This window comes from Mustela putorius, unplaced genomic scaffold (assembly GCF_011764305.1).
Source record: "Mustela putorius furo isolate JIRA1106 unplaced genomic scaffold, ASM1176430v1.1 tig00537227_pilon_pilon_pilon, whole genome shotgun sequence".
Lineage (NCBI taxonomy): Eukaryota > Metazoa > Chordata > Mammalia > Carnivora > Mustelidae > Mustela > Mustela putorius.
Window position 1 is genome coordinate 41952739 of NW_025422368.1, and position 72089 is coordinate 42024827.

The 72089-nt window shown below is 37.4% G+C and overlaps 1 protein-coding gene across 1 annotated transcript; it reads left to right on the top strand.

Moving 5' to 3' along the window:
* Positions 1 to 584: 584 nt before the first annotated feature.
* CAND1 (cullin associated and neddylation dissociated 1) lies at positions 585 to 42039 on the top strand. Its single transcript, XM_004752470.3, has 15 exons — positions 585 to 1117; positions 12001 to 12144; positions 21883 to 22037; positions 23730 to 23853; positions 25455 to 25711; positions 25799 to 25904; positions 27250 to 27395; positions 30472 to 30764; positions 32196 to 32337; positions 32655 to 34148; positions 35314 to 35409; positions 37845 to 38014; positions 38095 to 38259; positions 39598 to 39705; positions 40476 to 42039. The coding sequence occupies exons 1-15, from the start codon at positions 1050 to 1052 to the stop codon at positions 40698 to 40700; spliced, it is 3693 nt and encodes a 1230-aa protein (XP_004752527.1). The 5' UTR covers positions 585 to 1049; the 3' UTR covers positions 40701 to 42039.
* Positions 42040 to 72089: the final 30050 nt, after the last annotated feature.

Below are 72089 nucleotides of genomic sequence, written 5' to 3' on the forward strand. Positions count from 1 at the left end.
GCCTAGCTCTGCAGACATCCCACAACTGCAAAAGGGGTTCTAAGAGGAAATCCGAATACGCGGCCGAAACCAATTGCGCGAGGAGCCAAAGATTTTATCCACCACAACTCACGGTCTGGACTACAAATCCCAGCATTCACTTCTCGCGCGGAGCCAATGAGGAAGCTCCAAGTTCCTTCGGCCAATCACATCCTGACCCAGGGACATGCCCCGACTGAATTCTGGGATTTGTGGTTTTCACGTGGCAACATTATTTCACCGTGGTGAAGGCAAAGTAGGCCACGCGTCCGATTCGAATGAAAGCTCTTTTTGATAATTCTTATGTTGGTCCCCACGCTACCCCTTAACTAGCATTACTCCTGGCGCTCTACCCCTTAAAAATCGTAAACCTTTCCTTGACTGTCATACGGGAAAAAAAGCAAGTTATTCTCAGATTACAGCACGCTTGTTTCCCCCACCCCCCCCGTCCTTTAACCGTCGCTTTCAAGTCTCGCGAGAACAAATCCTTTTGGTCGTTGTCATGCCTCCTGAAAGGCGGTTCACGCGAAGACTGACGGAGGCCTCAGCCAACAGCATTACCTTTTAACTAGCGTCTCAATCGCGTGCGTGGGGAGACCTCCATGAACCCTGACCTCGGCTCTCCGTGGCGTCCCGCGTTTGTCGCCCCCGCCCCCGGAGCTAAGGAGGCGGGTTTTGGCCTCTTGCCCGAGGGAGCGAGTGCGGTGAGAGTGGCAGCGAGACCGACCCGAGTGGAGGTGTCTGGCTCCCCGGAGAGGCCCTGCTGTACTCCTCGCTGCCCATGAGCTCGGTTCCCGGCGAGCGGCGCCGTCGTTAGGCCGACCGCGTAGCCTCTGCTTCCTCCAGGACAGGCCCACGCCTCTCCGAGGAGGGGGCAGCCCGTCCAGGCGCCTCCCTAGTCAGCGTCGGCGTCGCGCTGCGACCCTGGAAGCGGGAGCCGCCGCGAGCGAGAGGAGGAGCGCCAGCAACAGCGGCGGCGGCAGCGGGCAGCAGCACCAGCAACGCCAGCGGGCGGGATCGAGGCCGTCAACATGGCGAGCGCCTCGTACCACATTTCCAATTTGCTGGAAAAAATGACATCCAGCGACAAGGACTTCAGGTGAGGCCGAAATCCGACCGTAAACCCACCTTGGGGTCCCCTCTCCGCGGCCCTGGCCCTCACCCGGGCCTTGCCCCACCCCTTTGGCCTTGGCCGGTGTGTGCGCTTTCCCGAGCTCTCCGGCCCACCCCCCCGTTCCCTGATCCCGCAGGTTCCTTTTTCTCCCACCTTCCAACCCCCTCCCCCCCATTCGTTCCTCTAGGCCGTTGCCCGCTGCGGGTCCGAGGCGCCTTCTGCGTCCCCAGACGCCTCCACTGCATTCCCTGCTCCCCACCCCCAGTCCCGAGACGTGGTTTTCGCGTCCCAGGTGTGTGAAGGGGCAGAATCCCCCACCCTTGTGGGGAAGGGAGTTGCTCTGGGCTCGGAGACCGGGAGGCCCGGGCCTACCGGCCAGCCCGCCTTGAGCGCTAGGCCGCCCTCCTGGCTAGGGCTGAGGCTTGCTGCCCTCTCCGGGCCCCAGCGACCGCCTCTTTTCCCGCAGAGGGAGTGGGCCTAGGTGCATTCAGCTTGAATGATCTGCTTTATTTGAGCTGTCCACGGATTGTGTTCTAAACTTTTTCTTTGGACAATTCCTTTCGTGAAGGTGGGAAGAAGGGGGTGGGGTGGGGAGGGAGCCAGGATGAGGGAACTTGACTCGCAGGGTTTTCCCGCCAGCATCTCTTGTCATTTTTCCTTGTCAGGTGAAAACTAAGCAGAAATTCGGGGTTTCATTCTCATTTCCTTATATCCAAAACTACGGCCAGAAAGGTGAATTCCTGGACCTTAAACGTAAAGCAAGCAAATGGGTCTTCCTGATGGAAGTTTGTGTGTGTGTGTGTGTGTGTGTGTGTGTGTGAATATGAGGCTTTATTATGGCAGTTCTGTTCTAGGAGACGAGTACTGACTGTTCCAAACCTTGGTAATATGTATACTGAACAATTGTTATATTTTTACGGATTATCTTGGCCTCTCCCCCCCCCCTTTTTTTTTTTTGGTGCTACAGTGGTGGTTACATTTCTTTCCAACCTCCTGTCCCATCACAAAATAAATAAGCTCCCAGTCTAAAAAAGCTTTTTTATTTCTTTGATATTCGTTTTGTTCTCTAAGGCTTGGTGGTTGTATTTTGTGAGCATTTTAAAGGAAAGAACAGATGTCTTCAATTAAAATTGAAGCTGAAGCCTATTTTGTTTTATTTGTGTATATATGCACAGTACCCTTTAATATCTGAAAACCTGAAAATGCCCAGACCACATCTGCCAGGAAGGGATTTTCTATTTGTGAAAGGAGAAGCGTGAAAACTGTAATGATCATATTCCCAACTAAATTGATGTGTCAGTGTATTCACATGGTCAGTGAAACACAGTTTTGGTTCTGTGACTTCAAAGCCAGAAATGATTTTTAAAAAGTTTTGCTACCTAGGAGGTTATTAATTATTGCATTTGAAAATTTTAAAATCCAATTTGCTAATATGAAAAATTTTAGTGTTGTGACTTTTTGGAAGAGACATGTCTCTCTTTGGTTATTTTGGTATTTTAGATTTCTGTAGATCAAAATCATGGCTTATTGGAGGAAATAAAAGTTTTGCTTTTATTTTTGTTTGTGTGTTTTTTAAGGATTAGAATGCCATTTATTTTGGAGCTTCGCTTGCTCCCAGTGCAAGACACTGAAATTTAAATACACATTTGAGTGGAATATATATACACATATATATGAATTTTCAGCTATGTAGAATGTGTGGTATGATTCCCCGTCTCCCCCACCCCCACCATTTCTGTCAATTTGGCTCATTCTGTAAAAGTACTAAATATCGTTCTGATTGTATTCTATTTCATACTAAAGATACCACTTTGCTGTAATACTGTAATAGCATGATTTTGTTCAACTGGGTAGACTTGTGTATGGGTAATATGCTTAGAATAAACAAATTAAGCCCTGTTTATACTGCATATGTGATTTTTGACTCAAGCTACTTAATTTCTTGTAAAGATGATCTATATATGATTTTGTTTTCTTTTTTAAATAAATTATATGAAAGAAATAATGCTTTTATGTTAAGCTGTAGTCAGTGTTGAACTTGATAAGAATTATTTACCAAGTTCAGCTAGAGTAAATCAAAACATTGCTGGGAAGGTTGTTATAAAAGTGTAATATTGATATATTTCTAATAGTTGATAAAGAAGTTAATTGTATGAACTGTGACTTCCAGCTATTTGGCATTTTTAAGGTATGTTTATTAACTATGTTTTAAAGACTTGTAAAATATCCTGAAGCCATCCAGTTACAGACAAGTCTTTCAAACTAAAGTACTCTGTATATTAAGTTACAGATAGAGAGTAACTAAAATAGTGAGCATTTAAAATCAAGTATTTTGAATATTTTTCTGTATAATTTTAGTATAGGCATTTATTTGTATATATGTGTTCTATTTTAAAATTATCCCTTCTACTTTCTCATTTGGAATTTGTTTATTTTGGTGTAAATATCAGTTAGTTGCTAGGTGTTTTAAAATAGCTAGTAACAAAGATCTTGAGGACAGAGTTAATATTATAGGATATCTAGTGCAAACCACTCTACTTATGCTAAGGGGAGACAAAAACAGTAATATATCTAAAAGGAAAAAAAAAACTACTCCCCTCATGCTAGACTCCAAAGAGACTATGACCTACCGGTCACAAAATATGGGCTCTAGTCATATGCTCTAGTCTAGTAGGATTTTTTCTTGGGAACTGTCTATGAGATCTTGGGGAGACTATTTAATCTGGGACTAAATTTTTACTTTGAGAAACTTGTTCTTGGGTGATTACAAAAGGTCCCTTATAGACCTGAAATTTTAGGTGTCTGAATAACTAAATAGTCCATTCACATGAAGAAAGTAAAGAAATGGGTACAGGCTAAAAATTTTTCAGATGTTAGCATTTTTAAAAGAATCATTTTGTAGGATTTAAATCATGGGTTCAATTTATTGGTGAGGGACATCTGATGTCCTTTTTCTTTCATGTTTTAGTATTCTGTACTCTTTGAAGGCAGTATTTTAAGGTTTACTACTAGTAGGTAGGTCATTCTGTAGATACCAGAATGAAAACTTAAATGTGCATAAACCATGTGAATGCTCTGTTTATGAATATTAATATTGAAAATTGGGTTGCGATAACTTAAGTTTTACTCCTATGTTTCACCACCAATTGAATTTAAGTATTCCAAGGACTAAGGAGCTGAAGAAAATTTATCACTGTTCTATCTTTATCTACATAGTAGTTAACATTAATGCTTACTGTCAGCTTTATATACTGGATCCTGTTTATCCTTATAACTCTAGTAAAGTGGATACTAACAATCTCTATTCCAGTCCAGGAAACTCAGGTGTGATGGTGTTCATTAAATACTTGTCCAGGGTGAGTTAGACATTAGATCTGGGGTTTCCAGACCACCCCCAACTCCAACCCCAACTCCCAGAGCATGAACTCCTTTTTTTTTTTTAAGATTTTATTTATTTATTTGACAGAGATCGTAGGCAGAGGCAGGCAGAGAGAAAAAGGGGGAAGCAGGCTCCTCACTGATCAGGGAGCCATATGTGGGGCTGGATCCCAGGGCCCTGAGATCATGACCTGAGCCAAAGGCAAAGGCTTAACCCACTGAGCCACATAGGTGCCCCCAGAGCTTGAACTCTTAGCTACTATGTTATGTTACTTCTCCAGGGTTTTGACTAGGGGACATTAAGACTAAACTTAAATTTCATTTCCCTCTCAGGCTTATGGAGTATTTTGTGCTAGAAGACACTTTAAGTAATTCCCTGAGAGGGACTGCAAAATGTTTTAAGATCTAGTGCTTGCCCTCAGTAATATTTACATACTTGTTGAATGGTTTAAGACACTTTTACAAAAAGATAACCCAGAGCAATATGTAGTTCTCAGCCTTAAGTGGTAGAGAAGATAATAGCAAGGAGATTCCTGTTGGTGGAATCATGTGAGTTAGGTCTTGAAATTGTAGGTAGAGAAAATGAGCACAAGTGTGAAGTGTGAAAGGTCACTATACAAGTAGATAATCTTGACTGGAGCTGGTTGTAAGGGTAGGGAACTTGTTTTACCAAACTGAGTCTCCACTGTTTTGGATTTGTGGGTTCTCAGGTGATAGTTTTAGTTGGATTTTAATTACAGAGTTAAAGAGAAAAACATGTAACGATTTTGAGACATTTCTTCCAGAAACCATTGTAAAAATCTGTCAGTCAATTTTTTAAAATATCATTTGATACAATCTTAAAATAATTACTACATTGCAGAATTTCCTAGCTTGATAATGGTTTATGTTACCAAATTTATGTATGTGTGTCTTCTGGATATTAGCAGGTATTTTCTTCTTGGAAACTGTAAATGCTAATAAAAAAAAACTCAGGCCTCATATGGACCTCACTTTCAGAGCTGGAAGGGACTTCAGGATCCTATAACATAGCTGAAAATAATGTATGGGTATTTATAATAATGTAACAATAAATACTAGCGAAGTTCTCTGTACTACCTGTGCTTGAAGAAAAGTAAGTTTTAATCAGAGGAAATTGATTTGTAGAGTTTTTAAGAAGGTGATTTCTGGGCACCCTTTAGGTACTTTGCAGGTTGATGGCGGTAAGTTACTGGATTTCACTTACGTGATTTTTCTTGATAAAGCTGTACTGCTAACACGGATTATCAGCAATGACGAAAGCTCACCACTGAAAAATAGACTTCATTGAGGAAACTGGAAGGAAGAGGACTAAAAATTTTACTTACATGAACAATATTAAGACCCTCCTAAATTAATACTCCAAGGGAATAAATTAGAAAAAATGAGATAGTAGTGGTGTGTGTATGAGTTCCTTGAAAGATCATGAACTCACTGGATGGTGCAGTTGACTCTTAATCACATAGATTTCTGTTAGTAACGGGTGAAATTGTTCTTGTATATGTATGAGGGGAAGGGTTGTGAGACTGCTCATTGTGCAATACAAGGTATCTATTTCTGCCATTGTTTCTGCACATCTCTGCATTGGATTTACTAAAGATGAATAAGTTCTCCCCTCAAGGAACTTTCAGTCCAGTGGAATAAGCCAGGTGTATAGATTCTATCCTGTGACTATCTTGTTCATAACTGTGTGTGCAGAGCCTAGCATAGTTCCTTATGATGGTACTCCTGGACTATTTATTGAATACGTGAGATGGCATTGTCTATAGGTTATGCCCACCTGGGACTGCCTTAGAAGCTTGAAAGTTAGCATTTTAACTTTCCGCTCTCCCACCTTAAGCCTTTTTTTTTTTTTTCCCCTATTTTGTCCCATTGTATTACCAGGTACCAGATGTCCCAGTTGGAAAAATCTCGATGTCACCTTTCTACCTTTTTCTCTCTCATTTAATTTCCTGATGAGTATTTCTCAAAATGAGTCTTCCTGTCTCAGGCTTCTTTCTAATCCAGTCTTTTGGTAACTCTTCCGTTAGAATTTTCTTTCTAAATACCTCAGCTGATGATTGCCCTCCTCACTAATTCCCGTTGACTACGAGATAAACTCTAAACTTCTTAGCTGGTGCCCACTAAGATCATTGAAATTACTCTTCCCCAAGTTTCTAACAAGCTCTGTGTAAATAATTTAATAGATATTTTCTTTGCGTACCTATTTGATAGACAAGCATTGTTTATCACTCTTTCCTTCTTGAAATTCTCTAAAATAGGCATCCTTGTCACAGATCGGGTTTATTACCATAGAGGGAGAGAGAACACACACTATGGGCAGTCTCAGTTAAAGAGTGTAAGGCCCCATTCATTTGGGTAATTTTGGGAAGGTTCTAAGGAAGTAGAGTTCTAAACTGGATTGTTGGAATGTTGGGACAATTCCATCGTTTGATATCTTAATATGAGGAGGGCAAGACTAAAGCAGAGGAGAAGCTGTAATTGGTGAAGAAGTAGCAGTCACTTAATGAGTTAGAGAGGAAGATGTGTTTGGTATTTTGTGTTAAGTGAACTTGTCTGAAATGGCTGTTCTGTGAGGTTGTTGATGTCTAGGAAAACAATACACTTTCTTTGTAAGCATCAGATCTGTTTGGAATAACATTCAGATATAGGTATGAGCCTCATATCAGTTCCTGGACTGTAGGGCTACTTTCTTTTGTTTTTGTTTTTGTTTTTTCCCTTTTCTTAGTCCCTTTTGACCAGCAGCCGATGGAGTTAGGCTGCAGGTCATGATTGATTTATGATGTCTGCATCTTCACTGTTGCTGAGACTTTGTTGAATAGGATCAGAGGAATGGCCATTCCGTGTAGTCTGTAGTTGAGCCAGCTTTATTAATCCTTTCTCTTGTGAGTGGTTGAACCATCTGATATGACAATGGCAGCTCGGTAACAGTAAGACTCTGGAAGGGATATATACATACCTGACTATAACACCCAAGTCCCGTGGTTTTCCTCCTACTTATTTGTCCATTTTCTAGCTCATCCCATTCCATCCCCATATCTAATCCATTTCAAAGACTTATTTTAACCTTTTAAAACTCAAATAGTTGGTTCTTATTATTGTCTGTAGATAGTACTATCAAGTTACCATGAACATTGAATTAGTGATACTGAGCCATTACTTCTAGGGGAAATATAGTGGTAGGTTCCTGTGAGCCTCTAGTCACAGTTGATCAGTTCATAACCTTGTTTTATGTTTATTTCTGTTTAAAGACAACCTTATTTAATATATGTTGTTGATTCATTCACATTGTGCTCACAGCCAGTAGTGCTGTCACTTCATGCCTGAGAAAAGCTTATCTAATACATGTATTTTTTTTTCTGAAAGACACAGCTTTCTTGTACCTAGGAATACTAGACAGCACTACACTATGCTTGGGGCTCATTTTAAACAGCAAAATTAACCAGCAACAAAAAAGCACAAAGGCGAAAGATGTGGCACTAGGTAGAGGGTACTTTTTATGGTATATGAGCTGAAACAAGAAGGCATTTACTCTGCTAGTAATGTAAGAATTGATTGTATGTCCATATTTCTCCCTCCATAGATTGTCATAATCCTAATTGTAGCTGCCATCATTTCTCACTTAGACTGCTACAGTAATTCTCTTAACTTTCTCCATTCATTTTGAGTAAATGAGGATTGGTTCCTTCTACACTCTGAGGATCGTGTAGCTGGAGTAATGTTTCTGAAATACACATTTGATCATTTCAGTATCCTGCCCATCTCTGACCTAGATGCCTTTCAGTAGCCTCCCATAGCTCTTAGAATAAAACAAATCCTAATAAGACCCCCAGCTCTCTTCAGTCTCTTGGCCCCTGCTTACATGTCTGTCGTCCCCCCCCCTTCCCGCAAATTCCTGCCTATGCTTCAGAGTTCAGTCTTTCCTGATGCACGACACTTAGTGCAACCTACATCAGGTTACTTTATTAAACCTTTGAGTATTCTTTGTGCCCTATTCCTTTCCTTCCCTTCCTAGCATTTGTCTCTGTTCATAATTACATATATCATTAACCCATATATGTAGTTTTTAAAACCAGTATGTCTCTGTGATTGTATTGTAAGCTCCAAGACAATAGGAACTGTTTGCTTTTGCCATCTCTTGTTCATACAGGGTTGAGCATAGTACCTGATACATAGATAATAGGTTCTCATTACATAGTCAGTGAGTATATCAGATCTTTCTTATCTTGACGTCAGCCTCCATTTCCATCTTCTTGTTAGATTTCTTTGTACCTGCCTCTGTCGCAGCCACACTTGCTTCTTAGCCTTTCACTCGAAAGTGTTAGTCCCTCAGTACTGTTGCTGCTGCCACCACCCCCACCCCAACACAGACAAAAATAAAAATTTAAAATTCCAAACCAGCTTTCCCCAGGCACACCCCTGTTAATCTTTTGAAATCCAGACTAACTGTCAGTTCTTTGGTGTGATCAGTGTCAAATGTCCTTGAGTATTTTTAAAAATCTGTAAGGTTGAGATTTGTCCATGTACCTGCCTGTCTGCCACAGTAAGGGAAAAGATGAGGAGGAAGGGGCTGGGTCTGCCTTATCATCTTAGGTCTTACACCATGCCTAGAGAAAAGATGAGGAGGAAGGGGCTGCGTCTGCCTTATCATCTTAGGTCTTACACCATGCCTAGACCATTATTACATGCTTAAGAGACATTTTACAAATTGGCTTTTGACTCTGCCATGAACAGCTTTTTATCTGGTTAAACAACTTCTTCTTTTTTTTTTTTTTTTTTTTTAAGATTTTATTTATTTATTTGACAGAGAGAAATCACAAGTAGATGGAGAGGCAGGCAGAGAGAGAGAGAGGGAAGCAGGCTCTCTGCTGAGCAGAGAGCCCGATGCGGGACTCGATCCCAGGACTCTTGAGATCATGACCTGAGCTGAAGGCAGCGGCTTAACCCACTGAGCCATCCAGGCGCCCCTGGTTAAACAACTTCTTAACAGGATGATTTATAATGCAAATTTTTATATCAAATTAAAGAAGGAAGAAATTCTTAGAACTTTCTGGTTGGGGGTCACCGTTAAAAATTAACTCAGTATAACTTCCTATTGCTGACATTACTGGGATTCATTTCAACTTTCAAAAATGTTTAACTGTTAGTCATCCAATTTGTTAAATTAAAAACATGGAAGTATAGTTGATATACAATGTTCTATTAGTTTCAGGTGTACCACAAAGTAATTTGACAGTTCTAATTCTCTACATTACACAGTCCTCACCAAGCTAAGTATAGTCCCCATACAAAATTATTACAGTATTAGTGGCTATATTCCTGTGCTTTACTTTTCATCCCTGCCATTTATTTTATAGCTGGAAGTTTGTGCCTCTTAATCCCCTTGAATACCCTCTAGGCCCATACATGCATGTTATTGAGAGTGGCAATATTTCATCTTGTTTTGGTGGCTATTTCATAAAATATTCCATTGTTCTTTAATCCATTTATCTGTTAGAGGACACTTGGGTTGCTTCCATATGTTGGCTGTTGTAAACATAGGGGTGCATGTATCTTTTTAAATTAGTGTTTTGGTTTTGGTAGATACTTAGCAGTGGAATTACTACATCGTATGGTATTCCTATTTTTAATTTTTTGAGGAACATCCATGCCATTTTCCACAGTGGCTGCACCATTTTGCATCCTACCCACAGAGAACAGGGTTTCCCCTTTGTCCGCATCCTTGCCAGTGCTTGTTATTTCTTGTATTTTTGATACTAGCCAATCTGACTGGTGTGAGGTGATATCCTGTGGTTTTGTATTAATCCTAGATTTTTGAAAATCAGTAGACTTCTTTGAGGTCAGCAGCCACGGTTTATTTACTTTATATCTATCCTTTGCTCACTCATAGTCCAGCCTTTGTAGCATAATAGGCAATGAATAAGTAAGTGGCAAATAAAGGAAAGAATCTGTTTACCAGTAGACTCCCTTCAGAACCTTAAAACAACTTTTTGCATTGGGATTCTTTGCCTTTTTACCTAAATTAATGGCCATGTTCTCTTCAACCAGATGATGAGCATTTCAGGGGTGTTTAGAGGTCCTAACTACTCTGGTTTTATTTCATGATTTTATGGAAGTAAAATGGCTATTTTTAATGCTTTGTATGTAGAATTCCTGCATTAGTATGCTATTACTCAGTTTTTTGTGTTTTTTCTAGAATATTGTGTGGTTTTAATTTCATTTGTCATATAAAATGGGGAGGGGCTATCAATTACAACTGTGTTCATTTTAAAAAAAGTACATGCTTACTTTACCTTGTATAATCCCAATTTGAACACAGACTTTTTAAGCTGTTTCACAAAACTTGGTAGGAATTGTGCCTGCATTGTAGTTTAAAACTTCTTTAAATTAACCTTAAATGAACATACTAACTCTTTAAATAACAAATAGTGAATTGCTAAGTTAATAAATTGTTTTGCCAATCCTTACCACATAGTTTATTGCCTGTATTGCCAGACTATCTGCATAGCTGTTTATCATTTCAGTTCCAATAGTTAGTGATTTTTAATTGATTGATTTAATTGAAGACATGGATTTTGACATTATAAATAGTATACTTTTACTCAAACTTGATCTGGTTCAGATACATGAAAAAGGCATTTAAGTATTTGTTACTGCAGTTAGGTTATTTCAATAGGTAGAGAAGAGCCAGAATTAGGGGAAAAATTCAGTCGGCCTTCAGACAGATTGGGGGGCTTTATTTCAGTGTGATTATCTGTTACTCTTGAGAAATTACTTTTAAAACAATGAATCGGCTAGTGAGGTTTATGAGAAAAAAATGAGAGTCTACTTACTTTATTTTTGTTTCCTATTCAACCCTTTCATTTAAAGCTGAGATTAGACAGTTGTTCACTCTGGGGTTTTTTGTTAGGCTATTTATTCAGTATGAAACTTGTCTTTGGCAGTAGTTCTTAAGGGGAGGGGGCTGAATGTCAGATGGAACAACATTCTAGAATTGCCTCCTCACCATTTTGAAAATAGACCTGATAAACCTTGTGATGGGAGTTGGAGTGGAAGTGAGAATTTGTATTTTGGAAATTTCCCAGTAATTTTTTAATATGTGATCCCCGCCCTTCAATCCAATAGAGAATACTATATAGGAAGGTATTATGTTTGTAGTTAAAGACTTCCTAGATAAAATTCAAATCACATGCAAAGGAAAAGGTAAAGAGGAGTTTTTCTCCTCTTAAAAGCAGTGATACAATTAATTATGAAAATGAAAATTATGAAAATGAAAGAGCACTCATGGTAGATCCTATCAGTAACTTAAAATAGAACTGAACTGGGGAAGATAATTTAAAGTGATGGTACCTTATTTAAAAGAGTTTGTTAGGACTTAAGATAGTTAGGTAAGGATGATAGCATTAGATTTGAAAGAGATGATCTTTGTGCTTAAAAAATTTAAATTATCAACAAATTTAATTTTTTGATAGGTTTATGGCTACAAATGATTTGATGACAGAACTGCAGAAAGATTCCATCAAGTTGGATGATGACAGTGAAAGGAAAGTAGTGAAAATGATTTTGAAGTTACTGGAAGATAAAAATGGAGAGGTACAGAATTTAGCTGTCAAATGGTAAGTGTTTTTTACTTGCTTCCTACCCCTACCATAAAAGACTCAATGTAATAGTTGCTAACTTATTTTAGTCTTGTACTATGTCTTTCCAGAATTTTCTTTACAATTTATGGATGAGTGGTGAATGTTTAATGTTTGTATATGGTACATATGATGCACTTCTTAAAGTTTCTTTTTTTTTCTTTAAAGATTTTATTTATTTATCTGATGGAGCGAGAGAGCACAGCAGGTGAAATAGTAGAGGGAGAAAGGGAACAGTAGAGGGAGAGGGAGAAGCAGGCTCCCCACTGAGGAAGGAGCCTGATGCAAGACTTCCCAGGATGCTGGGATCATGACCTAAGCCAAAGGCAGATGCTTTCACCATCTGAGCCACCCAGATGTCCCATACATTTCTTCAAGTCTTTTATGGTGTTTTGATTCATACGAAATACATAATGAAAACTGCAGACAGAGTGATTATCTCACTTGTTTGACCTGGTTTTTTTTAGCCCAGTTTAGAAGGCCTACCTGCCTCTGTCCATTTCTGTATGAGAATTTAAGAACCAGTGATCAAGGGAAGTAAGAAATAATAAGAATTTATAAAGAACAGCAGCATTTAAGATCATAGTTAGCACAAATTCAGACTGATGATACAGCAGTTACAAAGAATTTTTCCTAAAAATGGTGGGAATTCAGTTGTCTTTGTGTACAGTGCAGTAGGAGCATATTATTAGACATGGTATTGACAGACTATTTTTAGTAATAGGGTACAGAATTTGAGCTCTCAATAAATTATGTTAATGGATTATTTCATTTATATGTATCAAATACTAGAAAACCTTAACAATTTACATAGTAAGTTATTAGAAAGTATAGCCTTTAGTTTCATATAACACACACTGGAATTTTATATCATTTTGTATGTCCTGTAAAATTAGGCAACAATTTAAGTAAAACATTGCCTCATTATGACTCCTTTATTGCACTTACAAAAAATTTTTTTTAAAGATTTTATTTATGAGAGAGAGAGCACGCATGTGCATGCACACACACCAGGAGGAGTGGGGAAGGGTGGAAGGAGAGGGAGAATCAGATTCCCCACTGAGCAGAGAGTTTTCTGGGATCCTGACCTGAGCAGAAGGCAGATACTCAACTGACTGAGCCACCCAGACACCCAACATTGCATTTTATTACAAAGGTTTTAAGTTTGTTTTAGGCTTAGGTTTTACATACCTGCTATAAAAATGTGAGAAATCATTGGTCAGCATAGAGTTTCTAGACATGCAGTACAATTTTCTTTAACTTGGGACATTTGCAAGTTTAAAATAAGTCTTAAAAAGGTAAGTTGGAGAATAATGCAGTGAATATAATTTTACTTTAGTTATTTTTCATTTTTAAATTTTGTTGCCTGTGCTTAATAAAATAAAATATTGTTCAAAATATATGATGAACATATACCAGCTTTTAAAAGTGGTTGATATAAGGTAGTCTTTGTCCGAAATTGAGAGTTGAGAGATACATAGCTCTTAACTCGCTTACATAGGAATCTTCTCATTAGGAACCTGAGCTTTTGGGTCTTTCGAAGACCTTTTATTCTTAAAACGTAACAGATTGGGGGGAAGAAATGGCATATATTCAAGAAAAAAAAAAGAATGAAGGTAAAAAACAGAAGTAATATAGGAGGAGATAAAAACCCAAGAACTGATTTTTAGAGGAGGGAAAATCACAATAGATAAAATTACTAACTAGCCTTATCAGGAAATAGGGAAAATTGTCAAAGAACTCATCACCCAAAAGAAACTCAGGCCCAGACGTCTTTAACACACGTCTTTGAAACCTCAAAGAACAGATAGTTCCAGTACAGAGAGTTCTAGTACTATTCCAGTACATAAAACTTCCCAAACTTTTATTTAAACTGATAACATATTCTGACTGAGGATAACACTGAAAAAGAAAACTACAGACCGTTTAAATGTTCAGATATAATCCAGCAATACAGAAAGTGTGATACACCATGACCAAGTGAGATTAATTCCAGGAATGAGGGCGGTTCAGTATTATGTGCTTTGTTAATATATTTCAATATGTTAGTAGATAAGAGGAAGAAAAAACAGTTGTCCAGGCACTGTTAAGATTCAACATTGATGCTTGATTAAAACAAAGACACCAAAACACAGCACTTACTTAGGCTACTTAGTGTAATTAGGAGTGAAACACCTTCCAAAGACCATCATCATATTCAGTATGTCACTGGAGTGAAGAATGGATCAGGGAATACTTTATCAGGAACGGAATGCTTTATCTCACTTGGGAGAATTCACTACCTGTTTCTAGGGAAACATTTAATAACGGAGTTGAAAAGATTTTTTTTAACATCAGGCGCACACATACATACACATACCTTAACCCAAAAGCCAGATACCTTTACACTAATTAACAGATACCTTTACACTAATGTCAGGAACAAATCAAAGTTGGTTTTCTGTCTCCACTACATTCTTTATTTTTTTTTTTAAGATTTTATTTTTTTATTTATTAGAGAGAGAGACTGAGACAGCGAGAGGGGGAACACAAACAGGGGGAATGGGAGAGGGAGAAGCAGGGTTCCTGCCGAGCAGGGGAGAACAATGCTGGGCTCCATCCTTGGGACCATGGCCTGAGCTGAAGGCAGATGCTTAATGATGGAACCACCCAGGCGCCCCTCCACTACATTCTTTTTGAAGGTCTTAGCCATTATAGGACAAGGGAGAATAAAATGATATGCATAAGAATTGGAAAAGGTACATGAAAGTAAGTCAAGAAAAAAATTTCATGTGGACAGTAAGAAGTCAGTGAAGTAATGGGAAGTCAGGGAAGGTAATGAAGAAAAACGTGTAGTTCTCATATAAACAATAACCAATTGGAAGATCTCATGGAATCAAGTGTCCATCTGTTACAGCAATGCCTAGGAATTAAATGTAACAAGAAATGTTACAATGGTGACCTTGAGTGAGGGTATTGAATAGTGTAGGTAAGGTTACAATTTTATCTTTTTCAAAACTTAAGAAGAACTTTAAAATATTCTTGACCCCTAAAAAAATGTACTTGGAACAAATGGAAATACATTCCATGTCCTTAGATTGGATAAATCAACAAAGTTATTGATTCTCTTCAAGCAAATTCAATGCTAACTTAATTGTAAAAAATTATTTCACAAGCTAGACAAGTTGATTTTAAGGTACATTTTGGTGGGAGGGAGAAGGGCAGGTGTTTGTTTGCTCAAGATAGTCAAGAAAATTGAAGAAGTGTAACAGTTGCGGAATTAGGAGTTGTTGCTTAGCCCTACTAGGTATGAAAATAGGCTCTTATGTTTCTCTAATCAAAGCAGTGCAGTAGTGAGGCATTAATGGACAAGTGGAGTAAAATAGAAAGTATGTGATAGAAAGTTGGACCCCGGGATCATGATCCAAGTTGAAGGCAGAGACTTTAACCCATTGAGCCACCAGGCGCCCCAGAGGTGGTTTTCTTATTATCAAATTGTAGGAGTTCTTCATACAGTCCAGATAGGCTCTTTGATACATACATTTTATAAATATTTTCTCCCAATTTGATGAGCTTAAGTTTTTAAATTTAGTTTTAAATTTAGTTTCATTTGATTATCTTATAAATTAATTTCAGCTTTTCTTTTATGGTAATTGCTTTCATGTCCTAAGAAGCCTTTGTTTATCTTACATTGGAACAATTTCCTCCCTTTTTTTTTTTTTTCTAAAAGCCGTACAGTTTCAGCTTTTACTTTTAGTCTTGTGATCTGTCTTGAATTAATTTTTGTGAAATAGGAATTGAGTTCAGTTTTTTCATGGGGACATCTCATTGTTGAAGCACTGCTTTTCCCATTGAATTGCACTGATACCAGAGATCAGTAGACTGAAAGTGTGGATTTATTTCTTCACTCTCTTGTGTTTCATTGGTGTTTTTGTGTATTATTATACCAGTACAAAACTGTTATATTAGTGTAGTGTATTAGACAACCTTGCCACTGTTGACTTTTTGGGGTGATAATTCCTTGTGAGGAGCTTACCTGTGTATTTTGTGTATTGTAGGATATTTAGTAGGATCTTGCCTTTAGCTACTATTTGCTAGAAGCATTCCTTCTTTCCCTGGGAGTGTCAACCCAGAATGTTTCCAGACATTGCCAGCTATCTACTGGAGGTTAATAATTGCCCTTTGTTGAAAACCCCTGGTATAGATGTATACAAGTCTGTTGTAAGGTGTTGTAAGTTCTCTAGCTTCCTTCTTCCTTTCCCAAGAGAATTTTGTTTTTTTAGGGTTTTTTGTTTTTTTAATTTCCATTGTAAATTTCAGAATCGGTTTGTCAATTTCATTTTTTTTTTAATCTTGCTCAAATTTTGATTGGGATTGTGTTGAAGCTATAGAGATTTTTGAAGAGAACATCTTAACAATATTATCTTTTAACAGTGAACCGTAGTATCTCATACTTACTTCTTAGTCACAGTAGTTTTTGTAGATTCCTTGGGATTTTCTACCTAAATAGGGGTCATCAGTGAATATCCCCCTCTTTCAGTCCTGATTTTGGTAATTTCTGTTTTCTTTCCTTTTCCCCTCAAGTCATCTAATTAGGGATTTACCAGTTTATCAAAGAACTGTTTTTTCTCTGTTGTTTGTTGCCTTATTTCATGGATTTCTCTTTTATTGTAATGCTCACTTTCTTCCTTTCTAATTCTTAAACAATTAAAGGTATGTATTTTTTTCTAACTGCTTCTTGAGCTACATTCTACAAATTCTGCTGGTATCATTCAGGTAATCTCTACACCCAGTGTGGGCTTGAATTTAGAACCCCAATATCAGGATTTGCATGCTCCACTCACTGAGTGAGCCAGCCAGGTGCCCCTGGATTGAAATAGTTCTAATTCTGTTGTGATTTTCCTTTGATCCTTGGGTTATTTAGAAGTAATTTTCAAATATTTGGAAGTTATCTAGATGTTTATTTTTATTGCTGTCTAATCTAATTCCATTTTGTTCAGAGAACCATATTCTTTAAAATTTCAGGATGTTTGTTTTGGTTTGTTTTGTCTACTTGGATTTTTTTTATGGTTTAGCATTGTGATACATCTTGGTGAATGAATGCCCCATGTATACTTGGAAGAAAGTATATTCTGTGGTAGAGGGGCGTAATATTTTAGAAATGTCAAGTCAAGGTAGTTGATAAAGTTTAGATTTTATATTCTTCGTGATTTTTTTGTTTTTGGCATTAAATACCCAGAAGAGTGGAGTGTTTAAGTTTTCCAACTATGATTGTCAAATTATCTGTTTTTCTCTTTGATGATGTCAGATTTTGTTCCATGTATTTTAAAACCTAATGACTAAATGCATACACATTTATGTCTTCCTGATGTTTGACCTTTTTAGGAGTATAAAATGTTTCTCTTTAAATATACCTTATCTTCAAATGTATTTTCTTCTTTGTTAATATGGAAAAGTCACCCCAACTTTTTTAAGATTAGTGTTCGCATAGTGTACCTTTTTTTATTTTTCAGTTTAGTCTGTGTGTTTATTTTTAAATGATGTTTCTTAGAGACAGTGAATAGTTAATTCTTGCTTTGATTCAGTCTCATAATTTTTGCCCTTTAATAAGAGTGCTTATATAGTTCATTGGCATTTATTACAAATATTTGGCACGGTTGGATTTAGGTGTGTCATTCTTATTTTCATTTTGCTTCTGTTGCTCTTGATGTGTTCCGCACCCCCACCTGCCTTCTTTTGGGTTAATCAACTCTTGTAGCAACAGTTCTCAAAGTTTGATTCGGGGGACCCTGGAACATCATGTGACCCTGAAAGTGTCAAAGTTTATCATGTGAATAATTATTTTCCCTTTGACTCTCGTTTTCTTCTAAGTGCACAGTGAAATTTTCCAGAGGCCGCATGATGTGATCATCACAACAGATCGAATACAAAGTCAAATATGAGAATCTAGTTTTTTTTTTTTGAAGTGCAAACATATAGATATTGGTGCTATTTTTCTCACTTAGGTTAATTTTTTAAAAAATTTTTAATTTTCTCACAAGGTTAATTTTTAAAAAAATGTTTATGTTAACATGTGATAGGTTTATTTTTGTCACTTTTAATTTTTAATATGGTAAGTAGTGACAGAACCCACAAGAAAAGTTTTTGGGGTCTTCATTGATTTTTAAAGTGTTAAAAGGGTTCCTGAAACCAAAAGGTTGTGCATCTGTTTATGTTTAATTTTGATATCCTCTGTTGACTTTTTAGATACTGTCTCCTAGTCTTTTTTGAATTGTCATTCTAGGCGGGATTATAAATTGCATCTTAAAATTACTGAAGGCTAATACTGTACCACTTGATACAAGTTATATAAACCTTGCACCATTTTTTTTTGTATATTTGTGTGTATATTTATTTATTTATTTATTTTAAAGATTTTATTTATTTATTTGACAGAGAGAAATCACAAGTAGGCAGAGAGGCAGGCAGAGAGAGAGAGGGAAGCAGGCTCCCTGCTGAGCAGAGAACCCGATGCGGGACTCGATCCTAGGACCCTGAGATCATGACCTGAGCCGAAGGCAGTGGCCTAACCCACTGAGCCACCCAGGCGCCCCATATAGTCTTTTATTTTTTTAAATGTACTTATTTACTTATTAGTAATCTCTAAATCCAGTGTGGGGCTTAAACTTAACAACCGTGAGATCAAGAGTCGCATGCCCTGCCATTGAATCAGCCAGGCACTCCTTGTAGTCTCTTAAATAAAGCCTTTTATGTACACATATTTATGTTTCTGGTGATCTTTGTAAATCCGAATAACCATCTAGTTTACTTTTTCTTTAGCCGAAAGAACTTTCTTTGGCAATTCTTGCAGTATAGATTTAGTAGTGATACAGTTTCAGTTTTTATCATGAATTGTCTTTATTTTTTTTTTTTTTTAAGATTTTATTCATTTGTTTGAGAGAGAGAGAGAGAGAGAGCGCATGAGAAGGGGGAGAGTCAGAGGGGGGAGTAAACTCCCTGCTGAGCAGGGAGCCTGATGCAGGACTCGATCCCGGGACTCCAGGATCACGACATGAGCCAAAGGCAGTTGTTTAACCAACTGAGCCACCCAGGTGCCCTTTATTTTCATTTTCAAGGGATAATTTCACTGGATTTGGAATTCTAGGTAGACCTTTTTCTGTTTATAGTTAACATCATTATTTGGCATTCAAATTGTTGTTTTTCTAAAATACAGTTTTAGAGAGTTTACAGTCTTTATCTGCAGAAGGGTTGGTCCAACAGAGCTGTTTTGCCATTACCAGAAGCTAGAACTCTTCACATTCATTTTTAGAATCCCCTTTATTTTCACTCCAATTTCTTCATTGTTTCATGTTAGGTTTTTACACATATGCCATGTCTTTTGTCACTGCTGTATTTTGGATTGAATTGTTCTTGGATTTCTCCAACCTTTTTATTTTTCTTTCTTCTCTTAATTTCCCAAATTGCACTCCCTATGGCTTCTCCAGTCAAGCAGTTAGTTTATTGAACATCTGTATTTGATAAATATTGATCTGACATTTATCCAGTTAAACTATTTTTATCATGTCACTTATGCTTGACAAAATGCATTGGCTCCCAGTTTTACCACATCACATTTAAATTTGCCATCCTAACTTTAAAGGTTCTCCATAATGTCCCAGGGGCCTACCTTTCCTATTGTCCTTTATATGCCTTTTGTGTCAGACAGTTCTTTTCATCCTCATTTTTTAAACTTATTTTATTTAAATTCAGTTAACATACAGTGTATCATTAGTTTGAGATATAGAGTTCAGTAATTCATCAGTTGCATATAACACCCAGTGCTCATTAACATTCCCCCACCCACTTCCCCTCTAGCAACGCTGTTTGTTTCTTATAGTTAAGAGTCTCTTATGGTTTGTCTCCCTCTCTGATTTTGTCTTATTTAATTTTTGCCTCCCTTCCCCTATGATCCTCTGTTTTGTTTCTTAAGTTCCACATATGAGTAAAACCATGATAATTGTTTCTGATTGACTTATTTCACTTACCATGATACCCTCTGTTTCCATTCACATTAGTGTAAATGGTGCCATTTCATGCTTTTTGATGGCTGAGTAATATTCGTGTGTGTGTGCGTGCACACACACACACACACACACACATCTTTATCCAGTCATCTGTTGGTGGACATTTGGGCTCTTTATATAGTTTGGCTGTTGTGGACATTGCTGCTATAAATATTGGGGTGCAGGTCTCCCTTTGGATCACAATGTTTGTATCCTTTGGGTAAATACCTAGTAGTTCAATTATGGGATTGTAGTGTAGCTCTATTTTTAACTTCTTGAAGAACCCCCATACTGTTTTCCATAGTGGCTGTACCAGCTTGCATTCCCACCAACAGTGTAGGAGGGTTCCCCTTTCTCCACATCCTTGCCAACATTTGTTGTTTCCTGACTTGTTAATTTTAGCCATTCTGACTGGTGTGATATGGCATCTGATTGTGGTTTTGATTTGTATTTCCCTGATGTCAAGTGATGTTGAGCATTTTTTCATGTGTCTGTTGGGCATTTGTAGGTCTTCTTTGCAGAAATGTCTGTTCATGTCTTCTGCCCAGTTCTTGACAGGATTATTTGGCTTTTGGGGTGTTGAGTATGTTAAGTTCTTTTACCTTCTCCCATTCCTTGAGTTGTCTTTTGGTTTTGTCGACTGCTTCCTTTGTTGTGCAAAACCTTTTTATCTTCATGAAGACCCAGTAATTCATTTTTGCTGTTGCTTCCCACTCCTCGTTTTTTTAATATGAATTCCATTCATTCTGGTCCCTGATCTTTCCATTTAAAATGCTCTTTTCTAACAATATCCTATAAACTAAGTACCTAAAAATATGTCCTTAGGTGCAGTCTTCTGTCCTGTAAATACTAATATAGAATTTAAGAGTTTTTAAAAAGAAATTGTGCAGAGTGGTGCCTGTCTTCATTTCATTTCTAAAATAGCTTTGTGAATTTCTTAACCTTATCAACCAGTGGTAAATATTTGGAGATAGGGACATTACTTTTCTTATTCAGTATAGTCTTAAATATAAGGGCTCTTCAATGAAAATTGATGTACCAAGCATCTGTGTGCTAAATTCTTTGGGAAGGGCACTAAGGAAGAACTTTTCTCCGTCGACAATCAGTGGACCTTCACGCAAACCTATAATAATAATAATATAAAACACTAATATGAACAGAATATCCAAGGTTCTTTGGGAACACAGAGTAGTACTAACTTGTTCGCTTTTTGTAACCAGTGGTTTGATGCTTTTTAAAATTTAAACAGGAAAATAGAAGGAATGTGAATTCTTTTGGTTCACAAGGTGGAGTTGGTGATAGATGAGAGGAGGAAGGCAGGATCAGAGTTGGCAAAGTGATGTATTGGATGAAATTGCTGTTTCAGGTAAACCATAGGATCTTTGTTAGGAGCAGACTCCTAATTAGCTTTTTTAGTAGTAAAAAATGTTTTGTATATATGAAGGATTGGGAGAGGTAAAAGCATCTTTAAGTTTCATGAAACCATGGTGGATATCAGTGGGAAAACTGGAAACCAACTGCAAGGAACTTATCAGTCCAAATTTGTTTTACACCCTTATTCATATACAATGGGATGATACAGGCATAGTGTCTTTACTTTGTGTTAATAGTTGCTAGGCAGAAAAAATTAATGCTTTTGTCTATTTTTGTTTTTGTATTTAATGTAAATTAATTTTTTTTCTATTTTATATTACAGTCTTGGACCCTTAGTGAGTAAAGTGAAAGAATACCAAGTAGAGACAATTGTAGATACCCTCTGCACTAACATGCTTTCTGATAAGGAACAACTTCGAGATATTTCAAGTATTGGCCTTAAAACAGTAATTGGAGAACTTCCTCCAGCTTCCAGTGGTAAGCAAGAGCACTTTTTTCTTCCTAGTTCCTTTTTACCTGGAGCTGTTCTTCCTTTCATTTGTTTTTTCCTCCTGGCCAGGGAAGGGGAGTAATGTCTATCAGAGGATTTTTGTAAGGATCTCTTTGAACAAGTAAGAGGAAAAATGTCCAGAGTCTTATTTTTGCTTAAAATCAATTTTCACTTTTAAATGAATAATATTTTGACTGAATTTAAGTATTTTGTAGGAATAGCAAGATTTTTTATTGTTGTATTTACCATGGCTACAGAACAGAGTTAATGCTAACCTGTGCATTAAGGGAAAAGGTTAGCTATCTATTTTCAATATTAATATTGCTTTGCATCAGAATTTGTGATGTGTGAAACATAATACTGTTTTAAGACAGTTGTGAAATAGTACAGTTTACTAGTATCTTTATTAGGGCTGACTCTGTAGCTACTTTGGTAATTTAAAAAATTTAAAATGACAATGAATTTGTTAATTAATTAGACTTTGGCCTCTGACACAAATATTTAGGTAATGCAAATTTTAGAATTGATCTTGACTACCAAGCTGTTGGCTAAAATCAGCAGGCTGAAGTTGTTGATGGTCTTATCTACAGGTTAAGTAAAATTATTATCTACTTCATGGAGAGATGTAGACTGGTAATAGTGTAGTCTAAGTATGTAGTTTTTACTCATTTACTTAACAAATATTTAATCTTTTGCTGTGCTAGCCATCATGCTAGATTGGTTTGTATTATTTCAGTAAGTCTAAACATCAGCCATATGGGTCATAATATTCCTAGTTTATTGACGAGGGAACTGAAACACAGAGAGATGAGGTTAATGCACCCAAAGTTGTGATTACCTATTTGGGTGAAGATTCAAATCCTCCATTATCTTTTAATCGAAAGATGATGCTTTTTCAGCTGTTTCTTATCAGTGTGACTTTATTCTTATTTCTGTAAAATATTTCTTATATTAGTTATATTGATGTTTTCCTCATTTCTTTTCATTGAAACATGTTTGTTTTTAGCTGATTTCTGGTTCTAACGAATTCTGTTAACCGTTTAGATTAATTTCTTGTTCTTTTTTTCTCCCACCTGCCAGTAATAAGACAAATCTGCTTCAAAATAGAATAACCTTGATTTATGAGTTCTCTGGAACAGCATTTCTAGTTCATCATAATGAAGTTTTGGAGTCTTTGGATTGGAATAGGAAGGATCTTACAGGTTTACAGCTCTCTCTCTTTTTTAAGAGATCATGTTGTTAGAGCTCAGAATATATTTGGTTTTTAATTTACTGAAATTTTAAAAAGTCTAGGTTGCTAGTAAAGAATATTCAAATAGAAGAAAATTCATTTCTGTTCTCCAGTCTAGAGGTGCAAACACTACAGCTCCTATTGGCTCCATCGTCGGCAGTCATGTCAGTATATAGAATACTTGTCCAGTAGAGTCTGTTGAATTGTTACTGTTTTGCCTGTGTCATATACTCCTTCTGCAGTTATTATCTCTTATTTCTGCTTATATCTAATAAATTACTTGGCTAAAAACAACCCGTTTTGAAATACTTACTTTTCTGACATGGATCTCTTAAGTCCGTCTCAATTATAATCATTTAAAGTTGTTGATTATCTAGTAAGCACCATGAATATAAGGTAGAGTCATTATACTTGCCTTGAAATTATTCTTGGTTTATTATTCATTCAGGCTCTGCATTAGCTGCTAATGTATGTAAAAAGATTACTGGACGTCTTACCAGTGCAATAGCAAAGCAGGAAGATGTTTCTGTTCAGCTAGAAGCCTTGGATATTATGGCTGATATGTTGAGCAGGTAAACATGCCTATTATTTGTATTATTTGTAATGCAAAAACTATGTGCATTTATTAAAAACACCTTTTGATAAATATAATTTGGTCTGAAATTGTCCATGTTTAAATTGTGGTGGTTCATAAATATGTGGGAGGGGAGAAATAAGCTAATTATATTTACCACATCATATTGCATAGCAGGCATTTTTTGTAGTTTTGAAAAGTAATAAAATTTGTGATTTGAATATGTCAGCATAGTTTTTATGTTTTACATAAAACATAAAACATTTAATGTTTTAGATCTTGATAACAGGGATTTCTCTGTTAAATAAGAGATGTGCTGCTAGGAGTAGCAAATTTTCCAGTTAAAATAATGGCATAAATTTCAGCAACCATAATATTGTATGTTTGGGGAGAATGGAGCTTGGCTTTATAATTTGTTTCTTGTTTGCTTTCTTCTGGAAGTCCTCTGTTTGCTTTTCCTTTCTCTCTGAAAGATAGGAAGATATAATCAATTCCAAGGGGGAAAATACCTTAAAAGACCTATCAGTTATAGTGTATCCCTAATTCTCAAAATCATTACGTCTTCATTGTTGTGCCTTCACTTGTGCCCGAGTCACTGCAGCTTGGAAATAGTTAAGTGCCTTTCTATGGTACATATTTACAGTAGAAGGTGAGCGCTACCATCCTGGTACACATAAGAACTATATTTTGCTATAGGAGAGAAGAACAAAAGTGGAACTAAATACTGAGACTCTTGGTATGTTTCAGGATTTAAAATATGAGAAGTTTGTTATGGCAAGAATGACATTTGAATTTAGTTTTGAAGAATGGGTAGGGCACAGGTGTATACATGCTCAGGTTTAGAATATATCAGCATAAGTCATTTTGGAGTTGGGAAACATTGTATTCTCGTTTTCCAGAATACATAGAATGAATAGAAAAGTAGTAGGAAATCATTTTCATAGGTTGTGGTCATGTTGAAGAAGGTGAGGAATTTATACTTAATTTCGTAAGTAGTAGGTAGTAAATACTCAGACTTTTTGTTTTGTGTGTTACTGGATCAGTTGCAGGGTCCTGGCACACAGGTGTTTAACTACAATTGACTGCCTAAACTGCACATGTGAAATGATTTGGAAGAGGGTTGGACCAGTAGGATCGATGCAACTTAGTACATAGATACGTTGAGGAAAGACCATAGGAAGAGGGGGTAGTCAAGAGGTTCTGAGATTTGAGATGTTGATTATAAACCCCCAGAATAGCTTTAGAGAAAAAGCTATTAATAGGGAAAACACTATACAGATCTTGGAAAAGTGCCAAGATTGTTGATTTTTTTTGTGAATTCTTAAGCTTGTTGGTTGGATATCTTATAGAAGGGGGTATGGTTCTGGATTCTGGAATTGAATTTTGGGATACAGATTTCAAAACTGCATTTACTTATTAACTCAGCTTCCCAGTTGGGTTGGTAGAGAAAGTATTGTTTTAATCTAATTCTGAATTTGGATTAGCGTTGTCTAAGTTTTTACTCTTTGAATACATTGAGGTCAGAGGCCGGACATTTCAGTAGTGCTCAGACCTCTTGAATTTATTTATGGTTTTCTTTCTTTTTTATTTTATTTTAAGGCAAGGAGGACTTCTTGTTAATTTCCATCCTTCAATTCTGACCTGTCTGCTCCCCCAGTTGACCAGCCCTAGACTTGCAGTGAGGAAAAGAACCATTATTGCTCTTGGCCATCTGGTTATGAGCTGTGGAAATATAGTTTTTGTAGATCTTATTGAACATCTGTTGTCAGAATTGTCCAAAAATGATTCAATGTCAACAACGAGAACCTATATACAATGTATTGCTGCAATTAGTAGACAAGCTGGTCATAGAATAGGTAAGAAATGTTTAAATACTTCAAAATTTTCTTCAATTTAAAAAAAAAAAAAAAGAATGTTTTTAAGAATGAATATGCTTTTCTTAGGTGAATACCTTGAGAAGATAATTCCTTTGGTGGTAAAATTTTGTAATGTAGATGATGATGAATTAAGAGAGTACTGCATTCAAGCCTTTGAGTCATTTGTGAGAAGGTAAGTTTTTAGGATCTCTCTATATTCAAGTAAAATTTTCCATTGAGAATAGAGTAATTAAGATCTAGAGTAGGTGGGTGAGGAGAAATGGGTTATTTTACTGACAGCCAGGATGAGTTTTGGTTTCAGATGTTTGATTAGAATAAATTCTTATTAAACAGTAACTGATAACCAGTGCAGTATTTGAAGTAGATGTGATCTTATATTTCAAAATATGGTCCTTATATTTGATATGTTTCCTTTTTATTGTTAGTACTTGAAAGAATTTGGAAAAGTATTTATGGTTGTCTTTTGGTTTAATTTAATAATGTAGTCTTAAAGAGCAGCAGGGTAAAAATTACCGGTCCAAAAATGCGTAGTGAATTTTTTATCTTTCCAACATTTTTTGAAGTTTGTCACATCCATTTTGCTAGGGTAGTGAGTCTTCATTTGGAAACTTTAGTTCTAATACTAAAATCTTCAGTTATGTGCTAGAAAACCATACTCGCTGAGGAGCAGAATTTTTTGCCTTTGGCTAGAATTGACAGTTTGGGATATAGCATAGTGTCTTGAGACTTCACTGGTTGTTATCTGCAGTAATCCCTTGCCCACTCATGGTTTTTTAAGAAGTAGCTTATGGGGGCGCCTGGGTGGCTCAGTGGGTTAAGCCTCTGCCTTCAGCTCAGGTCATGATCTCAGGGTCCTGAGATCAAGCCCCGCATTGGGCTCTCTGCTGAGCAGGGAGCCTGCTTCTCCCATCTCTGCCAGCCTCTCCGCCTACTTGTGATCTCTCTCTCTCTGTGTCAAGTAAATAAAATCTTTTTAAAAAAAAGTAGCTTATGGTTATACCAAATTTTTAAAGACAGAAATTGTGGGATTTGTTTATGTTGTTTTAATTGAGAAACATAAATTTTTCTTTTTTTGTGGGGCATGTCTATATTCTGTCTCTCAGCATATAGCTGGGAGACCAAGCCTAGAAGTATATGCACTGGCATTTTCACAAACAGTCCTAGTTGCTGAAGAGCATATTCACTTGGGCTTAGTCTTCTAGTCTTATGTTGAGAAGATAGAGCATATACAGATTTTTCTTTATACTCACCACATTAACATTAACCATTATATATATCAGTTACTTGTAAGAATCATCCTGATTTCAGAGATATTAGAATGGGAAAAGTTCATCTTAAAATTAAGTGTAATTTGAAAAGTAAATATTTTAAAATATGCAAAGTCATTGGTATTGAAAGACTGGGAACCACTTTCCTATGCTGTGTTGTAAGGAAGAAAAAAATCTGGTAATAGAAGGTGTCAGTGAATCAAGGAGAAGAGTACAGTTATTCAAGGCAGCTTTTATTTTTTTCTTCAGATGTCCTAAGGAAGTATATCCTCATGTTTCTACCATTATAAATATTTGTCTTAAATATCTTACCTATGATCCAAATTATAATTATGATGATGAAGATGAAGATGAAAATGCTATGGATGCAGATGGTGGTGACGATGACGACCAAGGTAGTTCAAATTAAATAGAAGGAATTTGTTAAATTTTCATTTAAGACCCAGTGTTATAGATGGAGATGATCCTTACTTAGTGAAAGGGAAAATGACCTCAGTATTCAACAAGAGCAGATTGATTAAATAAATTATGGGGCATCCATGTACTTAACTGCTGTGCAGTATTTTCAGAATCTAGAAGAATATTAAAGCAGTTACTAATACGTTGAGTGAAAAGGTGGGTAATGGAAGTTATGTTCCAGTTTTATTTTTTTAAATACACAGAAAAAAACCTTACTAGTACATTTATAATTGCTAGCCAAGAGAATTGTGTTCTTTATTCATATTTTCTACAAGGGGTATTTGTGAGGAGGAAAATGAATGTTATTTTAAAACTGTATTGTAGATACACATATTCAGCAGTTATGGTTGGTTTTATATGTTACTTTCTTGAAAACTCCTAAATGTTATTTGAGGCCCCATTTAACTTTCATGAATCATCTAAACATTTCTGAGGCTCCGGAGATTGATGTCATTGTGCTATGATTTGTAGTATTTACTCTGGAAAGGAATAGCACTTTCAAGGACATACGGGTTGCTCATGTTTAGTTGTTTCTACTAGGATTAAAAGAATCATAGTGGAGATGATTAAATGGGTAAGTGATGAGGTATGTGAGTTGGTGGATTTCCTGATAATTTTTCATATTTTTAAATTTGATTCTTTGAATAAATTTATATTCCTCCAAAGTCAATAATTTATTTTTTAAAAAGAAAACAGAAACAGCTATAAAAAAATCCCTCCTAACCTGGTATTACACTCTGGTGGCTACTGCCCAGTTTCTCTTAAAACAGGACTCAAAAGAATGCTCTTCAGTTCCTTTTTGTCCTTCTCTCTTGAATCCAGTCTTTAAGTGATGGACAGGATCACCAGTGACCTTAGATGTTTGCCTATTTCTCATACCAGCAGCATTTCATTTAATTTCCAGGATACCACACTCTCCTGATACTAGTCCTATTTTTGTAATGATGTTAGTCCTGTTTTTGTGATTACTCTTTCTCAGTCCTTGTGCTGGTTGCTCTTCATAACCCTGATCACCAAACTTTGGAGTGTTCCAGGGCTTAGACTTTTCTGTGATACTCTAATATTCTTGTCAATCTCAACTAGTGTCCTGCGTTTAATATCAGTATACTGAAAACTGAAATTTTTCTTTATTCCAGATCTTTCCTGTGAATTTCAAGTTTGTATATACATCTGCTTAATTGATTTACTGGTTAGGTGTCTAAAATAATCTCTCCACATCCCCCTCCTCCCCCCAATCTACCTAACCTGTTTATTTAGCCTTTTCTATCTCAGAATGGTACCCTTGTTTTAGTTTATCATGCCAAAAGCTTTGGGGTGACACGTGATTACTTTCACACCCTCTTCATTCAGTCTCCCGTCTCAGGGCTTTCCCCTTACTTATTTTCTTCCTTCTCAACATTTTTATTTTCTTTCTTACAACTAATTGCTTTTGACATATTGTAATTATTTTCTACCCACTAGGATGTAAATTTCTTGAAGTCAGAGACTTTCAGCCCCTTTATTGACTACTTAATTCCAGTGCTTAGGATAGTGCTTGACACACAGAAGACACTCAGTAAATGTGCTGTATTACTGAAGGGATTGTAATAGAGAGTATCCTTTGAAACACCATTAGGCAGTATAGGTTTCCTGTTTTTGATTGTTGGTTTTTCGTGTGCCAAGTACTTTTGTTGAATAACTAACCAAGTCCTTCAGCTGTTTTATCTGTTTGCATGGATTATACCTAATAACTACCTTTCTGCCATACTGTTATTGTAACATAAAAGCAACATAATTTCAGTAATTGGGTATTTAATGTTTTAATAACCCTTTTTTCAACAAAGTATATTTCTGCAAAATAATTCCCATAGTTGGGTTGTTGTGGGAAAAACTTCATTTATTAATTTGCTTTTAAATAGTCCATTTTGATACAGTACCTTCTAATTGTTATTCACATATGTATTGGTGAATAAGTCAAATGCCTTGGGTTTAGTTAGTATTTTGTTATGTAATCCTAGGGTTTTCTAAGGCATAGCTGGCTACATTTAACTGTCACTAAGCTCATTGGAATATAAGCCAATGCAAAGGCAACATCTTTTTCCCCCAGTGAGGAATCAGCATTTCAGGGCTATTGTTTGATTAATTTTAGACTGTCCTGAGAACAGCTGGTGTTTTTACCATCCTTCTGACTTTGTTACCCAATTGATTCAGCCTTAGAGTGTTAGAAGGAAATAATTTTCAGAGATTTCACACAACATGAAAGTTAATGAAGTATACATAAGTGAAATGGAGTTGATAGCATTGAAACATTGTTTTAAGGTTTAACAGGAATTTGGAGAAGATGGTGTTCAGTTTTTACATGGTGCTTTGTTCTTAGCAGAATTTTCTTGTTGCGGAAGTATAGTTTCTTTAAACTACCTTAAAAGAATATGTTGAAACGTTGGAAATACACATATTTTTTCCTAATAGCCCATCATCAAATTTAGTGAAAAGCCTTAGAGCTACAAAGAAAGTGGATGTCAAGATTTCCTTTTCTCCCCAGCATGTCCTGGGATTGGTAACCATGCTTTTTTTTTTTTTTTTTTAACACCTCATCTACAGTCATCAATCTTATATCCTGGTTTATTTATTAATTCTTTGATTGTTTGATTTTCCTATAGTGTCAGATGAGTCCTTTGAGCTTCTTTTCATACTGTTTTAAAGGCTGATTTTACAAATACTTATGTTGTAAAGAAGTTTCACATGTTAGAATCACCATAAAGATTGATAAGCTGCTCATTACGCACAATAAGTAAGAAGATGATTAACAAGTTTAAAACAGGATTCTTTAAGGTTGATTTATTTGTAAATTTTTGTAATCTTGTTAAGTACTTGTTCTTTTAAAGCTTCTCTATTTAAAAAAAATAAAAATAAAACTTCTCTGTTGCTGTATGTCAGTGAAAAGTTATAAAACTTAGTAACAGCTTACTTTCTGTATTAAATGATAAACTTTTCTTATAATTAATAGCCTGTTAACATTAAAACTTCTTTTAGGGAGCGATGATGAATATAGTGATGACGATGACATGAGTTGGAAAGTGAGACGTGCAGCTGCCAAGTGCTTGGATGCTGTAGTTAGCACAAGGCATGAAATGCTTCCAGAATTCTACAAGACTGTCTCTCCTGCACTGATATCCAGATTTAAGGAGCGTGAAGAGAATGTAAAGGCAGATGTTTTCCATGCATACCTTTCTCTTTTAAAGCAAACTCGTCCTGTTCAGAGTTGGCTCTGTGACCCTGATGCAATGGAGCAGGGAGAAACACCTTTAACAATGCTTCAGAGTCAGGTCAGTTTAAGTATGGTTGAAAATCGTCCTTGGAAATACAAAATTAAATTTTTTTTAATATACGGAAATCTGAGTCCTAGAACATCTTCAGAAGAGTGAGCAGACTTCTGGGATATGTTTATGTAGTAGTTTATATACATTAATATTATGGTACTTATAGTTTATTCTGATTTGAGGTGTTCTTGATTTTACTAGATAATTTTACTGAATCTTAAAATTATTTTAATATTATCTTTGATGATATTAGAGTTATGGAGTCATACTACTTGTGACTGAGAAGTACTTGTAACAGAGAAATCTTAGAGTTACGGAGTCACACTACTTGTGTTCGTACCTCACTTTGCTCCTGATTCAGCTGTGTGATCCTGGACAAGTTAGTCCAGTTTATTAAACCTCATTTTTCTCATTTGTAATAAGTTTATTTACTTAGAATGCACTATCCACGGTAGTGAGAAATGATGTGGCCTATGTAAATGGTCTAGTGCCTAGTACATTGTAAGGACTTAATTTACTAATAACAACTGGTATAGATATTTTTTTACTTCAGGACCTCTTCTCTAAGATTCTAAAGATTAGAGCTGTATTCTACTTACTGAGTATTTAATGCATGCTAGGCATTTTCCTATCTTATATCTAATCCCTACAGCAGCCCCATGGCATACATATTTGTTCATTTTTATAACATACAAAAACAGTTGTGAGACTGAATATAAATTAACAAAAAAATCATGGTGAACCTAAAAGTGAACACTGAAGGTTAATTGCAGAAGGAAATGAGAAAAAGTGTATAGAAGTCAGATGAAAATGTGGGAAATCCTGATGATGTAATGAATTAGGTGGTTTTCTTTTATCTCTAGCTCTCAGATCACTGTTCGATTTGGCATGTGTCTATATATATCCTCTTACCTGTAGGATTAGTAAATAATCTGTTTAGGTTTTACCAACTAAGAAAATATTACAAAGTTTAGAAGCAGATGTTTTTGAATCATAACCTTGCTGCTTGGAGCTACATTTTGAAGTGAGGTCTGTTTCATTGTCAGAGCAAAGACAAAGACCCATTTAATGGTTTCTTTTCCATGATTTGTCCTTTTTCTTTTAATGCAGTATCTGTGTTATTTTTGTTCAAAAGCCATTTATAATTTATTCCTTAAAGTTTGGTTGAAAATTTATTACTTGGTTTGATTTCTAGTTTTGTGCATTTCATAATCAAGGAAGACTTTTCTTGCTCTGTAGAAAGCTAATGATAGCTTTTCTCTATTACGAGTATAAAACAAATAGTTCCAAGAGACCATATGTAATAGGTACAACAAAATTTGTATGAAACAGTCTTGTTAAATTCTTCCCTCTCTCCCCAACTCTGATAATTTGTGTTAAGTGTACTGAGGAAATACCACTAGCTGAAACCAGCTAATGAGTGTGTAATAATTACAGGTTCCCAACATTGTTAAAGCTCTGCACAAACAGATGAAAGAAAAAAGTGTGAAGACCCGACAGTGTTGTTTTAACATGTTAACTGAACTGGTAAATGTATTACCTGGGGCCCTAACACAGCACATTCCTGTACTCGTACCAGGTATGAAAAGAATAAAAGAATAACAAATCACTTTGGGGACTAATTAGAGATTTTCTTAAGTCTTCAATAAGTTTAAACGTTGTTTCCTTCAAAAGGTAATTTGTGACAACTTAATTTACACATAGACCCATTTCAAATGCATAAAGTTAGAAATTTTCAAGTTAAAAATCTTACCTGTAATGTTTATCGTAGATTGTGGAATTTCTACTACTTTAGAGATACAGTATGATGAAGTAGAAACTTTACTAATATTTTAGGGATTAGTTTTTAATTTTTCTTAAGACTACATAAAAATTATTTTTCTGTTGGCTTTTTAGGAATCATTTTCTCACTGAATGATAAATCAAGCTCATCAAATTTGAAGATTGATGCTTTGTCGTGTCTCTATGTAATCCTCTGTAACCACTCGCCTCAAGTCTTCCATCCTCATGTTCAGGCTTTGGTCCCTCCAGTCGTGGCTTGTGTCGGAGACCCATTTTACAAGATTACATCTGAAGCACTTCTTGTTACCCAACAACTTGTGAAAGTAATTCGTCCTTTAGATCAGCATTCCTCGTTTGATGCAACTCCTTATATCAAAGATCTATTTACCTGTACTATTAAGAGGTTAAAAGCAGCTGACATTGATCAGGAGGTCAAAGAAAGGGCTATTTCCTGTATGGGACAAATTATTTGCAACCTTGGAGACAATTTGGGTTCTGATTTACCTAATACACTTCAGATATTCTTGGAGAGACTAAAGAATGAAATTACCCGGTTAACTACAGTGAAGGCGTTGACACTGATTGCTGGGTCACCTTTGAAGATAGATTTGAGGCCTGTCCTGGGAGAAGGGGTTCCTATCCTTGCATCGTTTCTCAGGAAAAACCAGAGAGCTTTGAAACTGGGTACCCTTTCTGCCCTAGATATTCTAATTAAAAACTATAGTGACAGCTTGACAGCTGCCATGATTGATGCAGTTCTAGATGAGCTCCCACCTCTTATCAGTGAAAGTGATATGCATGTTTCACAGATGGCTATCAGTTTCCTTACCACACTGGCAAAAGTGTATCCCTCCTCCCTTTCAAAGATAAGTGGATCCATTCTCAATGAACTTATTGGACTTGTGAGATCACCTTTGTTACAGGGGGGAGCTCTTAGCGCCATGCTAGACTTTTTCCAAGCTCTGGTTGTCACTGGAACAAATAATCTAGGATACATGGATTTGTTGCGCATGCTAACTGGTCCAGTTTATTCACAGAGCACCGCTCTTACTCACAAGCAGTCTTACTATTCTATTGCCAAATGTGTAGCTGCCCTTACTCGAGCATGCCCTAAAGAAGGACCAGCCGTAGTAGGTCAATTTATTCAAGATGTCAAAAACTCAAGGTCTACAGATTCCATTCGTCTCTTAGCTCTGCTTTCTCTCGGAGAAGTTGGGCATCATATTGACTTAAGTGGGCAGCTGGAACTAAAATCTGTAATATTAGAAGCCTTCTCATCTCCTAGCGAAGAAGTTAAATCAGCCGCCTCCTATGCTTTAGGCAGCATTAGTGTGGGCAACCTTCCTGAGTATTTACCGTTTGTCTTACAAGAAATAACCAGTCAGCCCAAAAGGCAGTATCTTCTGCTTCATTCCTTGAAGGAAATTATTAGCTCTGCGTCAGTAGTGGGCCTTAAACCATATGTTGAAAACATCTGGGCCTTACTGCTAAAGCACTGTGAGTGTGCAGAAGAAGGAACCAGAAATGTTGTTGCTGAATGTCTAGGGAAACTCACTCTAATTGATCCAGAAACTCTCCTTCCACGGCTTAAGGGGTATTTGATATCAGGTGGGTACCTAGATTTTCTTAAAATTTAATCGGCAGTTGGTAACCTTGAAAGATGCCTAATGCAGAAGTAAACCCTTTTTGTGTTGTGTTACATGTAGAACCTCTTGCCTTATGTTGCAGTGTGGAGCCATATTCAAATGACATTTTGTTGTTTAAAAAGGATAGAGTAATAGGATCATGGTTAAATCTGTTGTAGTTCCTTTTGTTCTTTATATTTTAATGTTACTCTTATCTTGAAATGTGGAAAAGAGAGATGTCTCTTGAATTAATACATACCAAGGAGCCTTGGTAGTACTAATTTTAATACTAAAATTAGTGAACATAGTTCAAATGAAGGATCCTAGAAGACTTCGGATTTACTAGTGTCAATTCCTTTAGACCAAGTAGTGGGTAAGAAAAGCGAGTGCTTTCTTTAGAAACTGCTTTTTAAGAAAACATTTGAAGATCTTATAAGCTATTTATAGGTTTAAACACTTCCCTTTTGTGAGAGCTAGAATCTCCACTGTTGCTCTTCTAGGTCTTTTCCTTCCCAGGAGACATTATTTCTTTTGAAATCTAATGGGATTATATTTTATGGGTAAATTTTACCTCCCCTGAGAGCAGTGAGTACCTCCCCTCTTTTTTTTTTTTTTTTTAAAGGTTTTACTTATTTATTTGATGGAAGGATCATAAGTGGAGAGGCAGGGGGAGGGGGAGGCAGGCTCCCTGCTGAGCAGAGAGCCCAATGCAGGCTGGATCCCAGGACTCCGAGATCATGACCTGAGCTGCAGAGGCCTAACCGATTGAGCCACCCAGGTGCCCCAGTACCTCCCCTCTTGACCAGAGAGAATTTTTTTTTTTAAGATCTTCAAAATTTATTTATTTATTTATTTATTTGACAGAGAGAGAGAGAGAGATCATAAGTAGAGAGGCAGGCAGAGAGAGAGGGAAGCAGGCTCCCCGCTGAGCAGAGTGCCCAATGTGGGCCCCAATCCCAGGACCCTGAGATCATGACCCGAGCCGAAGGCAGCGGCTTAACCCACTGAGCCACCCAGGCACCCGACCAGAGAGAATTTTAAGAAATTGAGGACACTGATGTCAGTTGAAGTGGTTTGAAAATGCTGAAGCTGTCTATGGATTTTAGTGAATTTACATACCAGTAGACTTAAAATTTCTTTTTAATTAGGTTCATCATATGCCCGAAGCTCAGTGGTTACAGCTGTGAAGTTTACTATTTCTGATCATCCACAACCTATTGACCCCCTGTTAAAGAACTGCATAGGTAAGTGGAAACAAAGTTAAACATACTGAGTAATAATTTCAGTAACTAAATATTACCAGGGAACTAAAATAAAATGTGTGTAAAGGCCCGATAATTGATAATGTTTGATCTTACATACTTAAATTCTATCAACCTTTAGTTTGAAGTTATCAGATAATTTTGCAAATAAATATACTGGGATGTCTTCAGAGTGAACTACATTTTTGGTCTGTCTGGCCAGATATGAATCAATCTTGATTTGATCTGTTAGAGCCCCAATTTTCTGTTCTTACCTATAAGCCCTCCAGCTCCCAAGGAGATCTGTGGAGACAATGTAAGAATAAAAAACAGTAGAATTAAGAGAGAGCCAGAAGAGACTAGAGCTGTCTCTGTATCTACAAAGACAAGAATTAGTTTTTAGGGTTATTTTTAATGATTTTATACTTCACTGTGTTGTTTTCATAATCAGTTTTCCTAGAGTGGGTAATACCTAAAACCTTGGTGTATTCCTAAAGACAGAGCAACAGAGATACCAGCAAAGTGGATAGACGGATATGGCAAAGAGGCTTTGTAGTTTTGGGCCATTCTGCAGTAGGCCAGAAAGGGGAAAAAAAAATTGTAAGGAATTACAGAAATGGGTTATTAGTTCAGAATAAGAGGCACATAGGGATAAATGGATGCTATTGTTGGGGCCTGGAAATAAAGAAGGTCTGAATTGGAAGATTTTTGCCGTCTATTCTCACCTGTTTTTGGTTTGACTTCTTTATTTTGAGAATAAGGCATCATGAGTAGGAGGGGCAGAAGGAGACTGAATCCCAAGCAGACTCTTCCCTGAGTGTATAGCCCAACAGAGGGCTTGACCCCACAACCCTGAGATCACAACCCAAGCCAAAACTAAGCATCAGCTTCTCAACCAACTCTGCCACCCAGGTGCCCCACTTTGATGTATTTGACATTTTTTGTGTTGTACAAGATAGGACAAAGGTGAAGAGTCCTGTGCCACATCTCCAGAGACAGATCCAGGTTGACAGGTCAACCTTTGTGAGTCATTGATATAGTTATTTGATCAAATGATGGTCATTCTCATTGAATTTTGATCTTGTTTTGTATTATTTGTGACTACAGTAACATCAGAATCACCTAGGAGGCTTTTTAAACATTGTAATAACTAAACCAAAGAGTTGGGGATAGGTAATCCTAGTGCATATCACCATTTGTCCATAATAGTAGCAATATTATAGATGCTTTCTGAAAACAAATACTTTATTCTAATTTATGTCTTAGTAATTGTAAGCAAACAGAGGAGTAAGAAGGTTTAGTCTGGTATATTTAAATTTTTTTGATTACAAGGTATCTCCTGAACACTTCTTGTAATCAGAAGTTTCTTGGGTGGTCAGCCTTGAATTTACCAGTATATGGTGTCTAAAGTATTATTTCCTTCCCATTCATTCAAATTGCTGTTGTGATTGATATATTCAAGTCTTGACACCTCTTTTCTTCCTGTGTATTCCAAAGGACTGCTGACTGTAGGGTTGAGATTCTATAATGATGAACAGTAACTCCATGTGAATATTAGGGATGTCCCAAATACTATTTGGTAGTATACATGCAATTTAGTCTACTCGTGTAGCCTAGCAGGTTTACAATTCTCATTTTGTAAACTGAGAAACTGAGGCTCTTGCCTAAAATAACTTGCCAAAAGTCATATAGTTGGTGAGTGAAGCAGTTTGGATCACCATCTGTGTGACTCCAAACATCTGTGCACTGTAATTTGTTCCCATTTGCAAGATAAACCAGACTTATTTCTGCTTTTTTTGGTCCTGTGTTAGGTTTCAGTTTTCTCCTTTTGTATTTTTAACCCTCTTACAAATTCATATATTCTTCATTAATGATAGAAATAAATTTTGAAGGCACGTTTCTCTTTATCATCTGATAAATTATAAACTTGTTAATTGTATTCAGTTTATCAAGCAATGGATCTAGTCCTAATCCTGTTTATCTTCTTTTGAACTCAATGTTTTTAATTCAGTTTTTGTTGCTTTCAGTGAAAATACTAATTTTGAACTCTGAGTAGAATCATTTATGTTATTTTTATAGCTGCTGGCTCCACCACTTCTCTGTGTCGCCTATCTTTTTTCATATATCTATAGAAATAATTAGGGAACTTTTGGGGCTCTCTCATGCCATATCCTCTGCAATATAGAATGCTGCTGTGAGTCGATTATCATGTCTGAATGTAATTGTGTTTAATTGGTAGCTTACCTGTTGCCAAAGGCAGCTCTGTGGTTCACTTAATCTAATCTATCTTCATGTTCTTATTCTGTCGTCACGTTCTTCTGTGACCTGCATTGAAGAAATGACAATAATATAAACAATAAATTTATCCGTTTAGAAAAAACATACCTATTTTGTTTTAAGGCTACAGTGACTGTATATTGCTTCTTAACGATTTTCAGGTGATTTCCTAAAAACGTTGGAAGACCCAGATTTGAATGTAAGAAGAGTAGCCTTGGTCACATTCAATTCAGCAGCACATAATAAACCATCATTAATAAGGGATCTTCTAGATACTGTTCTGCCACATCTTTATAATGAAACAAAAGTTAGAAAGGAGCTTATAAGAGAGGTAAGCTAGTTACATTACTGTTTATCTAAGCTTGTCTTTTACTTTTAAGTATACCCACACATTCTTTTTTGTTTCAACAGGTAGAAATGGGTCCATTTAAGCATACAGTTGATGATGGACTGGATATTAGAAAGGCAGCTTTTGAGTGTATGTACACACTTTTAGACAGTTGTCTTGATAGACTAGATATCTTTGAATTTCTAAATCATGTTGAAGATGGTTTGAAGGACCATTATGATATTAAGGTAAGATGTTTGTGGCTATTTATAGATTGTTTTAGAAGAAAACTTCTATAGTGACTTTCTGTAGTGGAGAAGAAGGCTGTATGACTTTCACCCTTGTAATTTACTTGTTTATTTAAAAAAAAATCGGTTTGCTTGTCATGAACTTAGTAAGTTTGTTGTAAACTATAATATGCAAACGTAATAGTGATGCAATGTAATACCAGTTGCCATACAGGAAAAATCCAGAAACCTCATTGGAGGAGCAGGTCAAGCCTAAGAAATACTCTGTGCCAGCTTGCTTTAGTGCATAGTTTCTAAAGCTTTCCCTTACTCAAGAGTCCAGACAAGTTTTGCTCTTTAGAGTATAATGTGTGATGATTTTGTCCTGTCTTAATATTGGATAGTAGTCTTCCATCATGGTCTTAGCTAATTCTTCAGACTGTTCTTAGCACTGTTCTACACGAACCATTTTATTTACTGTAATGAAGGATTTTCATTTTCCAATATGATACTGTTGGTTTAGTATCAAGAGTTTTTTTAAAAGATAACACAGAAGGACTGTTTGCATATACAGAAAGCAATCTGTAGAAGCAACTAGAGAGAAATCACTGCTTCTTAGGTTTAGAGTATAAACTTTGCTCATAACTGTTTTATTTGTTATGTTGGTTTTAAATATGAACTATAAAAGGGTGATTTTAAAAATAAGTACATTGTGTTTGTTCTGCTCTTTGGGGCCTTCCTTTAGTCAAGCAGGGCAAAGGGGGCAGCTGAACAGTAATAGCATACTGTCAGAATCCCAACTGCTATGTTTCCATATGTGCATAACCTGATCCTCTAAGAATTCAATGAACAAATCTCCAAAAGAAGTAATAGAATCCTCCTGTTTCATTCTACAGTTTATAGTCTAAAGAGAAAAAAAGACTATGGGTTACTGGATTGACTGAATAACCAGTATTTTTTGATATTTGCTAAGACACGAGAAACTTACTTTGAAGCTTTTCTCCTAATTCAGTTATTTTCTTGTTCAATGATTTTCCATTCTGGTATACACGTGCTTCTTAAAAAATAATGTAGAAATGGCCGTATCCTGACAGGTAAAAAATCTCTGGGAAAGGGACTGAGGACTTGGGCATATTTCTGAAGCTCTGCAGTGCTGATGTGCAGCCAAACCTGAGAACCACTGTTAGTTCTGTACTCTAGGACCACATTATAGGTTAGATCTGGCTAATGCTTTTAACTAATATTCCTCAGATAAGATTTGAAACTTTAGTCATTCCTCTTAAAAACTTTGTCAGAGTTTGGAATATTATCTTTAGAAAACAGTGCAAAGTCTAAACTTTTTGTTTTAATTTCTAATAGATGCTAACATTTTTAATGTTGGTGAGACTCTCCACTCTTTGTCCAAGTGCAGTACTGCAGAGGTTGGACCGACTTGTTGAGCCATTACGTGCCACATGCACAACTAAGGTAATCATTGATTGACATCGCCTGCGGCCAGACTGGGCATATTCAAAATTCCTAGTTGATTCTGTACTCTAGTTTTCCAAATTTAACCATGCTAACCCCCTATGTAGCAGTTGGTTTTAAAAGTTAACCTGTTGGATGTTTGAGAAAACTTAGCACTGTTAAATGCTGTTTCTAAAAGCTTTTATGTAATGTTATAACAGTATGATACATATGTTGGAATACTGATACAGGATAAAGAGTGATAGGACCATGAAAGAGGAAATAGTGAATTCTGGTGGAGGTGGGTAGAGGTGGGAGTCATAGAAAGCTTCCTATGAGAATGATGACATTTAAAGTGGACCTTGAAAATGAAAATCAGGATTTTTAGATTCAGAAGGTAAAACAGGACTTTTCATACAAAAATAATTATATATATTAAGACACAAGATTGGTCAATACATGATGAAGAATAATGAATAAACAGGGTAGCCAGAGTTTTCTTCTCCAGAGTAGGACTTGATAAGCAGGTAAGGCTCTGTGTCCCACTCTTTGTTTCAACCTGATGGCTCTGGATTTTGTTTTTTAAGGGGCTTGGTATAAAATGTTCCCTCAAAGGAAGAACAGCTACTGCTAAAACGTTTAAAAAAATAACTGTGTTTAGAGTAGAAGAATGTACCTTTTGGACCTATAAAACAATGGTTTTGCTTTATTTACCAGAAATTTCTACATGCTTAAATTTTGTTCAAGAGTTGTCTTTATAACACACAGTATAAATTTACTCAATATTACAGGTGAAGGCAAACTCAGTAAAGCAGGAGTTTGAAAAGCAAGATGAACTAAAGCGATCTGCCATGAGAGCAGTAGCGGCACTGCTAACCATTCCAGAAGCAGAGAAGAGTCCACTGATGAGTGAATTCCAGTCACAGATCAGTTCTAACCCTGAGCTGGCGGCCATCTTTGAAAGTATCCAAAAAGATTCATCATCTACTAACTTGGAATCAATGGACACTAGTTAGATGTTTGTTCAACATGGGGACCATTATATTGACCATATGATGCACTGAATTGACAGGTTAATCATAAGACATGGAAAGAAGTATTTAAGGCTTCAAAATGTTCCATTTTTTTTTTTTTTTCTTCATGGAGACAGTTTGGCTCTCTTCCATTGTTGTTTTTGTAGCATTTCTTTCAGAGACATGTATTTCCACAATCTCCAGAGGTTGTAAAACCACTAATGTCTTAGTGGTTAGGGCAACATTTAAAAAATGGAAACTAAAAGTTAGGATTTATGGAGATAGGGTCCAGTATCTATTTGCCCTGTAATGTTTAGGATTAAAATGTTAAAATTTTGTGACCATGAATTTCTTTCTTTTATAAATTTTCTTTTAAAAATCAAAAATTCTACAAGATGAAAACCATGTTTTTCTTGTATAATTTTTTGTTTCGGCAACATAAATTGATTTTTAGCTGGCAGACAAGAATATCTGTGTAAGATTTGTTACATTTCAAAGGGTTTGGCAGTTTAAAAAAGAAAATAAGGTTTATCATTTTTTAAGTATGGGGATTAATGATATCCCTGTTGCGCACACTAATTTTGCATGAACAAGTTTACAAATATGTATTGTCTGTAAAGCAGCATGTGCAGATTATTCATAATATCAAAAGTTAAAATAAGTATTATTGTATTAGTGCAATTTTCAGATATTTATTTTTGCACAGAAAACATATCTGGAGAGAGAGAGAGAGGGAGGAGTAAATTTTTGAAACTTTGGTTTTCTTAATGCCAGTGTGAATTTGCAGATGTTTTCAGCAAATCAAGTCACAATAACAATTTGCCACTTTTTCTATTATAAATTTTCTTACACATTTAAAATTTGAATATTTAAGTACTCAGTTTTTCTCAGTTACCCATTTGTGTGTGTGTGTTTCCACTTAGAAATTTTTAAAACCATATGTTTTCTTTCATTCCCTTTGGATCCCTGCATTCCTTATCAAAGGATACAAATACTGTGTATGCTTTTGAATTTTATTTTTAGGAAAATTCTGAAGCTGACTATCACAGGTTTGTTAGCTAATATAGTATTTTCTTTTAGTTGAGTTAGACCCCCCCCCCACTTCTTGTAGAGCTAATTTACATATTGTATTTAGTAAGTGTTGACTACTTTTCCTGATTAAGGGGTCTGTGCTGGGGGGAAACAAAGCTTTGCAGTACCTTATATTGTAGTTAAAATTTTATTTAACATATCCTTCAGTGAGCTCATTTCACACTGTAGCCTCTTCCTTCAAATTTGTGGTGCTCCTGTAACAGTAAGAACTAATTTCTGAAATAAAAGACATCTCCTAATGCTGTGCAAACATAGTTTACATGTATTGAAGGAGGCAGTTGTTAAATTGACCAATTTAAGCAATCAGATATTTGAAAACTGCACCCTTTATTTTTGAAACTGTGAATTAGAAATACTTTCCTGCTGTGTAACTTCCTGCTTTGACATCCAAATATGCAGTGATTTTAATTGATAACATACTGTGGTTATTAGATTAACAGCTTGATTTCAAATGTTCAGATGATAATGCATAAGACATCATTACCAGTAAGGATTTTAGTACATTAACATAGAACGTTACATGAAGTTGGTGCCATTTCAAAAATGTGGCAGGTGATACTCTTATACCATAATTTGCATAAAACTGTAATAGAAATTTATTTTGAGATGTCAGTATATTATGTACTATGCATTACCGTGGTATAGATGTTGTGGATATATTTAAGTATTTGGTTACATGGTTTCACAATAAATTACAATACTGCAGGCTCTAGGACCATATAGGAGACTGACATGCATATGTTGTGTGAATGTCTTAGTTAATTGTCTAAAGTTAAATCCAGATACTTTTCATGTATTGGATTTTTTTTTTCTTTTTTAACTTCCAAGATGGTGTGGTTTTTAAGTCTTGGAAGTTGGCAAATTTTTCTAACATAGCTGAAAGTATCTTTTAATACTAGTAGTAGATACGGTTTTAGTGGTTTTTAAGAGAGATGTATATATTTACATATATATATTTGACAAAATTAGAATTTGACAAAATTAAGAAAACTCATTTTAAATGCTGAGTCCTGCTGATTACCACTGTACTTGTAGTGGTCATGTTAATACTAGAATGGAGGTTGCAAGGTACGGAGTCCGGTCATAGTCTGCCACTCACACTATTACCTGTCATACACATATTATGAGGACCTTCTGATTAGGTTTCCATATGCAGGTCTCTCAGGAGAGCTACAGGTTACTAGAAAAAAGCTGTTTGCTGATTTTTCTTGAGGACACATCAACTATTCAGAACTTTTTTTTTTTTTTTTTTGCTTTAAGGTTAGTTTGCACTTTGAGGTTATTTTATGAAACTAAAGTGGAATGGAAATTTAGTATGACAAGGCCGATATCTAAAAATTTGCATATAAAATCAGTAGCAGTGAATGATAATTATTAAGAAGGTGGTCAGGTCTTCACATTAGTGATGGCTGAAGCTTCCTAACCACTGGGAATTAGAATGTTTAATAAAAGATAGAGGAGTATGATTTCATGAAATTTTTGAATATTTACCAAAAAAATTTATGAATCCATAATTAACCAAATCAGGTTTTTTTCCTAACACTTTTGTTGGGTAAATGGTAAATAATAGGGGCATATCTAATTTAACTAGTTCTAAGGGATGTTTTGGTATCTTTATATATAGATCACTCTTGGACAGCAAATACATAGGCATGATCGAAGTTCATAAATACTCAAAATCCCTGGTCATTGAAACATTCAGTTAATGAGCCATGTAAACTTCAGCCACATGACAAAGAAGATGGCAATACTTCACAATTAAAAATTTGAAGTAACATTTTCTGCCCACATTAAATTTTACCAAAAATTATAAATTAATTTTAACTGCCATTCTCTGCATATATTATGCTTAGTAAATGTTTTGATATTAAGGAGCTCAAAAGTTTTCCGCAAATTTTGGGTTCTAGCTTCTTAAATTGAATCTTACTTTTCAAATTACTGTGACCCCAGAGTCCTATCTTTTTTAAAATCTTATTTAATCCTTTGTAGAATGGAAAAATGGATAGTACAAGACCACTTCGTACTACTGTTTGGAAAAAGGATATTCTGGTTTTAACTGACTATTCCAGTTAATTAAATACAAAACTCCTTTGATACCTTTGGTTGGTTAAAATGGAACACAGAAGTATTTGGTGGCAGGCTTCCAAAAGCTTAAAAATTAGGCCATTTTCTTAAGAGATACAGAGTGAAATTGCTGCTTAGTACTAGAAAAATAAGATTTCGTTAATACCTACTGCAAGTTAGAGCAAGATTTATCAGCAATGTGTTTGTGTGCTTACAAATTATGATTTTTCATTGGACATCATAAAAGCCAACTTCAATTAAAACTACTGGAGGGAATATTGCAGGTAATTTTACTTTGTTAGATCCTGTGATGTCAGTGTGTGTCAGGTTTCAGAATAAAATTTTTAGTAGAGGGAGTCTTAATACCATGACCTCTTCATACCTTTTTATTCTGATCTTAAATGATTATCAGTCGTGATTTTGGCAAATTGTTTTACTTAGGCCTTGAAGGAAAAGCTTACATCCTGTGAACTAAAAATTTTCCAGATTAGGAAAATGAGTGTATATTTAGCTATTACCAGTAACTAATGGTTGATGCACATTGATTGTATTCCAGAATGCTCTCTCTCTCCCCCACACACATAAATCTAAAGAACTGTACTCCAGAACTGGGTAATGTATGGTACCATAATAACCTCCTGTTTTTAATAGCCTGTATTAACCCTATTACTCTGTTACATACTCTGTACTTACCCTATTCATAGCTGTTTTACTTGTTCTGCAGATACTCCGCTTTTAGTATAAACCCCACTGCTTCCTTAACTACCTTAATATGATGGTAGTAGCTTACTATATTCCTAGTGTCATATTTTTAGAAGACTTGGAAATGTGTATTTTGTTTGGAATCATTATGATCTATGAACTAAGGCTTTCCTAAAACGGCTGGGAAAAAAAAAACAAAACTCCTGGATCCTTATTCTAGATATAAAACCCATGCTTTCCTCCGGAATTTAGACTTCAGAGGAAAAATACATGTTCTTCTTAGATCAGGATTACTTACCCTTGGCACAGTTGATATTTTGGACTAGATAATTCTGTGTCATGGAGGGCCGCCCTGTGCATTGTTAAGATACTCCCTTATCTCTACCCACTTAGATACCAGTAGTAGTGTAACAACCAGAATTGTCTAGATACTGTCAAAATGTCCCCCACAGTGGACATTGGTGGGGAGGGAGTTAATGCAAAATAGCCCCCAATTAAAAACCACTGTTTCAGAGATTTCTTTATTACAGCTATAACCAGCAGAACTGTACACGTAAAACCTCAGACCTTCTTGTGTCCATTTTCTTAAATACTACTTCTAATGAACCTATTTTCTTCCTAATCATTAAGTATATGATTTAGTGGAAATAGGTTTCTGCTCTATAACCTCTGATGGAATGGTCTTAAATCCCTTGAGGCACTGTTTTTCTCTGGCTATCAAATACTTTGTGCACACTTGGCGGGAGTATAAAGGGGCTGCTACTGGACAGGAGAGTATGAAGCAGTTGGGAGTGCTTTGGGATCAACGCGCTATGTAAAATGAAGTTTAGGTACAGTAGCCTTGTGCAACTAGTATATTTTCCCTGAGTTCTTCATGCATAGATTTCCAAAATTGTTCATACTCTATTCAAGCGTGTAGTCTATTAATTTACTTGATTGAACTAACGACTTGTTTCCAGTACAGGTAGTTTCCTGTTTAGTTACAATATGTGAAGTCCTGCCAAACGGGGGTCTTTTGAATTTTGAAATCCCCTCTTAAACTCAAGCTGACTATAGCAGATTTTTGCTGTTTTTCTAGGAGTAGTTGATGTAAGGAGACAAAATGCTTCTGTATGAATTTTGATACCCACACATAGGATTTTAAAGACTGATGATGGTAGGCATGTGACCGAAGAATGACCACAAAACTGCCTCTTCTTTAAAAGCAGACAGTGGAGCAAGTAGTCTGTGAAGCTTCCTAACCATCTCAGTACCACTGGGAGAACTGGCATAGACCCAAAAAAGGTTTCTTTTCCTTTTACATGATGTTATTGAAATACTAATGAGCTTGATTGGCCCACCGTGTAAATCCAGAATAACCTTGAAAATCATTCAGCCCTTAAAATTTACATTTAAAGGATTCCAAAATTAGTTCCAGCCTCCATCACCCTCTAAAGTAGTCAAGTCTTAGCTGATGACCACATGCTGCTGGTGAGATAAGAAGCCTCACTGCCGATCTGTGTACCTGCTCACGTGTTCATCAGTCAAGATTGATCTAATCCCATGCTTCCATTTCTGTAAATGAATCCAAGGCAGAGCTAATTACCTTTTCCTCTCCTTCCACTTGGTACCTCCTACTCTTTACTACTATGTGCTTGATACTGGGGAAGACACACTGCATAATTACTATGAAATAGTGTTGTAATAGGGAAAACAGAACATTCTGTACGATTTGTATCAGAGAGGTTCTTCGTCTGGGGTTCAGAACAAACCTAAGCCAAAGAAGCTGTGTACCCCAGTGGGAACAGATCTGGTGAAAGCATAGAGACACGGGGTCATGGTGTATTTAGAACTGAGTGGCTGTGGTTTGCAATAGAGTGAGGCGAGGGAAGGTAGATGATAGGGGGCTTTGTAAACAGTTTGGCTTGCCAGCGTCCCTGAAATTAAATCCATAGAAAGACTTAAAAGCTAGGAAGTCATATAATCAGATTTGTATTTTTGAAAAATTAGCTGTGGTTTAGAGAATGGATTAAATGGGAGGTAAGACATTTGTTGATGAATTGGGACAGAGTAATGCAGTGAGGGAAGGTTTTGCTGAAGAAGTACAGTTTGGAGAGAAGTCCGGATGTTTGAAATAAAAACTGACAGGAGAGCCATTTCCTGGGTATTGGAAGTATATACAATTAATACTGCAATATGAACGTTCTCCAAAATAGAGGTTTTACGACAACTTGTTTATTATTATACATGTCTGTTGTGGGTAGCATGGGGGGCTGGCTTCCCATCTCAATGGGACCCAGTAGGACCAGGATACCACTTGGAATGCTGTCCCTTGCTGTGGCAGAGGGAAAGTGAATGAATCTCTCCCTCCTATTGCCTGTGCCTGACAATGACATCACTTCTGATCACATTTTGGTGGATATGAAGTTATGGCCATATATAACGACTGAACACTCACAAGACATTTGTGAAAACAGTAAGCTCAGCTGAGTTCTGATTTTTTTTTTTTTAAGAGGCAAGGGAGGTAGAGGAGGTATGTCACTTTGCATGTCCACCACAACGCAAAATTAGATGTTCCTACCTCTATTACAAGTTGTTTTCAAACACCCTGCTACCAAGTTTTTCTCAAGCTTTTCCTTCACTTGGTGTCAGTGACTGACTCCTCTCTTCTTTATCATCCATAGCTACCCTCAACCTTTCCAGAATAACAAATTTTGTTGGCCACTTCTAACACTGGCACTCAGGCCAATGAGAAATAGATCACCTACCTCAAGTGCCTATCCCCACCTCTGCCATTTCAAGTGTATTTTTCCAGACAACTACTCTAAAAGTGCCAGCTATGTTGGTGTCTTCTAACATATGTACATAGATACTTTTATTCCATATTCCAACCTTATGATTCTTACTTTTATCAACTTCTTTATTTCAACCAACCACTCTGATGGCTACGGCTAAGATAATTGGATTCAGAGCTATTCAAACTTAACCTCTGGTAACCTACTCTTAACTACAACTTCCTGTTCAAATTCTGTGCTCACTGGCCCTAAACTGATCTTTGACTTGATGGAGTCCTGCAGTCAGGATTTTCCACTACTTTTTCTGAGTCCGTCCTAGCCTTCTGTTTTCCACCTAGCATTGACCTGGTTTATAAAATTACTTGTCCTCTTAAGGCATTTAAGGATGCTTACTCTTCCATTCCCTAAATCTTTCTTTTTTAAGTTTTACACTTCGCTTTCTTCTCCATACCCAGCGGACTACCATTAATCTCATTTTATCGGTAAAATTAAGGTCGTCCCTCCACCTAAAATACTCACATCCATCCTTGTCTTCACTCATGTCCTTATCTCAGAGATTGTGTTGCTGCCCTTAGCTCAAGACCAACCTCTCCCAGGTTTTGTTTTTGTTAAATTGGTTCCTCTTTTCTTCCCTTTATTCTCAATGCCACTTCCAGTGGTTCCATCTGCTCGACTCCAATGTACACTGAGGTCTCATCTAAAAAGTTTTTATTGCATTGTCCACAGATGTCCTGTAACTGTAGAGGCAGAGATTTGCTTTCCCAATTTCTTGCCTTCTTTTCACTGAACATTCTAATCTGGCTTTCTTCCATCTGTTGGTGATCATCACAACAACCAACTTTAGTGACGTCTAAGATGCCAAAATGGCCTCCAGTCTTTTCCTTACTTGAATTCATTGATGCTAATACTGTTCATCACTCCCTTCACGAGACTACCTGTTCCCTTGGCTTCTAGGACTCTATGGTCTCCTAGAATTTCCTTATACCTGTGAGGCCACTGCATCCTCCGTTTCCTCAAATAACCGTTCCCCTGCCCTTTCAGTCCTCAGGCTCATGTAGAACGGCCCTTTCAGTCCTCAGGCTCATGTAGACCAGTTTCCCATTCTATCTGAAAGCAAGCTTCCTGTGAAATCTTTTGTTAAGTCGATGGGGTAAAATGAAGACACAACTCTTGTGAACTTGTACGGAAACATTTGTGAGTGTCCCGAGACCCTAAAATAAACTCTTAGGCTTTTTTTTTTTTTTAAGATTTTATTTATTTATTTGACAGACAGAGATCACAAGTAGGCAGAAAGGGAGAGAGGAGGAAGCAGGCTCTCCACGGAGCAGACAGCCCAATGCGGGGCTCGATCCCAGGACCCTGGGATCATGACCTGAGCCGAAGGCAGAGGCTTTAACCCACTGAGCCACCCAGGCGCCCCCTCTTGGGCTTTTCTAATAGTTTAGGACACATCTTGCTAACAGTTACAAAAAAGAAGTGGAGAGAAAGCACAGTTACCCCAGGACATGGGTCAAAGCTATGGCAGCCTGACCAGAGGTGCCGAGCATGGGTACCGGGGAGGGAGTTGGTGACAGTGTGCACTGCCCTAGAACTGCTCCTGTGAAACTACCACTGAAGGCTATTATTCGCTTTTCCACAAATGCAAAAGTCCTCTTTGGGTTTCTCTGGTTAGTGAGAACAGGTACTAATGTAGGTCTTTCAGATAAGCACAGTTGTGTAACATGAACTTTTGAAAAAGTAGGAATACCTACAATAAATAAGTCCTAGGTCAACTCATCCATTCTTCATTGTTGGCATGTTGATTTTAGAATCTGCACGCCTAGGGGCCCCATGGTGGCTCGGTTAAGTGTCTGCCTTCGGGTCAGGTCATGATTCCAGGGTCCTGGGACACACACAGACTCAAGTGTGTCCATTTGAGCCCCCTGCTCAGCAGGGAGTCTGGTTCTCCTCCCTCTGCCCCTTCCCCCACTTGTGCTCTCTCTCAAATAAAATCTTAAAAAAAAAAAATCTGTATACCTAGCCCAGTCCATAATCCTATATTTCAGACTGTTACATCAAGTCATTGCTAGACACCTTGTAAAGGCATCTCAGACACCACATATCTAAAGCTGGACTCAGCTTCTTCCCCTGGCTTTTCCTGTCTTTATGTCTTCGCTGAAGGCACTACCTCTACCCAACCACTGAGACATCTCAGCACAAGTCGGGAGGCAGAATAATGCAAAGAATGAGGATTCTGCTGCCAAATGTCGCCTGGGTTTGAATGTCAGCTGATTATTAGTTTGATTCAGGTAAATTACTTAGCCTCAGTTTCCTCATTGATAAAAAATAGTAGCTACCTCATGGGATTATTGTGAGGATTAACTAGAAATACTCGTGAAGCCCTTAAAACTGCTAGGTACCCAGTAAGTGCTAGATAATTGTTAGCACTTATTAGCATCCTGCCCATTTTATTTCCTAAATATTTCTCAGTTTCATCCCAACTGCTCCTGATTCAAGACTCCGGTTCCTCCTTATCTACTGACCAGATTACTGCAAAGGCCTCCTAGTAAGTATTTTTGTGTTCATTCACTCAGCAAGCTAAGTTACGAAGTACTTTGTTAGGTCCTGCTGAACTGCAAGGGCAGGTGAGAGACAGAAGCTGGTAGAGGGTGTGCTGGTTGCCATGGCGAAACTGACATAAAGAAGCACCATAAAATTCTGTGTATAAATAGCCGTAGGAGACAGAGGAGATGACAAGGGAGGATACAATCCATTCTACGTGGGTGGGGCAGAAAAGGTTCATGTACAAGATGGAATGTCTTGAGATAAGAGGTGTTCCTTAGAAGAGTGGTTTCAAATAAGGATGCATCACAATCACTTGGAGGGCTTCTTAAAACAGATTGTTGGGCCTTACCTCCAGAGGTTCAGGTCCAGCAGGTAGGTATGGGGCCCAGTAATTTGCATTTCTTTGGAAACAGCTATATTAAGATACCCAGAGAGCCTTCAGTCCCAACTCCCTTTTTCTACCCAATTGCCGAAAGAATGGTCTTGACCATTTTGCAACCTTGGGGTACATCCTTCAGTTGTCCCTTTTTGCCTATAGGGCAAGTCCAATCTCCAGATCTGGCTACGTCTGACCTTCTAGCTTTAGCATCTGTCACACCTCGGGCTCACCTTTATCTCTGGCAAGAAATACTTCCTGAGCAACCACTTTGTTCCTGACCTTCACAGCTTTGCTCAAGTTTAAAATACGCCTTTGACTGGAATATCTTGCTTTTTTCCTTCCCTCTATATGACTGGATGCTGTCTTGTAGGCTGAGTCAAGGCCTCCAGGATGTTTTCCTTACTGCCAAGTGACAAAGAGGGCATAATCTAGGGGCCAGCTCCCATGTTTAGAGCCTTCCCATTATTATACCTGTAATACCGTCCAATTTCTTTAAAAAGCACCTATTAACACTGAAAATATTGCTATTCTTCATGCCAGTGCCTATGATTGCTGAATAGGGGAGGGTAAGGGAAGAGCTGACTGAAACAACTGTTGGCAGATAGGACCTTATATAAAACCAAATACTGTCAGCATCCCAGGCCCACTCTATACTTAATGCCTCACTGCCTAGAGTCCTCTCTGGAGTTGGCTGGCTTGAAAGGATTCCTGTTTTGTCTAGTTTGTGACTTCTTTTATTCTGATGCCCTGTGCTTATTGTCTTCTAGAAATTTGCCAGAATTGCTGAAATACTTGGACATTTCCTTTTATATTTTATATTTTTATTTTATATATTATATATTAATATAATTATAAATATAAATAAATATATAAAATATCTATAAAATAAATACTTTATATATTTATATTTTACAAATGTTTGCTGTCATCTCAGTAGAATTTTGAAACTGATTAAATAGTATGTGACATTTGTCTGCCATCTTGCAGCTACTGTTCTCTCTTGTTCTTTTCTAATGCATTAAAGAGAAACATTGTAACAGTTGTTGAAAGCTCAGCCTGTAAACCCGAGTTTACAGATTCTACCACTACTTAGTTGTGACACTTTGGCCAAATTACTAATGTCCTTAGGTCTGTTTCTTCATCAGTAAAATAGAATTGTGTAGACCAGCCTCAAAAGATTGTAAGAAGGTTTAACACACACACATACACGCCCACCCACACCATAGAGTACCTATTTAGAACTCAAATATATTTTGAAAATTACATTTATTCAGAAATGAATGGCTTACAGAAGCTTAATAGTCCACTTACAGATTTTCCTTATATTACTCCCATTGCTAACTAGTTGAGCTTTTTCCCAAGGGGATGGGAGGGATGCACTTTGAGGAGAACATTTTACAGCTGATTTTCAGATTTCTAGGATGATTCAATATTTAAACTATTAAAGCATAAATTATGATACTAGAAAACTAAAATAATAAAACTATTGCGCTATGGGTAGTTATCAGAAATGATAACAAATAGTATCCTAAATGATGAAACATGTGATCTAGAGCAAGGTACTAGACCATCAGCATTATAATATATCATTGTTTTAGAGGTTCAAGAAAAATGAAACAAAGCAAAAAAAGGTAACGAATGCTGCTATTTAGAAAAGAGAGAGAAGGGGGTGGTTCAAGATGGCAATGAAGGAAGGTCCTACACCCACCTCCTCCCATACACACATCAGATTTACACCTACATATGAAAAAATTTGCTCTGAATAAGGCCTTAAGGCTAGCTGAGCAGCTCATTCACGGTGGCCAACAAGGAGAAGGGACCACATCCAGGTGGGTGTTAGAGGCTGACACGTGGTCTCACCATAACCCCCAACCCAGGTGCAACAACCCACAATTAGGAGGGAAAGCATAAATAAGGAGCATCTCCTTGAGGAGTGAAGAATTTGTACCCAACATCAGACACCCAAACTTTTATCACCTGCACATGAGGGATGACCAACCCCCCACCAATATCGGGCTTTAAAAACCAATAGCACATTATGTTGATGAGATCCAAAGGAGAAAGTATAGAAATGCCTTTTAAAAGGCTAACACATGAATTACTCATCCTAGAGCTCAGCACAAAAGCAGCCATTTGAAGGGTCCCCAGACATTATTATGTGAAAGAGATTCATTGGCTAATCTTAAAGCATAACTGGTAGGAGCAGAGACCTGTTGAGATACTCTAGGAAAAACAAAGGAACTAGTAAGAGCCAGTTTCTTTTTTATCTTAGGTGGTGTCATCTTCATGGTCCAGTTCTGCCACTATCAACAGAGTCGGGAAAGATTTCCACAAAACTGATGCCTTGGTTTTTATGGCTAGGACCAGAATATGCTATTTGTTAGCTGATTCTGAAGGCCAGGGAGGTTAAAATTCAAAATAGATTTAAAAAAGCATACAACTCAACACCAAACACCCTAATAGCTTAAGTGAAAACAAAAATGGGCAGGGGACCTGAATAGGCATTTTTCCAAAGACAACATACAAACCGCCAACAGACATATGAAAATGCTGAACATCACTAATCATCAGGGAGCTGCCAATTAAACCCACGACATGTCAACTTCACACCTGTCAGAATGGCTAAACTTAAAAAGCACAGGAAATGAGTGTTGGGCAAGGATGTGGAGAAAAAGTAACCTTCATGTGCTGTTGGTGGCAATGTCAATTGTGGAGCCACCGCAGAAGGTCTCTCAGAAACTTAAAAGTGGAATTACTGTAGGCTGCAATAATTCGACTACTAGGTATCGACCCAAAGGAGATGAAAATTCTAAAACTAAGAGATACATGCACCTATATGTTTTTTGCAGCATTATTTACAATAGCCCAGATATGACAGCAACCCAAGTATCCAATCAGAGATGAATGGATCGGGAAGATGTGGTATCTACGGACAATAGAATCGCGTGCAGCCACAAAAAGGAATGAAATCTTGTCATCTGCATGATGTGGATGGACCTAGAGGGCATAAGGCTAAGTGAAATAAGTCAGCCAGAGAAAGACAAATACCATATTTCATTCAAATGTGGCATTTAAGACAAAATGGGAACATACAAAGAAAAAAAGAGACAAATACACAAAACATAAATTCTTAAATACAGAGAATGGACTGATAGTTGCCAGATGGAGATGGCAGGGGGAGAGGGTGGTGGAGAGCGAATAGGTGAAAGAGATGAAAAACATTAAGAGTACACTTATCTTGAGGAGCACAGCAAAATGCGTAGGACTTTTTGATTATCACATTGCACATCTGCAACTACTAGAACACTGTACATTAATTGTACTTCAATTTAAAAAAACCATCAGGAGGAGAAAATACACTCAGAGCACCATATTTACCAAAAACAAAAATCCAAGTATTAATAAACCCACACAGTTCAAACTGGTGTTAAGGATTCATTGTATCAGCACAACACTAAAGAAATTCATCAGATCACGAAGGAACAGAGCAAGGCAGAAGAAAAAGAACAGAGAGGTATTACAAAAACAGCCAGAAAATAGTTAATCACAAAATGGCAATACGCACATACCTCTTGATAATTCCTTGAAATGTGAATGGACTAAATGCTCCAATGAAAAGACAGAGTGGCTGAATGGTTGGCAAAACCAGACTCATTTGTCTGTGGCCCAAGAGAGACTCACATCAGATGTGAGGACACAGACTGAATGTGCATGGATGCAAAAATATATTCCATGCAAATGGAAACCAAAAGAAACCTGAAAGATATATACTTCTATCAGACAAAATAGATCTGAATGGGAAGGCTCTAAGAAGAGACAACAAAGTGCATTATATAATAATAAGGGGTCAATCCCACAAGAAGATATGATATTTGTAAACATTTGTGTACCCAATATCTTACATATCTTAAGCCAAATTTAAAGGGCAAAAGGTTGAAACAGAATGACAGAACAGCAGCAGGGGCACTAATACCCCACTTACATCAAGAGATAGGTTATTCATCAGACAATCAATAGGGAAACACATCAGCCTTAAATGACACATAGGCCAGATGGATTTCGTGGACATGTGTAGATCACCTCATCCCAAAGCAGCAGAGTACACACTTGCTCATAAGCACAATGAATATCCTCCAGGACAGACCCCCTATTGGCTCACACCACAATCCTCACTACACTTAAGAAAACTGAAATCATGTCAAGCATGTTTCCCAACCACGGACCCGGGACATTCAAAATGAAGTACAAGAAGGAAACTAAGAAATTCACAACTACGTAGTGATTAAACTGTGTGCTCCTGAGCAACCAATGGGTCAAGGAAGAAATCAAGAGAAAAACTAAACAAAACAATACAAACCCTGACATAAGTGAGAATGGACTGGCATCATACTAAAACTGATGGGTACTGATGAGGCAGTTCTAGGAAGGAAGTTCTGAGCAGTATGTGCCTACCACAAGAAACCAGGAAGATCCCAAACACCCAAAGTTTACAACACCTCAAAGAATTAGAAAGAGAAGTACAAAAATGAACCCCAAAGTCAGGCAAAGGAGGAAATAATGAAGAACCCCATGGAAATAAAGGCAACGGAGTCTTAACAAGGCAGGAGGAAAGATCAATGAAACTAAAAGCTGGTTCTTTGAAAACAGAAATAAAATCGACACAACCTTTAGCTAGACTTACCAAGAAAAAAAAAGAGGGGCCTCGAATAACATCGGAAATGAAAGGGGAGACATTCCAACTGATACCACAGAAATGCAAGGAATCATAAGAGACTTTTACAAGCAATTGTTTTCAGAAAACATGGGACACCATGGAAATGGATGAATTCCTGGAAACCTATAATCTCCCAAGACCAAATCCTCTAGAAATAGAAAATTAGAATAGACAGAGTACCAGTACCAGCCTGACTCAGTAATCAGAAGCCTCCCAACAAAAATCCAGGACAGGTGGCTTCACTGGGCGGTTCTACTTAGTGCTCAAAGAAAACAACTTCTCACACTTGTCCCCAGAGAAGAGGTGAGGAAACTTTCAAACTTATAAGGCCAGCATCACCCTGGTAGCAAAACCAAGGCACCCCCTAGAGAGAAAAATAGAGACCAATATGCCCAGCAAACAGCGCTGTAACAAACAAAACAACAAAATACTGGCAAAGCAAATTCAACAGTACATTACAATAGTTGTACATCATGATCCATGGGGATTTCTTCCTGTGATGCAGAGACTGTTGAACATCCATAAATCAGCATATGTGATACACCACATTAATAAAACAAAGCACAAAAATCATATGTTCCTTTCAACAGATTCAGAAAAAACATCTGAAAGCAAACCTCTACATCTGGTTATAACCAAATCTCTCAACAAATTGGGCGGAGAGGGAATGTATTTCAGTGTACTTAAGGCCACCCACGGCAATGCCAGTGATTACATCACACTCAAAAGTGCAAAGTGCAATGTTTTTCCTGTAAGGCCATATAAACCCACAATAAACACCATAGTCAATAGTTCAACTGAAAACAAAAATGAGCAGAGGACTGGAATAGAAATTTTTCCAAAGATGACACCCACATGGTCAACACACACATGAAAGATGTTCTAGGTCACTGATCATCAGCGAAATGCAAATCTAAATAAAAAACCACAATGAGATATCGCCTCACACCAATCAGAATAGCTAATATAAGAAACTCCAGAAATAAGAGTTGGCAAGGATGTAGAGAAAAAGGAACCCTTATGGACTGTTGATGGGAATGCAAGCTGGTGTAACCGCTATGAAAAATGCTATGGAGGTGCCTCAAAAAATAAAAAAATAGAAATACTATAGGACCCAGTAATTCCTCCTCTGGGTATTTTCAGAAGACAATTACAACACTATTTCAAAAAGACATGCGCTCCTGTTTACTGCAGGATTATTTACAACAGTCAAGACACTGAAGTAGCTGCTGAAGTATCTATCAAGGGATGAATGGGTAAAGAAGAGACAGTATGCGCATGTACATTATACATAAAATGGGCTATTACTCAGCCTCAAAAAAGTAGGACATCTTGTTATTTGGGACAACATGGATGAACCTAGAGGGTATTAGGCTAAGTGAAATCAGTTGGGCAGACAAAGACAAATGCCATATGATTTCAATTATATCTTGAATCTAAAAAGCAAAGCTGGGGCGCAAGGGTGCCTCAGTCCATTGAGTGTCTGACTCTTGATTTGGGCTTAGGTCATGATCGCCATTGGGGTCATGGGAACAAGGCCATGGGAGCAAAGCATTTGGCTCTGTGTTCAGTGGGGAGTCTGCTTGAGATTCTCTCCCTTCCCCTGCCCCTCCCCCATGGTCACACTCTCTCCCAACTAAATCTTTAATAATAGAAACCAAACAAGTGAACCACAGAAGAACCAGACTTATAAATACAGTGGGCAAACGGTGGTTCTCACAGTAGAGGGGTGTGGTGGCGCAGGTGAAATAAGCAAAGGGTATTAAGAAGGATAAACTTCCAGTTATAAAATAAATAAAAGTACAGCACAGGGAATATAGCCAATAATACTGACATCAATTTGTACAAAGACACTGGGTAATTGTGGTGAACATTTCATAATGTGCGTATTTGTTGACTTCCTATGCTGTACATCTGAAACTAACATAATGCTGGGAATGGCCAGCAACCCCTATACCGATGGATGAAAGATTACTCCAAACTTTGCTGTAAAGAGAGAAGGCAAGGGGGTCAATGCTCAGAGACAAAGACATTTTGCTCTCCTTTGCTCCTGCTTTTATGGGTCCTTCAGGATAATCACAAATCCTTATCACTGTTTCTCTAGCACGTGATGTGTGACACAGGGTCTTACGGGAACTGGGGGGGATCTGTTTACGGGAAAGATACGATATGCTAATCTGGGTTCCAAGAGTTCTGCTGAACATAGCCTACGGGACAATGCGTACTTTGCTTAGATCACAGGGTGGCTGTTTGGGCTAAGAAAGCTTTGAGGGAACTCTCTGCAGCATTCCAAAGGCCTGCACCCTTCTTGGAAACCTTCCCTACCCTCAAATGCCCCTGTGTTACATTTTAGCAAGCCAGATATTATGCTGAGTTCATGTTCTACATTAACCCCAGCAACATTATATGTCAACTATACTCCAATTAAAAAAGAACATTCTAAAAGGAAACAGGCAGAAAGCTCCTTGACATCATCTTGACAGTGATTTTTTTTTAATCTGACAACAAAAGCAAAAGCAACAAAAGCAAATAAGCAAAAGTGGGACTACATCAAATTAAAGACTTTTGCACAGCAAAGAAATGCATCAACAAATGAAAAGGCCATTTGCTGAATGAGAGAAAATATTTTCGAATCATGTATCTGATAAGGGGTTAGTATGCAAATTATATAAAGAACTTGTACAACTCAATAGAAAAGAAAAATAATCCAGTTTAAAAATGGGCAGAACCTCTGAATAGACATTTTCCAAAGAAGACATACAGATGGCCAACAGGTACATGAAAAGACTCTACATCTTTCGTCATCAGGGAAATGCAGATCAAACCACATTAAGATACAACCTCATACCCATTAGAATGACTATTATCAAAAGACTAGAAGTAACAAGTGTCAGTGAGGCTGTGGAGAAAAGGGAACTTCTGTGCACTGTTGCTGGGAATGTAAATTGGTACAGTCACTACAGAAAACAGTTTGGAAGTTTCTAAAAGAATTAAAACTAGAACTCCCTTATGATCTATCAATTCTTACTTCTGGGCATTTATCTAGAGAAAAGGGAATATGAACCCCATGTTCACCGCAACATTATTTACAATAGTCAAAATAGGGTAACTTAGGTTGGACGGAAGGATAAATGGATAAAGAAATCATGAGACACACACACACACACACACACACACACACACTCTGAAATATTATTCAGCTTAAAAAAGAAATAAAATCTTGCCATTTGCAACACCATGTATGACTCTCAAGAACATCATGCTCAGTGAAATAAGCCAGACAAAGACATATACTGTGAGATCTCTATTACAGGTGGAATCTAAAAAGAAAGAAAAAGAAAAAAAGGCAAGCAGATAGATACAGGGAACACCTTGGTGCTTGCCATAGGTAGGCAGGCAAATGGGTGACTTGTTTTTTATTTTTAGTTTAAATAAAGTGATTAAAAACATTTTTAAGTAATTTGTAAGCCAATTGTTCTTTTCTTCCCTTTTTGGTTTTGACCACATTAAAATGTTCCTATTATAAGTTCGATATATTTAGCCTTACTGCATCATCAGCTACTGTTCCTAGGGTGTGAATGGGGATCAATACGGGTCAGGTGGTCTCTGCAGTTTCCCTGTTAATGAACTTCATCCTCAGTCTGGCCCCATGGGCGCCGCCTCACGAGGGAGCCATGCTGCAGACCAGCTGGACATCCAGGAGGCTACTGCACTGTTGTCCAGGTTTCAAGGCACATTGCCTGTCATTTCCTTTTGCCTAGAAAATTTTTTATGTAAATTATGTTTCTTTTAATATTATTAATGTATATTTCTACGAATAAGTTATTGCTTAAAGAAACATTGTTTTCAATCTGAAAATCACGAGACTGCACTCTAGACCCTCTAAGTCATGATTATGCTGTCATTGACCTTTCCTGAGGGTGAGAAGGTGGGGGCTGGATATGCAGCAAAACAGGACCCCTTATTCTCAAGTCCAGATGGCACAGGCAATCTTCGGATTCTTAACAGATACCTTATTTGTCTAAGTTATAAACATGTTTCATATCTGGGATTGAAAAACTCCTTTAAGACGGTGTTTTGGGAGAGAGGATTAGGATCGCCCTACAGGTTAAGTCAGTTGTAACGGGCTTCAAAAAATTATATATAATTTAAAAATATTTTAAATTTTATATATAATATATATTTTATAATTTATTTATATTTACATTTATATAAATATAAATTTATATTTATAATTTTATATTTTAAAATATATTTTAATAACACCTACAATGCGAAAAATATCCAAACAATATAGAACTTAATAAAAAGTCTCCTGTAGTCAGGATTAGGTTAGTAAATGCAGTGAAAGTCAGTTACATCTGTTTTGCCTATTATTTTTGAAATAAAGCATAAAACCTCAGAGGTTTATGAGATTTTGATACTGTGCCCAAATGACCTGTCTTGTCATTTTTTGGCTCTTTTTTGGAGACTACCTCTGTGTCTTCCTTTCTCTTATTTTGCTCTTTCCTTTCTAACCAAAATATACCCCGGGCCACCCCACTGGCCCAGCTGGCCCCCTGTCCTTCACCACAACTCCCCAGTATCTTTCTCCGATTTGCTCTTTATGTGACTTTTCTATCCTTAACAACCAAAACAAGGATAAAGGACTTGTGATCTATTTTTGAGTAAATTAATTTTTTTTAGAGGTAGTTGAATGTTATTACATATCTTTGGTGGTGAGAGGGGTGGTGGTGGAAATTATTTTCCTCTTGATTCTTTGGTCTCTGTAGATCTGACGCCCTGATAGAAAAGAATTACCAGTATTTGATGCTCACTGAGTATTGGCTGTAACATTTCTGAATGCTTCAGACAAATAATTATAAAAATGAGTTTGTCAGCATTTTTCATTTTGATGACTGTTGTAATAGTCTTAGGTGTGGGAATATAAGTACATATCACTAACCACTTCTAATTAACTATGAAGGAACTGAGGTGATTAATGGGGATCAAAAGGAATTTTTTCTAAAAATAAATATCAAAATAGTTTATGCCATCCATTGTGATATTAAGCTGTTGGACTTTTATACTGTAATAAAAAATGGGAAAATATTTAATATATGATATTTAAAAGTCAAATAAAGTATTTTCTAGATTAAGAAATTTTAGAACATGATATTAGTATGTTTCAAAATCTAGAAAAATTGAAGGCTTTTCCAGAATGCTTATAGACTTATTTTATAGATCTCTATAGTTTTTGCTTATTGAAGTTAATTTTTTCCTTCAAGTATATATTTACTATAAGGCGTTTAAATACTTTCAAGAAAAGAAATGATTTAAAATTCCATGATTCTGTAAGATAAATAGGGCTAAAAATAGCTAACTGAAATGAAACCATAGAAGGTGATATCCTAGTTTGTTCCATTAAAAAGTATAAATGGAGTTTGGAAATTATCATCCACAATTTATTAGAAGTTGCATAAAAATTCATTTTCAATTGGTAACACTATGAAGTTAAATATTCTATTATAACAAAACATCTTTATTATCACAATGCTCAGAAGCACCTTTTATTTCATTTTTATTTTTAAAAATACTTTATTTTTTAAATAAAATAAGATTTTATTTATTTAAAGATTTTAAAAAAGATTTTATTTATTTATTTGTCAGAGAGAGGGGGAGAATGAGTGAGCATAAGTAGGGGGAGTGGCATGCAAAGGGTGAAGTAGGCTCCACTGAGGAAGGAGCCCAATGCAGGACTTGATCCCAAAACCCTGGGATCACGACCAGAGCAGAAGGCAGATGATGAACTAACTGAGACACCCACACATTCCTTGCTTTTGTTTTTTTTAAAGTAGGCTCCACCACCCAGCATGGAACCCAACATGGGGCTCAAACTCATGACCCTGAAATTAAGACCTGAGCTGAGCTCAAAAGTCAGATACTTAACCAACTGAGTTACCGAGCCACCCTTCAGAAGTGTCTTTTAATGGTTAGAAGCAAGCTTACATATGATGTCCAAAGTAATGTTTTATTCTCAATATAATAATGTCATCAAAATTTTGGAAATACAAAGAAAAAAATTATGATTCATTCCTTTAAAATACAGTATTGTGATTTTTTTCCCAGAATTTTCTATGCGTAGATTTTTCTTATACAATCGTCAACAAGCAATACATATAATTTTAAACTATGCTGTCTATAGTTACTGTTATATAGTAATCAATTTCCCATTCATTAAACCTTATTTCTAGGGACACCTGAGTGGCTCAGTGATTAAGTGTCTGCCTTCACAGGTGGTGATCTCGGGGTCTTGGGGTTGAGGCCCCACATCGGGCTCTTTGCTGGGGTTGAGGGAGTTGCTTCTCCCTTTCCCTGCTGCTTCCCCTGCTTGTACTTTCACTCTCCCTCTCTCTCTGCCAACTAAATACATTTAATTTAAAAAACCTTATTCCTAATTTAGTTTTAGTAGTTCATGGAGTGGATGTACCATAACTTGGTTATTGATCCTTTTATTTTATTGTTTCAATTTCTTCTTGTATAAATTTTAAAAAATCTATCATTTATCTATCTAGTTACAGTTAAAATGTTCATGTTTTGAGGTTGCTGTTAGAATAAACTTCCAAGAGTAAAATTACTAGATCAAATGGTTATTCAAGATTTTTATGTAAGTTTTGTAAGTTGATACTACCAAAAACAGTCCAGTAATTCCAACCATAGATCAAATGCTGCAAAATTTGGTACACAGAGACTACAACTCATAAGCAAAGACTAAATCTTCAATTTCCCAATCCATACTTCAATTTCTAATAGATGTCTTCAGTGCAAAGAATAAAAATTATATTGCTGCCCTACACAAAAGCAGGTACTCATTTGCTACTATTGTTTTTTTTTTTTAAATATATATGTTTAGTTTTCCATATTTTACTCTCTAAATCCCTTTCATTGCTTCTGGAACATTTTATAATTTCTTTGTAAATACTGCAAGTTTTTCAAAAGTACCAGGATTAAAGCTGTAGGAGAAACCAGACATTTGTGCTCTTTCCACAGTGTGGAAGGGACAATGGAAAGCTGCAACCCAGCTGTGTGCTACCCTTGCAAACCTCTCTCCATCTCTGTGTGTCTGCAGATTAGTTCCTGCCGAGGGGGAAGGTTGGGGGTAGGCAGGTGAGCAGAAGTGAGCTATGTCGCCTTGAACCCTTTAGGTCTGTAAGAAGAAGATATGCCTTCTGTCTGTTGCTTTCTTCACCCTCCATGAGAAATCTGAGTAGCTCTAGCTGCGAGGTCACTGAATCCTAGTTGGGGACCCCTCACTCCACCACCTCTTTGTGTTTAGGAACCCTTCCAAGTCCTGGCAGTAAGACCACACGCAGACCCACCGACCTTTTTTTCAACTCTCTGGGGCCAAAAAGGATACACTCACTGGAGTCCTTGGGTGCCTTCTGGGATACTCCTGTAATGAGGGGGAACTTGGGAGGGGAAGGTTGTCCCACCAGTGACTACCCTCATACAATTGTCCTCTTCTTGCCTGTGTGAAGCAGAACTCCTGTCAACCTGGACATGGAGGACTTAACTTCCCGAAATTCGGACGGGAAGATGAGCACCGGTCACTCTCCAGTGGGATCTCCAAATGGGGGAGGGAGTCCACCTGCAAATTCAGCCCAAAGAGGAGGGGCAGTGTGCTGTGTAGTCTGCTTTTCCAGTTTACTAGAATCTTCTCTCCCTCCCCTCAGCTTGAGGGCTTTTCTTAAAGGGACAGGATGAAACTGGTTTGGCCATCTCAGATCCATTTTCAAATCTTCACTTTCTCATACTTAAACTTGTCACTCTTGAACTTGGGAGTCAAGCATTTCTTATATATTTTTTGGTTTCTTTCTTAATTTATTCTAAAATCCCTCCTAGTATATTGGGGTCCCTGCATTTCAAAGTTTAAGTGGGAGGTAATCACAGGGGTGGGGGTGAAGTAAATAATTAATACTTCCAAGTAGTATTCTAGTTCACTTTTTTTCTTTCAAAAAATAGCACTAGATTTTGGTGAGTGCTGTGAAATGTGTAAACCTGGCGATTCACAAACCTGTACCCCTGGGGCTAATAATACATTATATGTTAATAAAAAATAAAAAAAAATTAAAATAAAGCCCTAGATGATAGCCTCTGTTATGTATGTATTGTAGTTTCTAAAATGTCAAGAATTTGTCACATCAATACATATACATTTGAACTTTCACTTTAATATCATTACTGAAATTCATTGTCTGAAGTCCATTATTTTAAAAAAAATCTTAAATGTCCTTATTGTTAGATATTTAAGGTATTTCTAATCTTTATGATTAAAAGAACACCCTGGACATACTTGTAGTAAGTTTCTGCACATATGCATAAATACTTCCTGAAAATGGAATTGCTGGAGAAAAGCTTATACACACAGGAAGATGACTTCTTAATATGCGGTGTCCAAATGGCCAGCAAAACTCCACACACTTACACCTGAACCAGCAGGCTGAACATGTCCATTGCCCCCACTCCCACTAATACTGGGTATTATCATCATGGCCAACTCCTGAACAGCAGGATGCTATTAGCTATAAACTGGATAAGCAGGCAGATCCTGCTGTCAGTAGAACATTTAGTCCTACTTTTCCAGAAGTGTGATGCCGTCGTGTGTACAGGGAATTGGTCTTCACAGACTCCAAAAAGGAAGTTAATTTTTCTACTAAAGGTGCTTTAAAATTCTTTCCATAGATTTAGTACCCAGACTGACCTGTCAAAGAGTCCTGAGACACAATACTCTAACCATAGCAAAAGGCAGTTAGTTACTGGCAGGAAATGTAGGATTAGACCTCGTCTTTGCTGCTTTCCCTCATTACCTTCTCCTTTGCAAGGACTTGGTCCTGCGCTCAGATTTCTCCAACTCTCTATTTCCCATCATGCTCTCTTGGGAAAAATGATAATCTATGCAGAATTTTCACCAAGACTCCTCTTCACGGGTTTCGAGAAACATTACCCCATATTTGTCCTTAGAGTCGTGGCAAAATATTCATCAATTTGGGGGAGATACTGCTGAATTGTGATGCCAATGGTATGGATCAAAGGTATTCTTGGATTGAAAAGCAAAACAAAACAGCCTGGGACAAAAAAGCGAAGAGAAAGAAGAGGCAGATTTCAGAATGCCTTTTCTTTTTTCTGTATTCTTTATCTTTGCTCATAGCATCGTCTCCTACCTGGTCAATCTGATGATCTGATAATCTCCCACATTCTCTCATGCATCCATCTCTGAATGGCTGTGATCACTATCAGTTCTTAGTTCTACCTCCTAAAAATACTTCTTTTGATGTCGCTCATATTCTCTGCCCTGATTTGGTAACAGTCTTCTAATTGGTTTTCTGACTGTCCTAGTAGCGGGGAGGACAGATTGGAAGAAGAAAGAAATCAATGTTGTTTTTCTAAAGTAAAATATTTGATTATTTTCATCCCTCACTTAAAATCTCATGGTAATGTCCCATTGCTTAGAGATAAATATAAATCTTGAGCTTTTTATTGTTTTCTGGTCTTTTACAAGCTTCCTCCAATCTTCCTGTCCTGTCCCATGTCCACGCCCTTTATCTCCCACTTCCCCTAATCGAGATGATTTAGGTGTAAACATCCCCTGCTTAGTCCATGCAATTTCATAAGCTATGACTCTTTTTTGGATGCCCTTTTTGCTATTTCCCCCACTCCCGGTGCAGCCAGACTCCTCTGCCAGCTTGTCTGAGTGATGCATTCTCTTTGAAACCTTCCCCAACTCCCCCTGGCAGTTAGTTGTTACCCCTGCTGTTTTCCTGTAGGCGTGTTTTTCATTAGCACATACTTATTGACTGCTTAATAGGTTTAAGGCATTAAGGCTCAAGGATGAAAAAGATATAACCTCTGACCTCAAAGAGGGTCCTCAGGTTATTGGGCATGCTTAAGCTGAGTCTTAAGAATATAAAATAAGTGGGGGCACCTGGGTGACTCCATCAGTTAAGTGACTCTTGGTTCAGTTCAGGTCTTAATCTCAGGTTAGATCTAGTACACTGATGGGCTCCATGCTTAGTACGGAGTCAGCTGAGGTTCTTTCTTCCTCCCTCTCTATACCTTCTCCTTGCTCTCTCTCCCTCTCTCTCTCAATAAATAAATCTTAAAATAAAATAGTGGATGACCACATTTTAGTTGTCTAACAGCCATTTACCCTACCTTGGGTAACAGCCCCTGGCATTAGCGGGAGATCTATCCCTATGCCATTCTTAGTCCTTGGGGTCTGGTGGAATAATGGGATAGGCTCACGGGCAACAAATGGGGCAACCCAGATCTAAGCCAACAAATGCTTTCTGTTTGTCCAGGCTTAGCAATTGGGTCAGGGGTGGTCACATGACTGGAGTCAATTAGGGCTGCTTAGATGCCTGGAAAGAGAGATTCTCTCATTCTAGCTGAACTTCAGCCTCAAGAATAGGAGGCTGGAATTATCACAGCCACTTGCCAGGGCAGCAGCGTCACTGAGAATTAAATCAACACATATCAAAAAGCAGGAATGGGCAGAGGGAAGGAGAAAAACAGAATCCCAACGACAAATTTTGAGCCCTTAAGCCAGTTATTCCTGAAACCAGCAAACCCTGCAAAGTCAGCTCCATAAGCAAACAATTCCCTTTCTATATTAACGTCAGCTTGGTTTCTCTTTACTTCCACAGGTCACCACTAGAATCTCTACTCACACAGTAGGATTTAGATAGGTGGATAAAGGAAGTAACGGCAATGAAAATCGTAAATGCAGGGGGCATAGAGGAATGAAAGAGAAAGCTCAACTGCAGGATGTGGAAAGATGGGTAGAAAAAAAAAGAATGTGGGAGACAGGGAAAACAGGATCAATTTTAACAGACCAGATGAAAACTGACAAGCGCCTGAAGAGCTAAAGAGACTGAAGAATTAACTCTTCTGGGATCTGTAAGAAAGATGAGGACACAGGACCAACAGCTGCCCCTAAGACTGGAGAGAGGCAAACCCCAGGAGTCACAGCTAACCTGGACAGAGACAAGTGGAAGCCATCTTGGAAGGAGTGCCAAGTCGGGAAATGCGCAAGGTAACTGCAGATGGCTGGGAGCTTGGTGTAGACAAGTCTGACAGGTAAGATTTCCGGGTGAACTTGGTCACAGGGGGGACCTCATGCTCCCTCCATCCAGGAATTTGGCCAGGTTCTTACAGTAAATATCGGAGAAAACTCTTGTGCTTCCAGCAGGGTGAAGAGAAAAGGAGCCATTTTGAAATACACAGGAGCAATCTGTTCTTCTGAAGGCTTGCCTTCAGGGGAAACTAATTAACCAGACCCTAACCTGCTGGGGTCATTAGGAGCACCTACCCAACCTGGGAGAATGGAAATATACAGTTCCTGCTGCCTCTAGCCTTCTGTGTGGGAGAAGGAACATACCCAACTACAGCCCAGTCCAGCTGTCCTGTCCCACCTGAGGGGGGCGGAACTGAGAAACACTTGTCAAGTTCACATTCCCTAGGCCCACCGAAGACTGAGACCTAATCATAGGAGGACAAAATGCTTCTCTCCTCACTCCACCCCACCTGAAAACCACATTACTAAAACCGTCTTTACTGCAGTTCATCATGTGCAGCTATTGAGAAAAAATTATAAGGCATCCAGAAAGGCAGAAAACACAATCTGAAGAGACAGGGCAGGCATCAGAACCAGACTTGTCAAGGATATTGGAATTATCAGGCAGGGCATTTTTTTTTTAAGTGAACTATGGTTATAATGTTATATTAATTACAACATAGCGGTTGACAATTCCATACATTACACAACACTTACCAGAAGTACAATCACCATATAAAATTACTACAATATTATTGATTATATTCCCTATGTTAAACTCTTCATTCCCTTTACCTATTTATTTCATACCTGGAAGTTTGTACCTGTTAATGCTTTTAACCTATTTCATCTGTTTCCTACCCCCTCTCCTCTGGCAATCACAAGTTCTGTGTATTTGTGAGTCTGTTTCTATTTTTCATTTGTTTCTTATTTGTTTTTGTTGTTGTTTAGATTCCACATATAAATGAAGTCATACAGTATTTTTCTTTCTCTGACAGGGAATTTAAAACAGCCATAATTAGTATGCCAGGAGCACTCATGGATAAAGTAGACAGCACCCAAGGATGGGCAACAGAAGCAGAGGACTGGGAATCCTAAGAACCAAAAAGAAATATTAGAGATCAAAAACACAAAAGGAATGAAGAATGCCTTTGATGGGCTGATTGGTAGATTGGATACAGCTGAGGGAAGAAACTCAGGATATCTCAATAAAAACCTTTACAACTGAAAAGCAGAGAGAACAAAGATCGAAAAGAACAGAGTAGACTATCCAAGGGCTGTGGACGACTACAAATGATGTAACATATGCATAATGGGAACACCACTGGACAATAAAGAGAAAAAGGAACAGAAGAAATATTTGAAACAAGGAAAACTGAGAATTTCCCCCAAGATAACATCTAACACTTAACTCCAGGAAGGTGAGAGGACATCAAGCAGGATAAATGCCAAGACAACAACAAAACAAACTACACTTGGGTATGTCATTTTCAAATTAAAGTAAATCAAGGATAAAGAAAACCAGAGGGGGAAAGAAAACCACCTTAAGTATAGAGGAACAAAGATAAAAATTATAGCTGACTTCTGCTCAGAAACATGTCAACAAAAGAGAGTGGAGTGAAATATTTTATGCCTTGAGAGAAAAAAATGCTAACAACCTAGCATTCTGTACTCTGAAAAATTAAACAACTTGAATCCAAAGGTTGGCCAAAGAGCTTAACTGGCATCTCAGCCAAGAAGAGATACAGAAGGCATATGAGAAGATGTCCCACTTCAAATGTCATTTGGAAAATGCAAATTGAAACAACAGTGAGATACCACTGTCCGTCCATTAGAATGGCTAAAACCGAGCACACCACCACCAAAGGCTAGTGAGGATGGGGAACACCGGGAACTCGCATTTGTTGCTGAGGGAATGCAACATGGGACAGCCAGTTTGGAGGAAACTTGGATGGTTTCTCACAAAACTAAGCATACCTTACTACATGATCTAGCAGTCATGCTCTTTGGCAATTACCTACAGGAGTTGAAAAACTTAATTATATACAAAAACCTGCACATGAATATTTATATATATATATAGAAGCTTTATTCATAGTTACCCAAACTTGGAAGCAACCAAGATGTATTTTAGTAGGTGAATGGAAAAATGAACTGTGGTACATTTAGACAGCACAATATTATTCAGTGCTAAAAGGAAATGAACTATCAAGCCATGAAAATACCTAGAGAAAGCTTCAATACATATTACAAGATGAAAGAAATCAGCCTGAAAATTCTGTATGTTGTATGATTCCAACGAGATGGTATTTTGGAAAAGGCAAAATTATTTGATTCGCTGTTCGCCAGGGTTTGTAGGGGCAGGGGCTTATGACTAGGCAGAGTACAGAGGATTCTTCAGAGCAGTGAAAATACCCTTTATGATCCCGTAATGATGAATATGTGTCACCAGACATTGGTCCAAACCCATAGAATGTACACCCCAAAAATGAACTGTAGTGTAATCTGTGGGTTTAGGGTGATTATAATGTGGCAGTGCAGGCTCATTAATTTTGATAAATGTACCACTCTGGTGGGGGATGTTGATCATGGCGAAGACTGCGTCTATGTGGGGGCAGGGGAAATATGGGGTCTCTCCGTGCCTTCCTCTCACTTTTGCTGTGAACCTAATCTGCCCTGTCTAAATAAAGTCTTAAAGAAATGCTAAGGGCCTAGAGTTACGTTAGTGAAGATGGAGATGGGAGGTCATGTATGGAACTTTTTAGAGGGTGGACTTTATGGGACTTAGTGTCCTACAGGGGAATGGGTGAGAATTGTTGTAGAGGTTAATTCTCAGGTTTCTGGCATGAATGAATAGATGGACAGCATGCCGGAGAAGGGACGGTTTTTGCAAGTAAACACACATTATACTTGATGGGTTTGTGGGACATGCAGTCAAGAATGCGGGGACTGGAAAAGAGAACATTGGGAGTCACCGTGGAGTTATTTGAAGTGCTTGGATGGCCGTGAAGTCACCTGAGAGAGGCGTAAGGTGAGCCTGGGTAGGAAACTTCCGGAAACCTTAGCATTTCATGAGCTGGTAGAAGAGTTAGTGGCCAGAGATTTCAAAGGCAAAGCTTTGGAAATTTTGGGAAAGAGTGTGTCATTGAAGCCACAAGGAAAGTAAGTTTTAAGAGTAAATATTCAATGGTAGCAGAGTTGTCAATGAAAACAAACAAACAAACAAACAAACAAATGAGAGGTCTGAAAAGCACTGAGATTTGAAGATACGGTGAATGGTTTTTATTTAGGGATTCCATACTGCGTTCCTCATTGCACTGGAAAGCTGAATGCAGTAAGAAAAAAAAATGGGTATAGGAAGTGTGGACCACCCTGTAAAAACCCATCGAAAGTCGGCTTAGAAAGAGAGGAGAGTGAGGTAAGATGTCAGGGGTCTCTGTGAGATAGCAAAGAGTTAAGCAGTTTCTTATGATAGGGGAAAAAAAGGAGAATATCTTAGAATTTCAAGTAACTACATACAGTTTTATGTCTATCCCATTAAACTACTATTCTTTGTGTTTATTTCTCTTGTTGCTTGAGGACACAACCATTTTCTTCATCTTCATCTCCATGGTGTCCCATGTACAGGAGGTAAATACATAGTAACTAGCATGTCCATTACTTCAGTAGTAAGTAACTTTCAACATCATAATGGTTTTTGAGATGCTTAAAATAAATGTAGGTGGATATCTCTTCCTATTCTTACCTGTGGCAATGTTCTCATATTTTCTTTGTATAATGTTTTCCTTTTTATGTCTCAGATATTTTAAAAATTACATATATATATATATATATATATATATATATATATTTTACCAAAGGGATGCATGTAAATAGTTTTAAAAAGGCAAAGAAAACTTAAAACTTATAATAAAAATGTCAGCCCTTGGCTGCACCTTTGTCAACCCCTGAATTTCCAGAGGTGGTAACTTTGATCTCTCTTTCTTCTATTTACTTCTAGATTTCTCATTAACATGCTTAAACTGTGGTCTCCTTATGATCCAATTTTGGCCATTCTTTACCAACTTTTTATTAAAGAATATGTGGATTTAACAAATTTAGGCCACCCCCTTTCCCACGTTTTTCCCTATTATCTTCCCCCAAATGGTTACATCACAACTTTCGGTTGAATTAATATTCTGTGTTTACCTGATTAGGATATATGAATATTGTTCACTCCTGAACCCTGAAGTACTCTGTGATGACACTTGTTTCCTTCACAACTTTGGATTTCCTTGAATTTAATAATGGCTTAGTTCCTTTTGTTTGCTTAGATCTCTCTGTGCCTATCATTGTTAGAACCACAGAAGCACATTCCGTGCAGTCTAGCGTGTCATGTCGTCCATTTGCCCGATGCTGGCTCCTTCCTTGTCTCCCTGGAACAGTCTGGCTGCTCTTCCACAGGCTTGGTCCTAGGACTTCTGTCATTGTCATTCTAGGAAAACCCTTCTGCCTCTTTCCCATGTTAGATCTTCTATTTCCTCAGCTTCATTTTGGTAGAGCATCTCCTCCTTTTAAAGACATGGCTTGCTATAAAAATACCTTTATTTTATGTGTTATGAACTGGACTGTATTCGTCAAAATTCATATATCTAAGTCCTGACCCTCAGTACTTCAGAACGGGACCGTATTGAAGAGCGAGGCTGCAAAGCGGTAATGAAGTTAAAATGAGATTTGTAGGATGGGCCCTAACCCAAATCTGACAGGTGTCCTTATAAGAAGAGCAAATTTGGACACACAGGGGGAGATAAGACACACACACATAAAGAGGGAAAACGATCTGAGGACACAGTGAAAAGTGTAAGCCAAGGAGCTGCCTCAGGAGAAATCCGACTTGGAGACACCTTGATCATGGACTTCTAGTCTCCAGAACAGTGAGAAAATAAATTTTTGTTGTTTAAGCCATCCAGTCTATGGGATTTTGTTCTGGAAACCCCAGAAAACTAATAGACTACCCCTAGAATTGGTCGATAGGTTGGCTGAGTGAAGAATTTTAGGATGAAGTATTCTCAGAATTTTGAAAACATTGGGGAAGGTAACTGGGGTGAGACATCTTAATTAAAACAATGTATAAAATGTCACTTAGTTTCTCTGCTGTGCTTGAATCCAGAATCTCTTGTGGGCATTGTAAATGTTGTTTTGCTACATGGAGTGAGGGGCGGAGATGTAAGGGTATAACTGTTCTTCATATAGATGACAGCCACCTCTTCATTCTTTAACCTGCTCCCAGCTATATGGGCCCTCTGATCCCTGGGTCTTTCTGGGGTTCTCTTTGTTGGTATCAGCCTCTGGGAGCACCTGAGTTCAGCTTTTTCTCTTCTACTAGGGCCATTTACCATGTCTCTATCCATTTCCATCTTCCAAATGCTTGTCAACATCTTCGTTCACGCTCCCTTATTCTCCTTGTCCTGGAGGCTTTACACTGTTTGATTCTTTTATTGTCATTCAAGTGTATTTTGGGTAGATGGAAGAGGTAAGTGAACGTGTTCACCCCACTGTGTTTATTCCAGTCTATTATTTCTCAGTTTCTATCTTTATTTAAAAAAATATAATTTTTTTTTTTTTTTTACTCAATCTGAGAATAAGTCAGTCTGTGAATTCTGCTTTATGGTTGTAGTATCTGATTTCAGATTGTGGTGGGTATAATTCTAAATTAGCCCCATGTTTCCTGTCTCCTAGTACACATGGTCCACTCCCTTCCCCTTGAGTGTGGGTAAGAACTACAAAAGTGTTGGCTATCACAGTGATCCATGGTTGGGCTATATTGTATGACAAAGGTGAAGGGATTTTTGCAATGTAATTAAGACCTCTAATCAGTTGACTGAGTTAACTGAAAGGGAGATTGTGCTGGGCTAATCAGGAGAGCCCTTTAAAGGGGGGAAGATCTATAGGCCAGGGAAATTCCAGGTAGGAGAGATGCTCTCCTGCTGCCTTGAAGAAGCAAACCATCATGTGTACTATTCCTGGAGGGCACCACGTGGCAGAGGCCCAA

Excerpts from the sequence above, each read along its gene's own strand:
- CAND1 (XM_004752470.3), top strand. The coding sequence starts at position 1,050 with ATGGCGAGCGCCTCGTACCACATTTCCAATTTGCTGGAAAAAATGACA. Across the intron at positions 12,145-21,882 it reads CAGAATTTAGCTGTCAAATG|TCTTGGACCCTTAGTGAGTA; the intron begins GTAAGTGTTTTT and ends TTTATATTACAG. Across the intron at positions 30,765-32,195 it reads TAACAATGCTTCAGAGTCAG|GTTCCCAACATTGTTAAAGC; the intron begins GTCAGTTTAAGT and ends TAATAATTACAG.